General features: G+C 35.4%; 6 protein-coding genes across 11 annotated transcripts; 3 read left to right on the plus strand and 3 right to left on the minus strand.

Moving 5' to 3' along the window:
- The first annotated feature begins 2827 nt into the window (after positions 1–2827).
- Positions 2828–9155, plus strand: LOC124645878 (transmembrane protein 268). 3 transcript variants are annotated; one of them, XR_006986281.1, is made up of 5 exons: positions 2828–3557; positions 3636–3751; positions 3832–4344; positions 7401–7719; positions 7752–9155. XR_006986281.1 is itself a non-coding variant. In XM_047185851.1 (5 exons), the coding sequence occupies exons 1-4, from the start codon at positions 3260–3262 to the stop codon at positions 7294–7296; spliced, it is 1167 nt and encodes a 388-aa protein (XP_047041807.1). In that variant the 5' UTR covers positions 2838–3259; the 3' UTR covers positions 7297–7315; positions 7401–9155. The 3 variants fall into 3 exon arrangements, 2 of the variants coding, with proteins under 2 accessions (XP_047041808.1, XP_047041807.1); XM_047185851.1 differs by adding an exon at positions 7057–7315 and having other exon boundaries at positions 2838–3557; positions 7401–9155; XM_047185852.1 differs by having other exon boundaries at positions 7401–9155.
- Positions 9156–9469: 314 nt separating this feature from the next.
- LOC124645855 (glycerophosphocholine phosphodiesterase GPCPD1) lies at positions 9470–18826 on the minus strand. 3 transcript variants are annotated; one of them, XM_047185797.1, is made up of 8 exons: positions 18679–18826; positions 17486–18527; positions 17019–17244; positions 15871–16080; positions 15221–15343; positions 15003–15137; positions 13878–14024; positions 11599–13126 (listed from the first exon to the last, which is right to left on the minus strand). In XM_047185797.1, exons 2-8 carry the CDS (start codon positions 18487–18489, stop codon positions 12773–12775), a joined length of 2199 nt encoding a protein of 732 aa, XP_047041753.1. In that variant the 5' UTR covers positions 18490–18527; positions 18679–18826; the 3' UTR covers positions 11599–12772. The 3 variants fall into 3 exon arrangements, with proteins under 3 accessions (XP_047041754.1, XP_047041753.1, XP_047041752.1); XM_047185798.1 differs by lacking the exons at positions 11599–13126; positions 18679–18826 and adding an exon at positions 9470–9747 and having other exon boundaries at positions 17486–18640; XM_047185796.1 differs by lacking the exon at positions 18679–18826 and having other exon boundaries at positions 17486–18641.
- A 4848-nt stretch (positions 18827–23674) lies between these two features.
- On the minus strand, positions 23675–36280 carry LOC124645629 (serine/threonine-protein phosphatase 1 regulatory subunit 10-like). Its single transcript, XM_047185442.1, has 5 exons — positions 35806–36280; positions 33698–33795; positions 33150–33424; positions 31713–32843; positions 23675–25404 (listed from the first exon to the last, which is right to left on the minus strand). The coding sequence occupies exons 1-5, from the start codon at positions 35806–35808 to the stop codon at positions 23945–23947; spliced, it is 2967 nt and encodes a 988-aa protein (XP_047041398.1). The 5' UTR covers positions 35809–36280; the 3' UTR covers positions 23675–23944.
- A 1367-nt stretch (positions 36281–37647) lies between these two features.
- Positions 37648–39346, plus strand: LOC124645797 (calcium load-activated calcium channel). The gene is made up of 5 exons (XM_047185696.1): positions 37648–37884; positions 37998–38075; positions 38345–38519; positions 38690–38830; positions 39180–39346. Exons 1-5 carry the CDS (start codon positions 37824–37826, stop codon positions 39274–39276), a joined length of 552 nt encoding a protein of 183 aa, XP_047041652.1. The 5' UTR covers positions 37648–37823; the 3' UTR covers positions 39277–39346.
- A 174-nt stretch (positions 39347–39520) lies between these two features.
- On the minus strand, positions 39521–42227 carry LOC124645796 (FAD-dependent oxidoreductase domain-containing protein 1). The gene is made up of 6 exons (XM_047185695.1): positions 41777–42227; positions 41377–41680; positions 40808–41144; positions 40500–40734; positions 39863–39977; positions 39521–39710 (listed from the first exon to the last, which is right to left on the minus strand). Exons 1-6 carry the CDS (start codon positions 42050–42052, stop codon positions 39571–39573), a joined length of 1407 nt encoding a protein of 468 aa, XP_047041651.1. The 5' UTR covers positions 42053–42227; the 3' UTR covers positions 39521–39570.
- A 1196-nt stretch (positions 42228–43423) lies between these two features.
- LOC124645795 (ATP-dependent RNA helicase DHX33) lies at positions 43424–49456 on the plus strand. 2 transcript variants are annotated; one of them, XM_047185694.1, is made up of 13 exons: positions 43424–43708; positions 44002–44263; positions 44407–44616; positions 44698–44920; positions 45145–45329; positions 45414–45489; positions 45622–45809; positions 46378–46551; positions 46948–47072; positions 47185–47309; positions 47628–47792; positions 47871–47999; positions 48309–49456. In XM_047185694.1, exons 2-13 carry the CDS (start codon positions 44016–44018, stop codon positions 48594–48596), a joined length of 2136 nt encoding a protein of 711 aa, XP_047041650.1. In that variant the 5' UTR covers positions 43424–43708; positions 44002–44015; the 3' UTR covers positions 48597–49456. The 2 variants fall into 2 exon arrangements, with proteins under 2 accessions (XP_047041650.1, XP_047041649.1); XM_047185693.1 differs by having other exon boundaries at positions 43425–43713.
- The last annotated feature ends 21982 nt before the right edge of the window (positions 49457–71438 follow it).

Below are 71438 nucleotides of genomic sequence, written 5' to 3' on the forward strand. Positions count from 1 at the left end.
GTTCAATCGCGACGTGTCAGGAACGCATTCTCTGAATGGCCGAACTATAATGGTCGTATTTCCACAGTCTCGCACAACACAAACCTTGTAGACATTCATTTAATTTAAGTTTTTTGAAAAAGCATCAAATCTTTTCGAACGCGGACACAAACATAACCTCAATATAAATAAACACAAACTTTACGTTTCTTTGCACCATTTCATTTTTCCGCGTACACAACTCAAAACATTTGAGGTATTTTATTTTTGTGCAAATGTATAAGAATAATCTATATGTATAAAATATTATAGTTTTTGTAGCTATTTTATGAAAATACATTATTAAAATTAAGAAATCCATTAGTTGGTATGTTAGTTTTTTCTCGTTAGATGTGCTTTAAAATGTAAAGGAATGAACAGAGAACGTTGACGTCACAGTCACGTGATCTAGCGTTTTCTGAGCAATATTTTAAGACAAATAGAAAAACATGTGATACATAAAAAATAAAAAGATTTGAGACGAAAAATGAAAGAGAGGGTGATCTTAAAATTATTTAGAAGCTATCTAAATAGATTTCCGAAAATTGGAAACAACCCTATTCTCGAACAAACACTACTTTTATGTCCCAAAACTCAAAAATTTTCGCGCTCGCTTCGCTCGCGGCTTCTTCACTTCACGGTTGCTTTTTATTATATAAGTTTAGGACTTTATAGTCTGTTTTTTAATCTCGTAGACTAAATTGACACTTGCAAAATGTCAAACTTCCAAATAATTTTGCTAGCTCTGTGGTGCAGTGTTGTACTTACGATACCGGTACGTTGAATCGTAACTTTTTACAATAAGTCATCCTGAAATAATGGGCTTATCCTTGATGATTACGCATGGCTTTGCGTGGTCAGATATCCCTGGCAGTTTGTAGCACGTCGTACAGCCATGTGTACGTACGTGAATTTTAAATATAAAACTTTGAATGAATATTAAATTCGTCTATTATAGATAAAAAGTTACGATTCAACGAACCGGTATCGTAAGTACAACACTGTACCACAGAGCTAGCAAAATTATTAGAAAGTTTGACATTTTGCAAGTGTCAATTTAGTCTACGAGATTAAAAAACAGACTAGTGATCCAAAACTCTAAAATTTTCGGGCTTGCTTCACTTTACAGTTGTTTTTATTTTTCATTTTTTTTTAATCTTCCCTAGCAAAAAGGTAGCGTCGTTTTTAAGTCCTTTTATTAATAATAAAAGTAACTTCTAGTTTCCATATCCACTCTAACGTCCGGGCCGCGCGACCGTTTCTCTCTCTAACGTCCAGCCGCGCGCGGCACCCGAACCACGCGCGACTCGCAACTTCGTCGTAACAAAAAACCTATACAGCTACTGAACCGTAATGGCTAAAATAAAGAAAAAAATACGAAAAAAATGGTTAAAGAATACAGATCAAAGTTAATGATATTTTAAAATCGTTAGTTATAATCTTTGATACTAAAATCCGGGTTAAACATGATTTTAAGGAGAAAAAAACACATTTATTTCTACCATTTTAAAATATAAGGGACAACTGTTGCATATTTTATCAATAAAATATTTTCAGAACAAACTAGGCTTATTACCCTTTCTTCTGATGTATATTTGATTATATTCGGTTAACTCTAAGTATTTTAATTAAATCGAAACAAAACACTACTCTTCGTAATTTTACCGCGATGTCTCCCGCGCTCGAGAAGGCTATTACGAAATTTTCAATGAATTTAGTATATTTCTGTTTGAAAAATGTATTATTTTGCTTATTACGATATTAAATATAATATTTTAATGAAAAGTTTGTAAAATATGTATAAACAAAACTAAGATTGGCCTATGACCTTGACCGGACTTTTTTCGAAATAACAATCGTTTGAAGTTAAAATTAGACTAGACTTATCAGCTAAAACTGTGATATTTAAACATCATCGTAAAGCCCAAATCTTCTAGTTTATTTTGATGTATAACACTTGTAAAATAAATAAAACAAAACGACATAATAGTTGACACTTATAAAAACACTTAACGAAACGAAAGTCAAACGCGTCAACTGAATTTAAAATATTTTTTTTTTGTCAAAAGCTTGTTACACTACCATCTCTTATTTTTTCGTCGAACTATTTCATCAGCTATATAGATAATCTGTCAAAACTCAACAAATAATACCGTATTTTAAAATAGATGGAGTTAAACACAACTCGTCGCTTTGGATACTATAGTATCCATGGGCGTATGACGCTACTTTTTTCTTGGATACTGTACTATCCACGGACGTTAGAGTGGATATGAACTTTCTTATTTACGGTACTACTTTAAGTCCCAAAATTTTAATACACCAACAAAGAGTTATGTACGTTTGGGCTACTATTTAGGTAATTTTTGTTTTGAGTTCTAAAATATAACACAAAATTTCGCGCTCGCTTCGCTCGCGCAATCAGGAGCTACGTTCCCGTGTTTTTGTATTCACCTACCAACAATAACTTATGTATGATTGGGCTATATTTTACGTAATTTTTGCTTTGATTTGTTAACTGTAAAAAAAAATCGCGCTCCCTTCGCTCGCGCAATCGGTAACTACATAATGTCACTGTTTTTCGTATGAGTTTGAATTACAGTTGCAGGCCCCGTAGAAATCTCGCCCAGGACGCTGGTAGAGTTAAAACCGACACTGGAGGAGGTCATACCTATTGAGTTGATGCATGTAAAACACGTAAAACAATGGTATTCACATGAATCATGCAAGCACCCAGTTAGATTGGAAGCCGCCCCCAGTATAGTTGCATGTTAAGCAGACTATGATGAACGTTTTATTGCAAAATACGTTTAATTGATCATCTAGGTGTCTGCTAATTGCTCATATTTATTTTTCTGTGAGAACTACTCAAGAATTTATCTAATTCTTTCATAGATAATATTTTACAAAACAAATGAATGTGACACAAGATCAAGACAGGCCACAATGCATTGACATGACAACTCATGACAATCTGACATCGACAAGGCATGACATATGAGATTTAGTCTGAAAAATATCTCTTTGCCCTGCCTTACTTATCTAAATTATCCGATTTCTTTTAGATTTAAGAATTTTAAATTCAAATCCAATAAGTAATTGGAAATAAAGTATATCCAATTTAGTACAAAACCACTGCAGCCAGAGTTTATTTACTCAAAGTGATATTACAAATTGGAAAGATTAAAGATCGTTCTATATAAACTAATAATCAATCGAAATAAATATATATAATTGCAATATGAGTAATGTTGAAATTACTGAAGTAAATGAACTAAATGGCAATGTAAATCAAGATAAAGTGCGAAAAGGATGGGTTAAATTCGACGATGAATCTCCAAAGTCCGCAGAAAACGATGTGCCACCAAGTGTTTCCTCCCCCGAAGGAGCGAGTACTTCTGCAACAGCTCAGTCTGCTGCAGTACTGAAAACGGAAACCGTACATATAAACTTGGAAAGAGGAGATAAAAACATTGAGCCCATATCATTAGTTACATTATCCAAAAATGTCGAGTTTGTTAATGTTCGTCAAGGATTCTGTAAGTACCTTAGTACACAGCTATAATGTCATGATTTCCTATGAGAATGTGGCATTGATGTGATGTTAACATTTCCAGCTAATGGTGATATAATTGTGACTCTGCTGCCTGTGAACACTAAATGGCCCTGGGTGACAGCAGCACACTTCCGGCCAGAACTAGTGCCAGAGGAGCTCATGGCACAGGGACTAACTGTAAGTTTGCTCCTTGCTATGTTCATTTAGCTAAGATTTGTTTTGTTTTGGCATGTTTAATGTGTTTTGTTAAATTTCAGCTGACAGTGGAGGAATATGTTCATGCAATGGAACTGCTTATTAACGATGCTCGTTTTACATTGTATAACATATGCTACAAGCGTGTGCTTGTTTGTTGGATAACGCTTGCATTTCTTGTGCTGCTAGCACTGTTGTTTTCTGGCCTGACTGGACTGATATTGTTTTCATTGGGTGTGTTATGGCTGATTCTCAACGCAGCTGCAATTTTCCTGTGCATGTGGATAAAGTTGAGATTATCAAAAGGATTGGAACAATGTTTAGCAAGAGTTAACAAACTGCTAAGTAAACATAAATTGATCCTAGCACTTGATGATAGAGGAAAGATTTCATGTCATAAAGTAAATCTATGCTTTATTTACTTTGATTCTGGACCATGTATTGCACACATACAACAGTTCATTGAAAGTGAAGAAGGTAAAACAATAATGCAGGGCTGGGAACAGAGACTGGATGTGCCAACTAATGATATTGTAATCCAAGGAACACAGTCAACCAGGTTGTCCAGAAAACAGGTATGTATATTTAAATAGTTCAGAATATTCATTTTCCATTAAAAGTTACAGCTACAAAAGTCATCTATGGCTTTCCAGAGACTAGTTCAAAACTAATTATAGTCATAAGAAAATGTCAGATTAATGAATATTGGTGGTACACAAATAGTTAACTTGAACTGCGTTTGAGCTAGTACTATTTGCATTTAGTTGAAAGTTTATTTGTATGCCATACCTTAGCATTCTAATGCTATGAATTAATGTCCATTATTTAAATTACTAACAGCACCTCTCTATCTATGAGTTTACTAGGAAATGATAGTGCATGAATAAGTATGAGGAACATTTATTTTTACCATGTTTCTGGAACATTGATATTTTGCTTTCTAATAAGGTTTTGCATAAACAAAAAAATAGTGTAAAACAAATGGTGTTGGTACTTGGCTATAGAGATTTTTAAATACAAGTTGCTACAAAAATACCCAAAAAAATATTTTAAAGTATTTTCAAGGCCAAAAATATTTTTATTCCTGTTTTTATGGAACAGGCAGGTTTATAGAATTATTCTTTGCAACATATTATAGATTTTTACTCATCTATTTTCTTGAAAATTAAATCTTTTGATTGAAATATACTTTTAACACTGTAATTGAAGAGAAAAATAAAGATTTTTTATTATCATTTATTATATTATACTTCACATGTTACACCTGCATTCCAAAAGAAACTTTAATGCTGGGAAAATATATAGCTTATGCTCTTATTGGATAATGTAGCATTCTAGTAATTCTTCGGTGATAATTATTGATTTATTCCTTTAACATTTCTCAACGCAGCCACCTTTCCGCTTTAAGGGTCTTTTGGTAACAGCTTAAACAAACCCTATATAATATTATGCAATCAAAATAACTTGATTTCTGTTGTCAAAATTGTTGATACTATAAATAATGAGATCTTTGTCCAACTCAAGTTTTGTTTTTATTTTGATTGAATAATAAAAGCAACAGCTTTCTTTCCCTTGCTTCATTTTTTGCATGAGATAGGGAGATTTTTACTTTTATTTAACTGTGTTAAGTTTATAAAGAGACATATATTATTACAAAACAGTTTAATTTTTTGAGAATTCCATTTACATGGACAAAAGTAGTTGCATATTAAAGGATATTGTGTGCATAGTTTTTATTGATAAAATGGATTTCATACATACTGACAATATTAATTTTATCATGGAAAGGTATGCACAATGCACATAATATCGTTTAATATTCAAAACTTTAGTTCATGTGAATTCTCACAAAAATGTTGACATGATTTAGGCCACTGGTAATCTTGGTTTAACCTTGCTCGTTGTCTCGCCTTGTAATGTTATCTATTAACTTTTACTTAAAAATGAATTTCTAGATGAGGGTGCTCACAAACCAGCATTTAGGTTGTTATTTTAGTCTATTCTCACATGCTATCAAAATAGCACATAAATACCTAATGGTTTTGTCTAATTTACTTTATTTTATTCACTCGTATTTTGCATATCTGTGGCTTATATTAAAAATACGAATAATGTTGTACAAAAAACTTAAGCAGACGTTAGTTAGTCACGTGTTTAAGAATATTTTGTAATGGAATTGAGACATGTTTCAGACATCTGTTTAACTTTTTTGTAGTAACACTACAACTTCTCTATATCAGCCGTCTATTTGGATTGGTTTATATTCTGCAAGGTAAAGGGCGCTAATATTTTCTTAATTATATTATAGTATTGTAGCTATACATTATGTGTGTGTAGTCTGTGGTAATTGACACTGGTTTTCTATTAGTAAACATCTGTATACATAATGAATGCATTCTGAAAGTCAGCTATACCCAAACGCACGCATGACTACGAGACCAATTTAAATAATGCATCCGATTGCGATTGCCCATTATAAATGCTTGAATACACGTAAACAGCAATTTGGATTATTTAGAAAATAGCATTATCGGTAACTTCATTCACAGGCACAATTAACCGCCCACATAGTTTTTCTTTATTTAACTATGAGCCGGTTTCACACGGTTTTACCCGCGTTCCGTAGAAACTACTGTCTGAACCGGAATAAAATGTTGCCTATGTTACTCGGGAAGTGTGTAGCTTTCAGTAAAAGATTTTATCAAATCTTCAGTAGTTTCGGAGCCTTTAGGGTACAAAAACAAAAAAAAATGTTTCCTCTCTATGTATTAGTGCAGATATTAGGCACAGCTGGAACAGTTATAGAATATACCTATTTATTTGGAAATACTCTTGTAGCTGTATCCATATAAATGTGCTCATGCAGAAAAATATAAGTCTTGACCTCGCATTTCTTTACAACAATGGTCGATACTAACAAATACTTCGAAATGGGCCTTGATTTTGTACTTACGTTTAATGCTGCACCAAAGCCTTATCAATACGTTCCCGTTTTTCCTTTCGGTACGTAATCCTTAACAGCTAAAATGTCATTATGTTAATTTACGACTGGATCACGGTCAAGTGCTCATAAAATTGCTTATAAATATACCTACAAATGAAGGCTTTCAATATTTATGAGTAAAGCATCGCAAATCCAACCATCTGGGAACCAATAATTGGGCAGTTAATTGTGCTGGTTAGCGTATTTAGACACCTCTTTAACGCTTTAGTTTTATTTAACACAACTAGTTTGGTAGTCACATAATGTAGTTTTTGGTGGGTAAGCAAGGCATACGAATGTGCAGGGTATGGCAGAGCAAGTGTACCTCCGGTACCTGCAGCGCTGGGGGAAAGACTTCCTGCGCCGCCGGCTCGACTGGACTCTTGACGAGGAAGGCGGCAACCCCGCCGCCCCGCGTCATTTAACACAGGCGCTCTGCCCTTGTCAATATGTTGAGGAAGTATTGCGGAACAAAGAGCCCAGAGATACACGCGCTTGTTGCCCGCTCTGCAATGATTGGCTCAGGCGTCGCGGTCTTGATTGACCAAGTATCAACATTTTTGGCAAGTCCTCAGATTTGTTATTGTATCAAAACCAACTTAACGTTTTACCTTAAGATTTTTAGAATTAAAATTTGTTCTTCCTCAGGAAAGGGGGTGTCTTCTATATCTGCGGTATGCTGGACGCTGGGGGTCACAGGCTGTTAAAAATAGACTTAACCTCAGCAGCCTGGTGCCTGGTCGCCACGGCGAGAAATATGTATGTCCTTGTCAGTTTATAGAAGAACACCTTAAGGTCAAACCTCCTGCGGGTATTGCAAAATATTTTACTCTTCCTAACCAAAATGTTCAAGTTTATTAACTAACTTCAAACTTAAATAAACTCATATGTTCATGCATTCGCTCATATCAAAGTACCTATGTGTATCTGTCCGTCCATTTAGTATTAATAACATATCATTATAATTATAAAAAAAAAAAAAAATTATATATATTTTATAGAAATAATGAAAAACGTACTTAAATACCTATATGTTTACATATTATATGTTATTGTAGTTTAATATTATTAAGGTACACTTAACTAACTAATATTGCATACTGCAATGGTTAAAGAATAGCGCTCTCATCGCTCTGGGGTGCCTCATGTCTCGTTACCCGCACGAATATTTATGAATGTGGCTAGACTAAATTTTTTTAACATAGAATTTCATGTGGTCTATATGTACCACCATATAATATACATTAGTGATGAGAGCTGTTCTTAAAAATCATAAGAGTTGCCATAAGTCTACTTACGAATTCGGCCAAAGTTTGGGTAAACAAAGATGTTTATTTTTTATTATCATCTCACGAAATGCTCAATTTCTATCAATTTACTTAACAGCACTATCATTTTTAAGATGAGATGCAATATTATATAAAGCTTAATCTCAAATTAAATCTCAGCTTATTTTATTCAAATTGTGTTTTAAAGTTTATATAATTAGGTTGTTTTATCAAGTATTTGTTTCTAGTGGCCATACATTTAAGTTTTTACTGTTGTACAGAAATAAGTAATTTTATTGGAATATAATTTAGTTTTGGAAAAAATCTGCTTTGTCGTAGTCTTTACAAGTTTAGAAATTAAGCATATTTATTAAAGTACCTACTTATTTACCCTATGGCATATAATATCGATTACCTTTATGAAATCAAGAATAAAAACTTTATTATTGTGGTAATTGCCAAAATTACCAGTAAGTATTGTAAAAATATATGAGTCTCAAAATGTATAAACAATGTATAATGCTAATACCTAGACACAGATATGGAAACAATGAAATCACAGTTGCACAGCCTAGTCATCAACTTCTCAATGAACTAATTTATACACATCATCAGTGTGCTGAACTCTATTTAAAACCAAAGCTCAAAGTGTGAAATTGTTTCAGAGCTAATTATTTTCGAATGGTTATTTTTTTAGATCCTGTTAGTAATCATTAAGGGTAAAGAGTATAATTTTACGATCGTAGAGGTATATAGTGGAAGCACTACACTTACCAGTTTAAAAACTGTATAAGTAAAATACATTAATTACATTCCGTTTTTTTTAAAATATTGTAAATAATGCTCGCGTGATTTTGAGGGATGTATATTTCATTAAAGATGAGACAGTGTATTATATATTTGCTATTACAATAGGAACGCGGCAATAGTATACTATATAAACATGATTAAGTACTAAAATATATGTAAGTGAACAGGTATTCGTAATGTTGTGATTAATGGAAACTTATTCCGTCCTAAATATGAGAAGTAATAGGAACTAAAATATATTAATTAGTATACCTTTACTTACCTACATATTATTATTTTTATGTAATTACATTATGTTGAATAATATATACATATTTTTAATGTTTTTTGTTTATTATTTTTTAACTCCCAATGCGAAAAGAGGGGCTCTGTGTATTGTCAAAAAAGAGATTGTTTAAATCCCGGTATCTACTCAAGAGCATCCTCCGGATTGAAAGCTAACCCTATTTACCCAACTAGGAACGAGCTGATAAACCTAGCTTGGTATGAATAGATACATAATTTATTATATTTCACACATAGGATCTTTTTCTATTTTTCTAGAATAGTTCCATGTGGATGAGGTTATACGCCCTGCCTTATTCGCTCCGTTTTGTCGAAATTTATTTAGACTTGCAGATAATAAAATAAAATTCAGTCTAGAATAAAACGATTTATTGGACAGATAAATAAAAACAAGAAAGCTATAGGTAAATACTGACTTACGTCGTAATTCAGAAGCTCTTCACTAACGGTACAGCAATTATTTAAATACTTTGCTTCGATAAACATCACAAATTTATAAATTATATTAAAGATTGGCTCTTAAACATAGGATATGCAAAAACATTATTACATTATACAAATATTTATACTTGTAATTGGTAGGCGTACCGGAGAGGCATGCGTAGCGGTGAAACTCCCGGCGATTTTCATTTCTGTTATTTGTATAAGTATATTATTAAGGGTAATTAATCAACTCGGGATAATAAGACTTATTCTAGTGCATATGAAGCTATACATTTCCATAGTGTAGGTAGTTTCTTAGATCTAATCTGTTGGGAATAACATCCTTTAACTTGGATCTGACAAATATGCTTTAGCATACATACAGAGATTTCCAGTTTCCTCCTATAACAATTCACCTGGATTCGTTAGGTACTTTCGTACTCACATAAATTATTTAATGTAGGTTTATCTAATAATATTATATACCTAAACGCTGAAGAGTTTGTTTGCGCGAGCGCAATAATCTCACACACCATCGGGAAGATTTGAAAAATATTTCAATGTTAGATGGCCCATTTATCGAGGAAGGCTATAGGCTACTTTTTTTCGGGTGCGCGATGTACTTAGCTGCCATTAGGCGCGAGTGTATCCGCTGGCGGAAGCCAGTCATATACTATGCATGCAACTAGCCTTATATTTACAACGTTTTAAAGTTATTGTCTTAAACCTCAATATAATAAAAACGAGAAACTAGCAACTACCTATTAGATAATAAAAAGTAATTACAAAGTCAAGGTATTGAAATTCTAAAAGCCATGCTTATATTGATTGAATATTTGATTTGAAGTGAAGGAAATGAGAAATGCGGTTTAGGTATAAGTATTAGAAAGTGCAAATCCCTGACTACGGATAAACTAAGCTTCCTGACTTTTGTTACATTTTCATGTAACCGAGTTAGGCAGAGTGGGCTAGTTCTCCATCACCTATCGGCGATATATTACAACGCAGACGCATTTGAGCTGGTAAGTCGAAAGACAATCATCAGAATAGATAGTTGGTACTCGCAACAACTTGAAACTTATAAAATGTTTAGGTTTTGTTTTTCCTTTCTGTGATTAATTGTTGGATGGCACAAGTCAGCACAATATTCTTAGCTAGTAACATGGCAAATGATTTTTTTATTGTTTTTTTTCTTACTCCTATGTTTAATGCATGCCGTGGCAGCCTTTAATTAAGGCTACACTACAAAATGTAATTATTATGTAAGTGCTATAACATGTTCTTTTCTGGTGTATGCTTTGTTGGTTGTCCTTAAATAAATAAAGTAAATAAATAAACAAGAGAAGCAGTTTATCAGCAAAAGTACAATTTTAAAGGCTTTTCTATAGAAGCAATTTTTTACTGAATTTGGGAAAACTTGATGGTATCATATTAAGTTCTGACATATTGCTTGACCTTAGCACCAACTGTTTAACCAACTTAATTATACTTATATTTGTATTACAATTCACAAAATCTTAAGGTTGATAAACTTAGAAGCAGTACCTTTATGATGATTCTGCGCAATCCTTCGCACAGACATGTCACAAAACGAATAAAGAATAAGGGCCACGTCTTAAAATATAATAATCCAATTACCTACTTATTAATATAATAACAAATCATCATCGTGACAGACAACTGCCGTCCACTGCTGAACGTAGGTCTCCACTGGTCTCCACCAACGAACGCCAGTCATCCCGGCGTTGTCTTTCAAAAAGTCAGTCCACACATAAATAAGTGTATTTAATTTTAATTAAAATGATAAAGAAAATGAAACTCGGTCACGGATATTTCATAGCCCACACCTATTTATCATACACTTACCTATAAGAATTGTCAATTTGTACTACCTACTTGGTCTACAAGTTGGTCAATCAGTTTTAGTATTACAACTATGTCCAGCGGTTTATTTATTCAAATAACATTATCGAACTATTCATTTCTTCAGTCAGTCGTGAGAAAACGAGTAGGTAAGGTATTTCGGGTATAAGGGTATTTCATAAATTGATAAAAACAAATTGAATCACAGATACAATTTATTTCAAAATAATAATTATAAAAATACAAGGTAAAATACTTAAATAAAATATAAGGCTTTGGTACCTATTTAATAAAAGTTCAAGTAAATATCTAAACATGGTTAACATTCATTTTTTCACTTGACTTGGGCCTGGCGCCCATTGACGGCATGATACGTACGGCATTGGTATTTTAAGCGAGAGCAGTTTTATAGTAGGTATAGCTTAATATGTAAAAATTTGTTGTACTAGTGACTAGTACTAGTTAACTTTGTAATTTTATCGTAAATTTTCATTTTGTAACAGGTATCGTGCCGTCACTTGGCGCTAGGACTGATTGATTTAATAAATATGTAAATAAATATCACAGAAATTATTTACTCACAATTTCTAGAATTGCTTTCAATGGAACCTGTATATTTTTTTAAATCCCTGAAATAAAACAAGAGATTGTGAAATTGGCTAACTGTTCACTTCATCCATCCGTTGTTATGAGATTAGAGAATTAATTTTTACATAAGGCTTCATATTTATTATGTGAAATTTCAAACCCTAAACAAAAACACGGATGTATTGACTGAAATCCGCAGTTAAAGGTTATTAAAAGATACAGTTATATTTTAGATAATACAAAACTTCTAAGGGTCACCGATACATTGAATTACTTAATTGTGGTACGTATTGGTAGTTGTGACATTTTGAACAAGAGGTCAATCCTACATTTTGCATTCAATACATAATCACAAGGCTTTTTTCATAGTGCAAAAATATTTTGATAAGTATATACTCCAAAAATATGTGTATAGTGATGATGATGCAAATCAACAGCTTGTATAAAAGATAAATTTGCCGAAGAATTTTCGCACCCTATAGCTAATCCGCACTTGTTTTTTTATCCAATGTCAATATGAAGATTTATTTTTAAAGGATTAAAATCTATAAAAATGAAGAAACCCCTATGAAAACAGTACCTAAATCTAGTGTAAAATAATTAAATTCGTAGGTACTGAGTTAACACAACATCTATACTGACTGATAATTGTTCAAGACTTATACTATTATAGGTATTATTTAATCACATAATAATTTGAATACAAAAATAGCATGATGAGTGTGTTAAACAGCAAAATACAGTTGAGCAAATATATCTTGAAAAGAGACTTCAAGAAAACGTTTAGTGTCTGCGCTTTTTCTTGGGCATCAGCTTCGACAAGTCGCTGCATGGGTATGGATAAACTGCTTTGAAGTTGTTTTGTTGTTCCTTCACTTGTGACTCTTTATCGATTGGGGAGATGACGTCCCCATCTTCCCTTAGATCCCCGGGGCACACGACTGATTCCAGCGAGGTAACAGTGGATGCGTTAGCTATTGCCTCGCGGACGGATACATCAAAGACTGGTTGATTTTCTACTTCCATGCCAGTGTGCGAAGAAGAAGAAGGCTTGGAAAGGTTGAGGAGATCGTCGAGAACTGCCTGCTCCATGAGGTCACGCTGCGACTCACGCGCCTCCATCAGGAATATGCTCTCCTGTTTATTGCCACAACACAATTAAATATAACCAACCACATAAACATAGCTCCCCCATTGTAATCGCTGACTGTAGGCACTAAAATTAGTATCAGCAGATTATTTTAGGTGCTTGGAGAGACGGGACTGACAGGGTCGGCTCAATGTGTGAGCAGTAGAAACATATAATCTGCTAGTTATTTTTGAACAAATGGCTTGTTTAGAAAACTATGAAGTTAGTTAAAGCATTTCATAAAAAAAAAGTATATTGAACTCATCTAAAGAACCCGGAATTCATACGTAGGTAGGTTTTATGGAAACCGATCGTGAAAATTACGAAATAAACGTAAATAATTAACTTCCTATTCATATTAAATATTTTATCTATGTTTATTCCAGACTGTAAAAAATATAAGTAAAATATGTTTTTATTCCTGAATAAAATTGACCACACCTGCCTATAAGAATTAAACATATATTCAGAGCCTATTTCCAACATTTCCAACATAACAACATTTCCAAAATAAAAAATAATTTTTATTTTACACAATAACTCGCCCTCGATTTTATCCTCAAACTACTACTACCTACGCAAGAACACATACATAATGCAAGAATCTACTGTCTACGTGAATATCAAAGCAACTATGTAACAAGATGCAGTTACAACCACTATTGAAAGACTACATTATCTACTCAAATAATGTAATACTACACATTGTAGAAACGAATGCTTCTAGTTTTAAAAAGTGTAAATAAAAAAAATAATTACCTTGACTTCTTTAGTCGTGTATTGGTCCAGTTTGTCATAAATGACTGCATGCAGACCCATATCTTTCAGCTTCTTTACGACACTTTTATTGTCGATGTCGTCTCCCCAACAGAATATTATCAAACCAGCGTCTGTGGCTAATTTCACCTGATAAAAAGTTTTAGATTACGTATAAGTGTGTATTAACTTTGATTGTCAATATTTTAACCATTTGAAAATATTACACTTCCTTAAGCCCATTTACACCGTCAACATAAACGTCTGTTATCTTTAAAAATACTGTTTTGCTATGAAAATTGAACATCAAAATTTAAAGTAAGTAGGTAATTGTTTTAAGAAAACAGACGTTTGTCGATGTTGTCGGTGAACTTGGGCCTTGATAGTACAGTTGCTCAAGATTTCATCATCAGACTCTTTTATCGTCTCACTGCTGGGCCCAGGCCGCCTCTCCAACAGAAAAGATTGAGCGTTAATCACCACGCTTGTTCACAGTGGGTTGGTGATTTCAGACTTCATAGTCCGGGTATAACAAAATTTATTATGATAAATTTTGTGTATCTGACTATGATCAAAACATGTGACATAATTGTAGATCATAAAAGCTCGTTCGTGCTATTAGCCCTCTATCATCAAAAATAAGCTACAAAAGAAGGTACTTCATATTTTCCGATATAAGGGAATCATATTTTCATTCATATTTTCCGATATAAGGGGAGAAGTACAAAGCTCCTGGATTGTCGTATCATATGAAAACAGAGCTATTGTGACGCGGACATACGTCACATACGTAAGTATAGTCCCGCGGACATTAGCCGACATTGTGACTCGTCACGTGCAACCGTCGTTTTATAAACAGATCTACAGATCGAGGTCACAGCTGTATTGTGCACGCGATGCTTTTTTTCATATTTTTCATAATAATCTCACACGTACTATCTCATCTTATCTATATTTCAAATAATAATATATTACTTCGATAAAACATGATATTGAAATATTAGAATCTATCGTGAGACTTGGCCCACTTGGAAACAAATGTATCGAAGTTGATTAATATTCTGACAATGCTTGATAAAATATAATTAACTAGTTCATTGTATATTTGTTTATTAAGTGTATATTTACCTGGGAAGGGTCTCTGAGCAAATCTTCAGTGTGTACAACAATCCCCAATATTTCTGTACTAACTGCGCTTTGTACGGCCAGTGGTATGCTGGAGCATCTAGGATCACGATATGGTTCATATCGTTTTGTAATACCCTGAAAATATACAGAAATGTACAATTTGTATCTCTGAACAAATAACTGCTACCAAAGTTACCTTGAATTGAATGAATACTTACAATAGTCAAAAACATGACGGGATATTTATTCTGCTTATATCTGACCATCGTGCAAATATCAGGATTGAAACAGGAAAATACAATGCGACGATCTCCGGCATGCTTTAGAATTACTTCTAAGACCTGAAAATATCAGTTTTTTCCTAATCGATTAGCCAGCTAGATTTTGTTCACTTATTTTTAATGCCATGGGAAAATGACCCGGAGAAAATGAATCGTAAGTTATTCTTAACAGCCCTTAATTTTAGACATGAGAGTGATCCACTTTTTAAACTTCCAGTCAGAAATCAAAGCTGCGAATCGAACGCAAACTTTGGCACTGTTTTCAGCTGCTTTGCGTTTTTACTTTAGTATAGAAAGAATCAGCTACAAACTCACTGGAGGCCTACGAGCCGTTAATAAAAAGTCCCCTTCCCCCTAATTACCTACAACATAGTTTTATAGTGGGGACACACACAGGACACATCAGTTGTCCTTATTATCGCGGGACCCTCGGATTTAAAGAGCCCAAAGGGCCCTATAATCATTGGTATAGTTTGTTTTCCGTCCGATTGTGACAGTAGATGAAATAAAAATGAATAAGAAATGGAATGAACATAACATAATATTAAATATTAATAGGTGGTAATAAATGATTTTATGCGTTTTACCTTATCCACGTAAGTGTTCATATCGAACGGGTTGTTCAATTCGAAGGTTCCATCTTTTAGCTCCATAGTCCATTTCAACTCAACATTAAAACCGACATGTGGATCAATTTTTTTCAATGTTTCCTCTAAAGTAGGAAATGGTTGATGTTCTTCTAACTCATCATCGAAAAATAATGTTTCTTGATTTCGGCCCTCAACTAAGTGGTATACCTATAAATAACATTAGGAATATATCGAAATTATTGCTAGACATATTTTTTTATGTACCTACACTTATAGCTACCACGAACATTTATTAGAGAAGAAATTTTATATATTCAAGAACTGACTTTTTCAAAAGGGACACATCAGCGGTCCGCCTGGTGTGTCCCATAACGTAGCTTCTCGTAATCTAGGACTTGGATGTCTGCAGATAAGGTATTGCAATACCACAAATAATACGTTGAATAAACTCAGCTAATTAAACAGCAATTTAAATGTGTCTTTTTACAAAACTCAAGATAAGAGAAAGCCAGCCTATAACTTTACATAATTTGAAACTGACACTCCTATTGAAATATTTTTTTACGATTGTAATTTTAATTATTGTTTCTGCAATATCAGTGATTACGCAAGCTCTTACCGCTTAGGTAACCGAATCTTGTGAACTAATCATAGGTATCCATTTCAATAGGTATCTAACTAAACACATAGGAAATGGTGAAGGGCGGGCGTATTGGGGGCTGTCTTTTGTTTTTGACGTTCGAAAAGTGTTGATTTATCAACCTAATTTGAATACAAGTTTTTGAGTTTGACTACAGTAAAAAAAAATGTAGCAAGGACTTTTGATTCCATGAAGGTACAAAAAGAAAGAGGTGTTCTATCTGCTTTATACAGTATCGCCATTCTAGCCAAAGTGGGTACAGAAAACTTAGGTTAGCAAAGGTTTAAATACATAGGTGATAGGTCTCTAATTAGAACTTTTAACATAAACTGTACTTCTCTCCCATACTGTAAACTTTTCTGATCAATTTTAGTCTTATTTTTACAAATTTAAAAACAGATAAGAAATTATCAAAATTTAAGATAGATTTTTCACCTTTATCACCTAGCTAACATTACAAGGGTATAGCAAGCACTCTGTAGCTAAATTAAAAACAAAAGCATACCTTCAGTTTTTGTAAATGTTCCAAAGTCAAATCCTTGACAGGAACCTCTAACATTTCTGTATGCTCCACTTCTCTCTTCCGCTTCATAGATATGCAAACATAAAAGTCATGATAAATGACTGGCACCATGTCTTTACTCAACTGCACATCAAATTCTAGCAAATCTGCACCACTAGCAGCTGCTTTTTTAAGTGACGCAATGGTATTTTCACGAATTGCATCTCCACTGAAAATAATAGTTTGTATTATGACTTAAAAAACTAACTAAAAGAGGTGGCAGGACAACCTAGAATTTTATACAAATAACCCTGTTCTCTGGATTGAGCCATGGTTTGAATTGTATGATAGAAGGGAAATGTAACGCGAAATCCAGATCATATCAAGATATAAACAGAGTAAGGAGCTCAAGGAGCTGTTTTCCTAAAATATTTTAAGAATATAAAAGATATAATATTCAAATTACTCACTCTTTGGTTTTAAAACTGGCACCCAATCCTCTATGTCCAACCTCCAAGCCAGTCCAGGATGGATCCCAAAATTTAGCTAATGAAAACTTCAGGTCGCAAAGCTGCTTAGGCATAGGATTAACAATTAAGTAACCAATATTCATTGTTCCTAAGGGGCGATGTTTCACATTACAAGTCACAGGCAGATCCAACGATCCTTCAGATGACTTAAACATATTTGGCAGCACATACGCATAGCCTACATGGCATGGGGGATCTTCTGGTCCAGCTCGACTGCTGTATGAATATAAATCAACTAGGTACGCTAGAGCTTTAATATCAGGAGCAGTCACATTGATCAATAATACATCATCTGGATTGTAATCTCTTCCAAACTGTTCCTGTGGCTTCATGGTACAAAGAGCTGGGTCATTGTGAAGTGTAGACACATCAACAAGCACTCCTGATGCCACACTTCCCATGTCCATACTAAGGGATGACTCATCTGTCTGCCCTTCTGTCCCAAAAGACAATTTCACTGGAGTTATTTTTATTCTCATAATTCTTTTCGAGAGGCAGCTGTGCAGTTTTAGGGGATTGTTCACAAATTTAAACTGCAATAATGTTGACACAGTCAGCCAACCAGAAGAAACAGTCTTTTTACCATGATGGTCACCATAAGTATCAGTATAAGGATGAAGAACTGATTCTTTTAGAATTCGTGGCAGCTGATGCGTTTCCCATTGGCGAATAATAATATCATCAGGATTTTCTTCATTTACAATACATTTACCATAGCGGTAGAGTATATCACAGGTGTTTGGAATTATTATGGATGTACACCACAAATCCGTACTTTCTTCCTGGTCGAGCACAACTATTTTGTTATTGTCCCACTCACCAAGTTCTGGAATACTGCCTGTTATGAACATTTTCTCTTTGGGTCCAACATCTGGTGCAGACACCGTGAAGGTCCATCTCTGCCGTTTCACTTCGCCTACGGATTCAGGTGGTTTAACAGCCATTTGTTTTGGTCGCTTGTATTTGGGTTTTTTCGGGTCGTCTAAAAAAAACCAGCGTTGCATCTTGTTAACTTTGATATTTTTTTGTTTTAGCACATTGTAAATTATTGATTTAAACATATGAAAAATATACACTGGAAAATTAAAACATTAAAATAAACATTGTTTTCTAATCTATTTGGCTGTCCTTACTCTCTTCGAAGCTGCGACCCAGCTACTCCAGCCAGCCAGCTTCTCTACGACGACTCTACGACAAGCTCCGATTGCGTCCGAAACAATAAATACATACAAAGTATGACAATTGACACCTGACAAAGTCAAGCTTGAAGTGTCCGTCTGTCAAGTGTCAATCAGCCTCACGAATCTAATGGAACTACCATAACTATGAAAAACATGTGAATATCAGCGCAGCTAGCTCAAGTTCAGCTAAACATGGCGCATTAGTATTCTATTCTATCACATCCATAGACATAATATTAGTAAACAGGACTGCGCATATAAACCCAAAAAACGAGCCGAGTGAAACAGTTAGTACGGAGGCTGTCTGTCCCTTTCTAATAGGGTGACTATGAGATTAAGCTATGTGAGACAAATCCGAATTTGCTAAGATTATTAAACGCAGATTGGTATTGAAGTTTTAACTTACGCAGTTTGTGACCTTAAGATACTTATAAAGGCTTTTAATAATTAGCAGGAATTAGCAGTATAAAAGCAGGAAGATTCGAAGTGAAGACTGTTTTTTTTGTATTTCTACTTCATATATAGACTGCTGAGCCATTTACGTCGCCTTTCTTCATTTTTTGGGAAGCTATAACAATAGTACAACAGTTTTAAAATCCATCACCCATATTTTCACTCATTTCAAGAATTCATGGGCACCCTAGTTGTTTGGTTTACGAAAATGTTATTATTAGCTAACCTGTGGAACGATATATTGCAACCACCATAGGATTCACTTTTACAAGTATAAACACAACACTTTTTCACCATTTAAATAGTTTAAATTGATTTAATACAAAAAATATAAACAAAATTTTAAATGCTGATTACGCGCCAAGAATGTTCAGGGTTACCGCTAGAAAAAAAAAAAAAAAACAAAATAAAAATTTATGTTGTTTATGTTTTAAGAATAATAATTTATATAAATAATTTATGCGTATAATAAATTAATGCGATTTTTATTAATTTGTTGACTTACAATTGTTAAAATAAGATAAAAATATATGTGATTCAATTGTTTTTTTGGGAAGACAAAACTGTTGATCACAACATTTTTTTTATGCTGGCAAGGTGTTAGAAAGAGACAAACAGCCTCCGTTCTAACTATCCCTCTCGGCTCGGATTTGCCTCTGTGTATTATGCAACAAATTTAGTACCTTATTGCGTTGGAATAGAGTTCATTTTCGTAAATATGTATTTTGAGCGTGCGCAATCTTGTTTATTATATTACATCTATGATCACATCTTAGTAGTCTTTGTGTTGGTTGTATCTGTCGGCGCTCATAGTAGCGTATGTCGCACCGGTACTGTGACGACCATACGACATTTAAACGATTTACAAGGACATTATGTAGATCATTAACATAGAAAAACGTTAGTTTCTCGTTCAACGATGATTTATAATTTTAGTCTTCTTAAAATCGATAACAATGGTTAAGTATGGTAGTTAAAATGGTAATTACGTTCTGATTGATATAAATAAAGAAAAACTTCCGTTTGATTCTGTATTTATTTATTGACATCAGTTTTATACATTATTCATGCATCGTATACTGTAGATCTAACACAGACCTTAACGTCATAAAACTTAAAATTAATTTGAAAGAAAATGTAATTTAGTCTTAAATAACACAAATAGGCTTGTTACCATGTACATACAACTTCTACTACTTAAATCTGAGTAAGTGAATGCAAATTTTAATAAGTATTATATTATGTAGTTACTTCTGCTACTAGGTACTGCAAAATATACCAACATAAATATAGGTATATTAAATTAAATAAGCATCCATACCGTTAAGATGTACATTTTATCAATTAAAACATACATGCGTACATTAGAACGAGAAGTATTTCTGATTTCATCTTACACTATATATATAAATGTGGATGACATTCTAGCAGCTCCATTCATTTCCTTAGTCAGAGAAATCAGCTGATTGTGTTGTCATTAAAGCTGGGCCCAGACCTACCGTTTCTATGCTGTTTTACTAGAACAGAATATAAATAAAATTGCGCAATACGAAATATCAAGAATTGTAAAAAAATACCGGTCTAGTTGGCGCCTAAAAAAGGGTCAAAGAAACCCGGTATCTTCTTTAACTTTTTTGTCTTCTTGAAAATTCGTCGTCGTGGTTCATTGTACGGCTGCCATTTGAACACAGCATTTGAACATCGTTGCCAGTCGTCACAGTCGCAGTCGTCAGAATCCAGAAAGCCTGACAACTAGTCTTGCCACGGGGTTGCCTGCTTACTGGGTTATGGAGGTCGATTGTTCGAAAGAGTTACCGCGGCCCTGGTACATAATAGGCCTACGACGGAACACGACGGTTTTTTAGTCAGCAGGCCTGACACTCTCTCACCGCTGCTAACCCACAGCGGGAGGGATGATTTTTGGCGTCGTTAAAAAAAAGATGCCCAGGTACGGAACCCTACACTGAGGCAAGGCACGCTTTTGGCCATATTTGCTCGAACAGGATGACAGAAGGAACAGCCAGCATAGATGCGATAGGTCTGGGCCAAGCCCTATACTATACCTTGACAGATTCAAAGTTTATAGCTCTCTGGTTACCATAGAGAAGTGTTGTTAGGGTTCCGTACCCAAAGGGTAAAACGGGACCCTATTGTTTTCGCTCCTCTGTCCGTCCGTCTGTCACCAGTCTGTATCTCATTAACCGTGATAGTTAGAGAGTTGAAATTTTCACAGATGATGTATTTCTGTTGCCGCTATAACTACAAATACTGAAAAATATAATAAAATAAATATTTCGGGGGGCTGTCATACAACAAACGTGACTTTATTGCTCGATATCCATAAATATATATAGAATACTAGCTTTTGCCCGCGGCTTCGCTCCCGTCAACTGACTTCTCTACTTTAGGGTAGGGTGGTAGCCATTGAACCACCAAAAGTTTGGAGATCTCTAGCACGCTCGTTTTTACAGTCTAAGAAAATATTTTTGTCTCAAATGATAGGTTATTTAATAAGCTGCCAAATTGTGTTGAAATAAGTGGAAAACATTTGCTGTTGCTTGATTTATACATGTTTTTTTAAAACATGAGAAATGGTTCATAGCGTACTCCTAGGGGTACACAAAGAACCGGGGGGGGGGGGGGGTATTAAATGAACCATGTGGTACACAATGAATCACGGTAATATAAAAAAAAAACATTATTATTTGTTTTAAAGAAAAATAAATACACTATTTATAACTTTTTATAATTATTAAGTTTCGGGTTATACATACATATAAGTACCAACAAATCAGCCTTAAAACTTAATTTTTAACAATAATTATGAACATCTTATAAGTTACGCACAAACTCTTTCCGGGAAAAAAAGAAAAAACATTTTGTACTTGTATATTTATATGAATTAAAATGCTCTTAGCATTATAAAGTCGACGTGTTTTTATAACATTCAGACTTATGTATTTTTATTGTCCAAATAACAAATTGTAACAATCAACATTTCTTTATGCTGTCTTCATGTTGGGCAGTAAAAAAATTACTTGCATCATAATGGGGCTCTAGTCTACAAGACGGATTGTTCCTGTACTTTGTTTGTGACATATCTTCGCACATATCTACATTACACATACAATTCACACATAGTTAAGTAAGAGTTAGATTATTAAAGTAACAACAAAAAGAAACTCACCTTTTTTTGTCGTTTTTGCTTGAGTAGAAGACTAAGACGCGGCTCACGGGTGAGTATATCGCGACAGACCCACGGCGAATAGACCAAACTTCATGACGTGGCAAGGCAGTCTCGACATAATTTTTGCGCGAGCTATTATAGCAACGTTAGGTATGGCCGGTAGGTACTATGGTTCATACTGTACACGCGGTTCATTGGCTACCAGCCTACCCTACCCTATTTTTTTTTCATAAGAACCTCCTGACAATAACAAACACAACAAAAAAAGAATTAGCCAAATTGGTCCAGGCGTTGTTGAGTTATGCGCTTACCAACACATTTTGCGATTCATTTTTATATTATAGATTAGTTTGGATGGTACGGAACCCGAGTCCGACTCGCACTTGGCCGGTTTGTTTAGGACTTCGTAGCTTCGCTTCGTAGTAGGTAGGTACCCAAAGGGTAGAACAGGAGATCTTGTTACTAAGACTTCGCTGTCTGTCCGTCTGTCACCAGACTGAATCTCGTGAACCATGATAGTCAGACAGTAAAAAATTTCAGAGATGTATTTCTGTCACCGTTACACGAATACTAGAATAAAATAATATTTTAGAAAGTTCCCATACAATAAACCTGACTTTTTATAGTAATGGTACTGAATGTTTTATTAATATAATAAAAAAAAACAGACGAGTTGATTCTATTACTGGGGCCCGATTCTCCTAAGTTAATAATGTCAAAATCGAATCGCAATATGATCGCAATAGCAGTTTTAACTATATCAAGCATTCTGCTACTAATAAAAGACCAATCGTATTCGATTGACATTTGATTGGTGTGCGATTGGTCTGCTATTTTGGTCTATACGGTAGTTTGCTGTATAATCATTTTGCAATCGTAAATCATTTGCAGACAAAATGATTCATTATTGAATGACAGAAAAGGATAAAAACGTTTATCTCAAAGAAAAAATAGCGGAATGCCACATACGCTTCAATCGTAATCGAGTCGGGATTGGATCTCAGTCGAATCGAGTCGAACGTGAATCGAATGGCGCTTAAGTAAAATTAGGAGAATGGGGCCCCTGATCATCAGTGCCTATAATCGGTTCATCCATTCGCAGATAGATATATCTGCCACACACAACTTATAAATAATCCGTTTTAGTCGAGAGATGGTATTTCTCTAAACACAATCAATCAATGTAAGTAAATACGATAACAGTTTAGAGAGTTATGCATTTAAGACAAAAACCTTTAGTTAAGTGCCTACCAAAATGTAATACAGGTAGGTAATATGTATTGAAGGGATAAAGTGAAAGTAAATGAATATACTCAAATTATTTAACTTTGTATTTCGTATAAACACTTATGAATATCTTTACATTATGTACATATTTTAACTATTACTTAGATAACTATTTACATTAAGCAGTCTTTTTGGGTGTTTATTCTAAACTGTAGGGAATATCTACGGCACGGCAGCAGGATTGTATAAATGCTGATCCAGTCGTAAACGCTTAAAACTGGAACTATCTTAATGACTTTTTTTATTTACAAAATTTCTTCAAACCTAATGTAGGTACACCTAACCTAATCCTTAAAATGGACAATTTACACCTGGATGCAAAAATGTACAATTGTCACCTTGTCGACAAGATCCTTTTCGTTGGAAATAAATGCAAACCGCTTTGCGGCCACCACGAGCACCTCCTCTTCCGCGCTGAGGGCCATCCCAGCTTCCAGCGTTTTTACCTCGCCAGTGTCCGCCATTGCCACGGCCCCGCATGGCTCCACGGAAATTTCCCATACCAGGAAAACCATCAGGGCCTGAAGGTGGAGGCCCTTGTGGTCCAGACATATTGAAATCCATTGGAAACATATTTTGTTGCATATTAAATCCTTCTGGTGGTACAGGAAACATAGGATTCGGTCCTCCAAACATTTCTGGTGACATCATCATATTTTCTGGAGGCATCATCATTCCCGGCGGTAGGTTACCGGGCGGAATACCTCCAGGCGCCATGGGCCCTGGCATGCCATTAGCCATCATATGCGGTGGTACTCCACTTGGCCAGTCAGCAGGAACCATGTTACCCTGAAACCCTGGCACACCAGGAAATTGTGGGTTTGGAAAAGAATTAGGGAATTGGTTCATGTTTGGTGGGAACATATTGGGAACATTCATGTTCGCCGACGACGGTGGTGCGTTACCCTTAGGTTCAGGCCAAGGCATATTTCTAAAATCACTTATATTATCTTGGTTACCGGTGACGTCATCAAGAGGTATAATCGTTGGTTCCGTATAAGGATGCGTTTCTGGATCAGGCTCAAATGCAGAGTCGGGGATCATAGATTTGGAGAAATAAAGAGGCTGTAATGTTCCTTTTTGTCGTATTGCTTGAATATCTTTTTCTTTACTATTTTTACCATGCTCTACCTGTACTTGACCATCGGCGTCAACAGGTATTAGCGGCCTCCAATTAGTCTTTTCCTCCATGACGTCATCATTACTGAGATTTCTTCCTTTTTGGAATGCATCTCTTTCGTGTATCCTTTCTAAGTATTTCATATCTGTAAAAGTTTTCGTTACATTTACTCTCTCCGTTTCATCAAGTTCAAAGTATTGGATTTCCTCCAATTCAGTATCTGGTTTCCACTTAATACTTTTTTTCGGACCCTTTCTTTTGTGGTAGCACAATACTCCTTTAAGTCCATTAATGGTTAAAGTGTGAGGTTCCGATGTATCCATTTTATCTTCATTATCTTCCTTAGTAACGTTTTCTTCCGTGTTTTCAGTTGCATCCGCATTTTTCTCTGAAACCTTTTCTTTATTATCTTCTGTTTCGAGCGTGTCTTGGTAAAATCGTGGTGGTACCGACTTGCTTTCACTACTTGGACTACTCATATTCGTGGGAGTGTGTGGTGGTGATCCGTCATTCCCTGGATTTCCATCCTTAGATCCACTTGTACGTCGTTTTCTTTTCTTTGGATCTCTTTTGTTCGTCGCTGAAGCATTTAGCGCATCCATGAACATGTCACTTTCTAACAACATTATTGCTGAAACAAAACAAAACATACTGTAAGATAAATATAATTCAAAAAGCATTTTGCACCTGTAGAAACATCGAAATACAATAAAATTAATAAGATAGCTAAGTCTAAAATAAACCTTAACGGGTTCAATTGTAATATCAGTCTTTCGTTTTAGCAATTAACACCTATGTAAAGAAGTATATATACATTATCTACTTATTACCAAACTACTAACGAAACAAAAGTATAAAATATGTATATTCTATTTTTCCTGTTGACTTTCTAATCAGTACCTTAACATTTTCGCAGACTGAAATGTATACGTCGTAGACAACCCTATCCTAATATAAAGGCCAGGAAGACTCAAGGACGTGGTTCCTACTGCTTATGGATTTTAAGACAGACACGTTTGTAAGGTCATATCATTACGCTTATAGCCATTTTGTACGAGGCGTTACCTCTGTTTGGCTTCATAGATACATGTTAAGCCAGTCGTCCACCATAATCTAAACTTCCATGATTTAGTGCCTAGCTCGCTTAGTCGTGCCATTTCATTTGTATAGATTAATCCAGCGCAAGATAAGCTGGCTATAACAGACAGATTAACAGCTAGTTACGGGGCAAAATCGGGTTGAAATGCCTTTGAGGCACGTAGGTATAACATACATATAAGGTACAACAATGAAAATAAATAAGCAAATCGGGTTGGTACCCTTTGTCGTGAGGTATCTTTCAATCGTAAGATGCTGCGCCTAGAGACGTGACGAATCTACCTACACACGACCCTGTCTGACGAAGCAGACTTGTCAAAAACAAACAAACATTGCATGCAACGGAATAGTCATCAAATAAAGCCTAATTATCTACAAAAGTTATTGCTAGATTTAGCAATAAAATACCGCAGTCAGGAAAAAAACTACAATTCATTCAGACTACCCCTTTAGTTAGTCATTAATTCTTGAGTTCAACAACCAAACAGATAGTGAAAGTCATTTCGCGTGGCGTAATCGAGAATAGCAGCTACTAAGAGTACATAGGCAATCGAAAACACTTTTAGACACTATTTCTTCATTTAGTTACGAGCCTGTAGATAGCTAATAATAATTGACATATGAACTACATGTACAATATGGGATAAATAAAAATAAGACTCTTGGAGTACCTATAGACGTAACAGTCATTGCTGAGCTTTATATCATGTTCTTGTTTTATGATGCCTGAGGAACTACTGAAAAAAAAAACCGATGCGAACTCACCTTGTGGCATCTATAAGTTAGTTTTATCTACTATATAACTATTATATTATATGTTTTTAAAAGTGTAGGTGAACTGAGAAACGATGTATTTTAATTTAAAAAATACTTATAACTAATCTCTCCGTTTTATTGTAACAGTTCATAAATCTATTCGATGTATTTTTAAGATCTATCTCAGCTTTAGCTGTTAGTTGGTTTACAACTGTTGTAAACCATCTAACAGTGGCCACTTTTGTGCGAGGAAAACACACATTCATCGTCACACAGAGACAACATCCGCAGCGCTCGGAACCTTGACCTTTTATTTGATAATCCTGTCCCACTGTCCCAGTTAATTGTATGCAAGATTTTTGGCTAATTTATTATAATTAAATAAATAAAGAATTAAGCAATTATGTAAGGATATGAACAATTCAAATGTTTAAATGGATTTACCGAATTACGATTTTCGCGGTAGGCGGCAATTTATCGTTTTGAAATTTTTGCTTTGTCGGAACAATTAGGTATTCTACTGTAACTACTACTAATAAACCTAATACTATATTACGTTTGTTTGTCCGGCTCCGAAACAACTGAAACGATATTCTTTCACTGTTGAAAAGCAACACTTTTCCTGATTAAAATGGGCTATATTTTATCGGGGCACGGGCAGCAGTTCCCCCGGCAAGCGGATGAAACCGCGAGAAAACAGCTAGGGTTAAGGTGCTCGGGTTTTTAGGGTGTGCGTCATCCAGTACCGATCGATCGCGGTTCCAATTTTTGTTTTTACCTAGGCACGTTAATTTCATAAAACATTATGAAAATGATTAAGTGATGATCAGCCTGCCACCAATTATCCAATTTTTAATAACGTTCGTAAAATTTAGTAAGTACTTAGATACATTAGAATAATTCACTTAAGACCATCGTATATACACATACATAGATGCTACCGGGACGGCATGGCAGAAGATTTTCCATGGGTCAGTGCAGACTAGCAGCTAAAATATTGAAGCATTATAGCTGCCTGCCGACTGAATCTATGTGCACCATTTTATATTCGTACAGTGCTAACCTAAAACAACACACTGTTTTATAGGCGATTTATTAGCTTTTATGACACTATGAAATCTCTTTAATTTTTTTTAGGTATGTTACGATTTTAGTTAAGACTGAGCACCGAAATTAAAGGGATGATTACACTGGCGTTGAATGGTCATAAACATTCCTAATAACCGCGAAACGACACACAGTCATAATAAAATCTACCTACAGTCGGCAGAATAAGGTGATTACTCAAATATGTACTTGTATTTAAGATCTTGACATGACTTTAAAACAAAATGCTGCTGATAACAATGTAAATACAATAATAACAATTCGCTAGGTAGTCGATGAAATCATTATTTAAGAAGATAGTTTATTTAATTTAGTAGTTAGTTAATTTAATCGATTTGTGTAAAAAGATTATTTCGGTATCGGCCTTTAGTTACGCCTACTCATTTTTTTTTATAGTTTAAAGCAATATTTTGTAAATTATGTTACTGATCTGAAGTAGTAAGTAGAGAAGGATAAACAAAAAATTGTTGAAACATGAATAGGCACGCATTAATATGACGTATCTACTACCTACGTATACTTATTCGAATAAATTATGTTTGCGAAAAATCAGGGTCAGGGCCATGAGCAAATGGCCGTATCTTTATTTCTAATTAAATGTATAGATAAGTAGGTAACCTATAAATCGCAGTCGCAAAGCTCGGGTTTTAAAAAATGTAAAACAATAGCGCAATGTTAAGTTATATAAGGGATTTGTCTGTATGGTTCGTATTCTTGAGTAACGTAGGTATAGGAAATTAACTTTCAAATAAATACCTATGCGGATTTGGAAACTAACTCGTTAATCATAATTTACTCGAAGTACCTATATACACATCGCGTGTTTATTAACAATAAATAATAATCATGCGCTAGATATTTCGATAATAGCTAGGTAGGTACAACTCCACTCACTACGAGATAGCATGAGATTTCAGAATCAAAGTGACTCATCAGTTATTATCAAATAAAAATCTATAACTAGGAAAAAATGCAACTTCATACAACAAACAGTTGTTGTTTGAAATCGAAATGAGTGCAGTTATACACAGATAAAAGTTTAAGCACAATCTGTCCATAAAACAGTTATTTTTATTTAGCGTAAATAGCTGCTAAATAATAGACTTACTTTGTGTGAATAGACTTATACAACTGGACTTTTCGCCTTATTAAGATGTTAACATATTAACTCTGCATTAAAAATTGCCATCATGTCTACTCACCACTGAGGGTGTGTATTATGGTGAAATTCCATCGGAGTGTGCCACTGTGGCACACAGTACAAATGTTTCTTCTGGTCGACTCATCTAAGCAAATATAAACAATATTGTGCGTAACACCCCTTTAGTGCACGCACAATGTTAGTCAACAAACGAGTGCGAAACATTTTGATGGAATGTCACCCTTAGGCAAACAGTTCAGAGTTAGTTAACTATTAAACATTATAATTTTAATTCAAAAACTAAGATTTAGTTAATCAGACCAGATTTGATGTTTTCAAACACTGTTGTGATAAACTACTGTCGTCCTAAACTTTATGTACGTACCGTTCTAAATGCGGTAGGTACCTAACTATACCATAAGCACGTGGAAAAAACTTGCATTCTACTAACACACTGTCCTTTTAAAACCTTTACTTGGACACAGGCCTCTTGCCTAATATTACAGTTAATTATCTTGGATACTAGAACTTACGTTATTTATATGTTAGGATAATTATTTTAGTAGTTCACCAGCTTATCTTTAATATGCCTTATTTACCGAATGGCGGTATCTATACAATAGAATATAGAATAGTAATCTGCTTAGATAGCTTGCCTATTTACGTAATTAGGTTACTACCGTGGAATAAGGGTTTCTTTACGTAGGTAGCTGGAAGTGACGAACGCCACGGGTTACATTAGGGCTACTTTCTACGAAAATAAAATTCTGTGCAATAAGTACTACTTTTTCGGGACGCGATTTTTTTCTTATCTGCTATCAATTTAAATAGGTTAGGTAGGTACTGTGTAAATAGAGCCTATCAAAATATCTATGTTCTGCATAGCAAGTGAAGGTTAATGTTCTGTGATTAATTTCATTTAGCCAGCTACATCTAAGGCACATGCCTTGCCTATCCCCATTTGAAGAATGTATAGCCTGACGGTCATTTCTTAATCGGACTTGGTTCTGCTAAGCATTTTGCGAATATCTCCATCAGTTCACACGATCATTTGTTGACATTCACGTAGGTATATCAGTATTGCCTTTGGTTAGTTTGTACCTTGATACGCAGATATATACCTAAGTTAATCTACATTGGTAAACTTATTCATCACTTAGGAACTGAGTATATCTTCGTAGCGAGGTAGGAACCTACCGAACCATTTCAGTAATAAAAGGTTATCAACTTTTGTAAAACCAAACCTTTTACTGTGATTTAACTGATTCGGAAAAAACCATTACCTACTAAACTTTATAATTCAGGGTTACATTATAAGTCCTTTTGTAAAGCTACATTGTACTTTAGCACAGCAGTCAGTACTTTGTTATGTAGCATATTTTTTTCTTTTCTAGATATTATTAGCAGGTAAGTAATCTTATGGTTCTTCCGGAAAGTAATTGGAAACTTGGGAATGTATTTGTAGAGGTTTATTTTTCCTTGTGTAGCAAGCAAGTCGATAGGCCATCTACGTACTGAGGCCAAAAATATATAGGTACGGTGTCGTAGACGGCGGTTTCTTTTCAGGTTTACTAGATGTGGTATTAACTTCCTTTGCGTGTATTGGCCTGATATCAAATATTTTGCAATCGGCGATAACGATATGTGGTGATTGCGTTAAGTACCTATGTAGCTACATAAGCATATTTTACCGAAATCTTTCTAGGGCACTTAGGTATTTTTGTAAAATTAAATTTACACTTGTGATTCTACGAAAAATACCTAACTACATAGATATTCTAAATAATCAAATTGTTAATCTAGAATTTGCAAATAAATAAAAATAAACTTTTTGAATGACGTTGTTGACTGGCTGAATTATTGATCAGGACCGGTATAACGAAATCAACAGCAAGACAGCCATGTTGATTGTATAGTAACTATAACATCAATCAACGATTCTTTAGAACCACCGACCATATAATGAATCGGGCTTGTAGATTCATTAAACTAGACTCCTTTCAACTATTCGAAAGTGATTGGGTGTCTGCTGTTGTTTATATCTGGCTTTGATTGAAAACGCAAGCAGTATATTGAATTTTGATAATATTATTGCTTTAGAAATATATGTCAGGTCTAACTCGGGTATTCAGTCACACAATAGAACTAGTCGAATTTTGGTTCTTCTGATTAATAGACTAAGGGAAGCGTACTTCATCATAGTAAGCGGGTGTTTTGCTTATTTTACTGTTCTAGACATAAGTTTCGACAGGGCATAAATCTCGGGAAACATTAGTTCTGAACTGGTCTGTTTAACTAACGCTAAATTGTAGGCCTAATTATGGAATCTTGTGCATCTAAATTTCTTTTTTTTATATAAAAAAAGATATGGTATGAAGCGTAAATCTCCTAAAATCATGTCGTAGTCGTCTACTGTTATAGTTATTCTGTTCTGTTTCTGATTACATGGATTGCTGAAGAACCACTCCTGGAGCGACGTTCTCATCAGCGCTGCGGCGAGGCCCCCGGTCGGATCCAGTGTAGGTGCGCTGGTATTTTCACATCACGACTAAGTCTTTAACAAATTTAGGATATTAAACTTGAACTAAGCATAAAACGGAAAAAGTCATAGATATTGATTTCAATATTTATTTGAAAAAAATACTTTACAAGTATTAAAAACACTTTTGAACCCGTTAAGTTATACATTTTAGACTTACCACTGACGTTAATGCAACCTAAACAATTGAAAACACTTGGTGACATTAATGGAACACCTTGCCACCACCACTGTAAATCTGGAAAAAAAGAAAAGATTAGAAATATATCAAATATGAAAGATATAGAAAAATACTTACGTTTTGGTTTAGGAGGAATTAATTTGATTGCACCGGGTTTTTCAACGGGTTCTACCGTTTTTGGCTTTTTTTCTGGAGGAGGATCATTATGGACTGGAGATGGTCGTTTTGGTATTGATACTGTTGGCGGCAATACAGGTGTCGATTTTTTTGTTAAGACTGCTGCACGCGACGGTGGTGGCTTAACTTCTTCTTCAAGTCCATGTTTCCTAAATTTAGAATTGAATGTTTTAACCGTTTTTGGCTTAGGTTCGTCTGGTTTTCTGACTTCTATAGATATCGAGGGTTTTTCTTTTTTAGCGTCACTCAGTTTCGGTATTTTGCCAAGTTTATGAACTGATGGAGTTTTATCATCTGACTTCTCACTTGATTTGTTAAGTGAGTTTTCTTTACTCTTTTCGCCTTTTTCTTCTTTTCCTTTGTTTCTATCTTTGTCGGAAGATGTCCGAGAACTTCGATCTTCTTTTGATTTGCTACTGGAAGACGATGATTTATCGCTAGATTTTCTACTGCTACTTTCAGTCCTCGATTTAGAGCTATGGGAAGAATTCCTGTCTTTATCTTTCGGCCTATCTTTACTACTGTTATGACGGCTAGAACTGCTTTTGTGACTTTTATGTTTATCACTTGAATGAGACCTACTTGAATGTTTTGAAGAACTGGTAGACTTAGAACTACTACTACTACTACGTCTGTCGTCTGATTTATCTTTACTACTACTTTTTGATTTAGACTTTTCAGAATCAGATAGAATTTCAGTTTTACTTTCACTATCATCATCTACTTGCGATATGACTTGTTTTCCATCCTTTAAACTAATCTTCAGAACTGGCAATGTTTCAGGTTCGTTATCTAATTCTTCTTTTATTTGTATATCAGTCAAGATTTTATCATTGTCGACATTATTAGAAATGTTTTTCTCTAATTTCACCCTTTCTTCACTTTTTATTTCAATGTTACTGATATTATTTTCATGATCTACATTGGACTCAGATTTTATCAGGGCCTCGGCGTCAGATTGCGCCTCTGTTATTATTTGAGGTATATCAGAAAGCTGGACCGGAACAACTTGCTCGCCCTTGACAGTTTTTAACCACTGTTCAACCAACTTTGATGCTAGGGCTCTTATAGCTGTAAAAAAAGAATTATTAAAGGTAATAAGAATATTTTTATAATTCATAAGAGAAAAGAAATAAAATGTAAGTCATTTCGACTATATTATATATAATTATAGTATAATGTATATTCAGTCATTAGAGGCGTGTTTCTTATATAAATATTTTTAAACATATGTTTGTGAAAAACTCGAAAACAGCTGAACCGATTTTCATGATTTTCGATGATTTCAATTTCACTCCTTCTCGGAACAAGGGAACGCGAACGGTTAATATTCTAAATACACGCGTTCGTGGGCAAAAGTATTATGAATGTTCTTACCGAAGTGGTTGTCGTCCTTTGATAATTCCTTAACTAACTTAGGGCAGTTGTTAGTTTTCAAGCGATCTATGTCAACAGGGCATAGTAAAAGCAGTTCCAATAACTCCTTTACCAGCGGCCAGTTTTTTGTGACTATACTTTCAGTCAACCACATGTGTACTAAAACCCAGCCACCAGAACCCATAAATAAACCAAGTAACTCAGTTTCAGTACATTTTAGTATTTGTATGTAAATACATTTGGATACCAATTTCTTCGAAAACTTAGTCATAAGGCTGGAAGGGAAAAAATATACATTTAATCAAATTGACAATTTAGGTAACAAAGGGTCATTATATTATTCATTAGCGTACTAATCATTCGCATCACAATCATTTTTTTAAACATATTTTCGCAATATAGTTTCGCGACAAACGTAGATTTTCTTATAAATATAGCACTAAGGAAAAAAAAAGTAATTTCTCAACTGATGTATTTGCTTACATCTTCAGTATGGTGGTTCAGTATGGTATTTGCTCGAATTGTAATAGAAAAGAAGAAAGACTTACCTAGCCAGCCTCTGGACTTCGTCTCTGCTTTTGATGCCACCATTAGGTGATAATAGCACACTCAGGCAGTTCAGCAATTGAATTGGATCAATACGCGGCTGGAACAAAAAACAGTACATTATTGCAACTGAGCTGAAAGAAAACGTCCGTGTATGGTATTGCGGTAAAAAAAAACAGCTGAACTATTTACTTGGAAAATAACGTTAATTATGCAGAGGGTGAAACCGCATTCATGAGTTCATAATCCTAATCAGTTTTATAAAAAAAAAAAAAAAAAAAATATGGCGTATGGCTCGCTAAAAAGTAGCCTTAAGATTATATTGTAAGGCTACTTTCATAAAACGTCAGTATTAGGTGGGGATATAAGAAAGTGAAAGCGAGTTTGCACTGCTTTCGCGTCAAAATGTTTATGATTTAAGGAATTGTTATGGAATGTTAAGTTAATCATCGCTACTCGCTTCGTACATGTCGGTTACCTACGGCATTACTGAGAAGCAAGTGGCCCGTAATATATTACGAATAAAAATCTATCGTAGAAAAAAAGTTGCAATACTGTTAGTAACCACTTTTTTTGCTATTATTATTTGAAACCCTAGCGAAGATCAACTGCATTAATTGTGTAAAGCCCGGTTCTTACAAAAATAACCGATATGTTTTTCTTAAGAACAATCGGATCGTTTATTGTTTATTGGAACCGAGCATAACATACTTATTTAGTTTGCAATAGAAATAACACGACCGTCCGAGTTATTTCTTTGTTCACCGCTAAGGCGTCATAGATAGAAGTGAGATAGAGCGATCACTTGTAAAAAAAAGCTAGCAATACATAACAAGTACGTATAATGTGTAAGTAGGTGTTGAATTTAAATAGTTGAAAAACTCGATCACACCCGTGGTTTCGGCAGCGTTCCGGCGTATGCAGATTACGTAATAAACTATCCAGATTTACTTCAACTAATATCCACGTTAAAAACAATTCGTCTTGTCTCACTTATATGCATTTCAACTGTTTGAAATTCGTATTAGGAATACATCGAAGTCAACCAGTATGACGAGATTGTAATAAAAAAAAAAACAAAATGGCTACGTGCGAGCCGGACTCGCGCAAGGGTTCCGTAATACAATTACATTTTCTGCACAGGTGTTACCTAAAATATTTATTTTACTTGCTAGTTTTTTGTTTTTATATATTAATTTATGTTGGTCAGCAAAATACGAATCTATCAGTGAAATTTCCAATTTGTCTAGCTATCACGTTTCATGGGATACAGTCTGGTGACAGTCGGACGGACATTGAGGTTTTATTAACAGGGTGGTCCCCGTTTTACCGTTTGAGTACGGAACCCTAATAAAGGACACCTGGAACCTTGGACTAACAAGGTTCAAAGTCCGATTCAGACTACAGTAAATAAGCTATAGTTCGGCCATTCAGAGAATGCGTTCCTGACACGTCGCGATTGAACTGACGACGTAATAACATTCATTGATTATTGATATAATAATGTTGTTTTAATGCTCCTCAATTGTTAAAACGGTAAACAACCAGCAAAAATATTTTTATCGTAACTGCAACGCCATTGCAAAGTTACGTCGTCAGTTCAATCGCGACGTGTCAGGAACGCATTCTCTGAATGGCCGAACTATAATTATAGGGGAATACAATTAGAAAGGGAAAAACGGAGATTTGATTGATTATTTTGTCAGATTTTTATTTGGCGCAGCTGGTAGTGTGCGATAAATGTGATTCAAGGTACGCGTTCAAAGTTCAATGCAATGCAAACCACGGAGTGCCTGTTTCATTTTCAACAAAGGAATCAAAATGGTGGACGATTACAAGGCCGACTTGTCTTACGTCACGTGTAAAAATACCACACATCACGTGATATTGTTCTAGAAGGTTCGTTGGTAGGTAATCCGGTAACTGTATACCTACACATTTGCGTACGCAGAATAAGTACCTATCATCGATGATGATGATGATAATAAGATAGCATGGTATATTCTTGGTCTACATATTATGTCTACAAATATATTGCGTGGATGTATTTCATTCTCTGAAGTAAGGTAAATCTATAGTAGATAGGTAATAGGTACATTATTTAACTTACCATTATTTTAATTCTATAGTACTTCAAAAAATAACACGACACCCGATTGCACAATGGTTGAAATGCCACGCCTTGTGCTCCAGAAACAACATGGCGTCATATCATTGTAGCAATCTAATAGTCTTGCACGAAGAAACACTTATTTTCTAGGTTTTAAGTTCATCAACATGTAATTACACTATTTTAAAACGTATTTATACGATTGTCTGTATTCACAGCAGAGACAAATATATATAGATTTGGTAATTGTGCAACTAATATGCTACGTAGTTCATTTTAATATTCCTACATTTAATATTCTGTTCCATTTAAAGCCTTACAGAAAGGAGTTTAATTAAATTAAAGGAATACACTTTCTAAAATTCTGTGAGTTGGCAGATTTCCAAGCTAAGGCCAGCTATATAATACGTTCGATCCGAGTAAACGGCTGGCAAGCGGGGAGATTGCTTGAAGAATGAAATTGAACAAAATTGTTTAAAGATGAATGAACTACAGTATGAGCGGGGAGAACGGAAAAGGAAGTAAGACTGAACTATGGGTTGAATTAGAGTTGCCACGTAAAACACTGATGTAGTAAAATACTGATGTAGTAAAAAACACCCGTCAGAGCCAACTGGCTGACGTAAGTTTACGTGGTTTTCTGTAAGTAAAATAATTCCATTTAAAGTAGTTTGACCTACACTGAGTAAAATAAAATGAAATCAATTATTATCAACAAAGTGGTCCATTTTAAATAAACTTTAAAGTTTGTAAGCCGGCTGTTATTTTTGCATTTTTGTTCCCTGACAACCAATCATACCAAGTACCAAGACATACTTATAGTGCTGCCTGGACTGGCTTGTTTAAGTTGAGGAGGTCAATAGGCACTTGTAAAACACTGGTCTTCAACTGCATCAGCCCAAATGGATTATAAGTGCTTTACAGAGTCATCATCATCTCTTACAGAGTCATCATGTTGAGGGCGGCGTCCAGTCTGACCGGATGCCGCTGAGTACCAGTGTTTTACAAGGAGTGACAGCATATCTGACTTCCTCAACCCTGGGCAATCCAATACCCTTTGGTTAGACTGGTGTCAGACTTACTGGCTTCTGACTACCCGTAACGACTGCCAAGGATGTTCAATGACAGCCAGACCCTACAGTTAAACGTTCCCTCCAAAATACAGTAATTGTCCAAGATATACTTAGAAAGTACATACAGACTTAGAAAAGTTGCATTGGTACTTGCCTGACCTGGAATCGAACCCACGCACTCAAACTTGAGAGATTGGTTCTTTACCCACCAGACCACCACGACTATTTTTATATATCCTTCATAACCGTAATGGCTCTCATACCATAACCCAATATCGTAATATTGTGCAATTTAATTGTTCGCATGGAATAAGGAAAGATACATAAGTGGAGATGCCATAAGCAAGGTAAGTCAGACGCCTTCTACTAGCCCAAAAAAATCAGTTACAAGTGTACTAGGAAGTAGGAAGGTATACCCGTGCGCCGCCCGTGTATATGGGCGGAAACAGTAACGTTCCTCGAGATTTTCTATTATGACCTCTTCACTCGTCATTTTGGTCTCCGTGATATTGTTAGTCTAGGTAGCGCTTAATATATTTTAATAGGCAACATCTTGCATGCTTTGACGATAGGCAGGATTATACCTGATTAGTTGCGACTGTATTTTGTCGTAGATAATTTATTTGACCAAAAATATAAATCATTAGGGACATTAGCAAAACGGCAAATAAAGAATTTTATTATATGAATTGGCAGCACTGGAGTCCAATTGACCGAATAATTGTTTAAATTGTTTTGGTATGAGGAGCATTGAATGGAAGTATGACATAAAAGAAGTGACGTTTCGTTTCTTCATGGCTTCTGTCAGTTTCAGGGTTTGGGTTTGGCAGATTACGACAAAGTTGGTGGTTTTTGTGTGTAATATAAAATAAATGAATTAAATCAGTTGGAGAAGCCTACTGTATCGTTTTTTCATAAAGACTTGTCTATTCAAGCGGCATTACCATGTGGAGTGACTCTTTGCTCATTGTATTTATTTCAATTTGTACGGCTTTTTTAGGAGAAGGTTTGTCTTGTTTCACAGACATCAGTAAAATAGGGCTTTATCGTTAATAAGCTTATGTTCAGTCATGGTTAATCGTAGCTGTGACCCCTAACATTGTATTCACACTGTTTCAGGGCTCACATGGATACTGGTATACAGAACAGAAAAGTATCAAAAACTTAAAGTAGAAGTGGAGCGTCAAAGCAAAAAGCGTAAGTTGACGGTTGTAATTAAAATGCTACTCCTACATAATCTTGTAGTTGGGTATGTAGGTAACTCCATCTGAGTACAGTGATGGCCTCTACTGCCACAAGTCAGAGGCTTCCTTTTCCCGATCCCAAATTTGCAATTATAATCAGAGTGTAGCTGAAGCTATGCAGATGAAACATTTTTCATTTGCTTTGTTTTTGTAAAACTTTTTTGTTGCTTGTAGTCTACAGAAATGATTTCTCATGTTAATACCATTGTTTATTTTTTGCAGTCGAAAAGAGAAAGGAAGCTCATGGAGACTCATTGGACAAACAACACAAAAAGAAAATTGAAAGGGAGGAGGAAAGACTTAAAAACAACAACAGAGACCTTTCTTTGGTTAAGATGAAGTCAATGTTTGCCATAGGTTTCGCATTTACTGCTCTACTGAGCATGTTTAACAGCATGTAAGATAATATATTTATCATAACTTAATTCAAAAGTATTTAGTATCATGTAGAATTTGTAAAGCCTGCTAAGACCATCTTTGGGCTATTTGCCTTCCATGTTAGTAGTAATACAACTTGTGAAAAAGTTAAATATCTTTTCTACTTATTTTATAAATGTTGCTTTACAGATTTGATGGAAGGGTTGTGGCTAAACTTCCGTTCTACCCAATATCATGGATACAAGGCCTTAGTCACAGGAACCTGCCTGGTGATGATTATTCAGACTGCTCATTTATATTTTTGTACATATTGTGCACAATGAGCATAAGGTAATTTTGTAGGTAACATGTACTAAGTTAACAGTTAGTTGCACCATTTAACAATAATGATAACTATTTTCAGTTGCCAAATCGCTGATTTGACTAATGGACAGCAATTTCACACTTGGTTGTAGTTATTGTTATAGTTAAATGGTTTAACTCACTCAATATGCTTGATCTTTCCCAATTTTTTGTCAGTTTAACATGATGACTGTTTAATATGAACTAGTGAGGAATAAAGCTAACTTTTTATGAACTTTAGAACCTGTGTTTGGTTACTAAACCATTCGTGTAACGTGCAATATTTTTATTGCTTTGTCTGTTTCATTATTTAATGTGCACTTTTCTTATTTTCCAGACAAAACATACAGAAGCTATTAGGATTTGCCCCATCCCGTGCTGCATCGAAACAAGGTGGTGCATTATTCGCAGCTCCACCAGCTCAATTCAAATAATTTTTTGAATCTATTTCAAATAATGTAGAAACTTAAGTGTGAACAATAAATGTTTATTAATTTATTCAAATAATGTCTTCTTAATATTCTTACCTTATAAAAACTGTTTGTTACCTTCACACTGATATGGAGACCAAGAGTGATCTAGGTAGATGGCTATTTTTATCTCAGTATAGGCAATAGTTTTCTTAGGACATGGGTGATACAGCATCTAGCCCAAGTCCATAAATTAATGAAACAAGGAAACTTTCAATAATCTATTATAGTTAAAGTCAATCTTAAGATAACAGGATCTCAATAGACATTAAATTCAACAATTCTCTCATTAAGTAAGTATCTATCAAAGCTAAATCTAGTTAAATCAACAGTTGTGAATTGACTGTCAATGATTAGCTCAGTGATTGCCCTTCCAATGCCAGGTGCATGTTGACAACCTGAAAATTAACATATATACTGGTCAATTAAATAAACACTTAAAACCTGCTGACAACAAGTTTCTTTCTCATTTGAACGATAGAATTGATTTTATTTTTCATACAAGGTTAATTTGCTGTTTTAATTATTAAAATATAATTTATTTACACACCTAATTTTCCAAATCCAGCTGCAATAAATAAGTTATTGTGGTAAGCATGTGGTCCCACTACGCCATTATTGTCGAAAGTATTGCAGTCGTAAATTTCAGTGTTGAACTTCTCTATCTGAAAATTAATAGACATATGTTAGTGATACTGACCCCTTTTATGAACAATCTTGTACACTAAATACATAACAAATAAACTACTAATAATTTATTTATTTATAGGATTTCCAACAGAAGATACACAGATCACATATATTAAACACAAATACATAGGAACTGATTACTGTGTTCCCCCAATTACAGGAAACCACAGCATTTACTAATGATAACTAGATGCAACAAAAAAGTTTGACATTCATATACTTAGTACTTAATTTGTAAATTATAAAAACAAAAAAAACATATAACAAAAACACATAAAACAAAACAAATAGTAGGAAAAGTATAAAAGACGAACGAACATAATTTAGGTACATATAGAGAAATTAATATTAATAATGAATCAATTGACTAACTGTCAATTTTGTATTTCAATGAAGTTGTAGTGCTTCTTATGATATTTAAAATAAGTACATAACAGTACACTATGAAAATCAGATCAACATAATTAGAATATTCTTAATATACATTATCTACTTACTTTAGTTTTGTCACAACTTGGAACACGGTTTAGTAATGACGGCTCAATAATTGATTTGAAGTAATCATTTTGAGATACACTTTTTGTCTCATCTTTAATAAGTGGTAAATTTCCAAACAATAGATTACTTTCTAAGCCATTTCTCATTAACCACAGTCCTGTAGTATCCGTAACCAGAGGAATGTTCAGGCCTATTTCTGATGCCTTGTCTGGAACTGAATATATATCACATTCCCTGCAAGAATTATAACGAATTACAATATGTACTTATCAATTACATGTCTTAATTAAAATGAAACTTATCTCACCTCCGTTCGATTGTCAGAGGCATACTTAAAATTCCATCTCCAGTCCCCACTTTTGCCAATTTTGATAATTCTCCAGAATTGTGACCAGCAGCTAAGACGCAAATAGCAAATTTGATAGCATACTCTTCTCCATCTTCTGTTTTGTATATAACTTTGTTTATTCTCTCATATCCTCCAGGACTCACACCTTCCATGAGCACATCTTTTTGTTTTTCTAACTCAAAGCCTATTACTTCTCCGTTTACATAAGTGGCTCCAAGATCTCTTGATTTACGTAATGTTGCCATCAATAAGGCCCATGGATTAAAGGTTCCTTCTGCTTCTAGTGCCATACATCCTGAAAATATATAAGTTGATATTATTTTATCAATGTATGAGCAATGGGGACTGTGGGGAGATATTTGAGATTACTTAGAAGCCACTAGTAGACTATGCTGCAGTACAACAACAGTTAATATGAAATAATCTTTAGTAAAGATTTACTTTGACATTGAATTAATATTTATTTATGTAACAAAATTATTCTGAAATAAAAAAATTATGAAGATTTTTAATGAAGTTAATATTACCTAATTTAACATCCTCTGTATTGATCCATGGAAACTGGCTTTTTATTTCTGCTGCTGTTAATAAATTATTTCTAATACCAAGTTCATTCAGCTGACTAACATTTTCTTCCAGTTTATGAGCATACTCCTCACTTGCTAAAGTTATTGATCCTGTGGGCATGTATTGAATGTCAACATCCATACCCAAGTGCTCTTTTATGTTTCTCAAAAACTCAGCACTGTATTTGGCCAGATTAATATTTTCAGGCAGGGAAAAGTGCTGGGTCAGAGTCCCTAAGGACACATTATTTTGAGACGATTTATACTGAAATCAATGAAAATATTACTGTAGAGAATTAAAACAAACAATAGTAATTAGTCTTCCGTTCTAAAGCCATTTTAGGACCACAATAATACTTACAGAAAAATCTTTTTCTATAACTACAACTGATAAACCTTCACCGGTCCTCTTTTTCAACCAATAGGCTACTGATGACCCTATGAAGCCTCCTCCAATTATAACTATATCTGCATGCTCAGGATAAAAGTATGGCTTATCTTTGAAACCCATTATTTTAGGCATATCATTTGCTAAAACGTTTAACGTCTTTTTTACAGGGTTATAGGATTTGGAATACTGGCGAACGCCGAATATTTTTTGGTTACGGAACACCCCGAGTATTTTTTTGAAAGTCATCTTGTTTCTTTACTTATAAGATCGATATGATGAAAAGCTCATAAACATATTCACGCTGTTGGCGATTATTACTGTCCACTATTATTCAGCTAGAACAGAAGAAGCAGATTTATAAATTCGCTCAATTTCTCTCTATGATGACATTATCCCCATTATCCACAGCTGATCATCTGACATTCATGCAATGCATGCATTCAGTGTTGCCAGATGATGATTTAGCATTCTCCCCAAATCTCACCCAAAATCCCCCCAAAATGTTAGTGTTTTGAGAAAAAACCCCCAGTAATTAGAAAAACATTTAATTGAAAAGTTTTGGGAAGTTTATTGTAAAAGCGTATATGTTGACCCATGAACGAGTTGCTTACTCTGTGGAGGCGAGTAGCATGTACATCAAGATTATGTTTACTCCTAATAATTTTATGCTATGAACATCAGACATTTGAACAAAGTTAGAAATGTTTTTACGAACGTACATTAAATTTTCAAAAATGTGTTGAGAGGCAACAGTCAGAATATTTATTTCTTTGAATTTCTCTCTAAGAGAAACTTTTGGACCCAGATTATAAATGGGTCGAACAGCTCTTTTCTGTAAAATAAATATAGTATCATCGTTCATCGTTGTTCTCCGCACGCAGCATTATTGTGGTAGTGTGTGTATGTTAAATGTATGTAGTACACTTGGAGAGAGGCCTATGTCCAGCAGTGGACTGCGATAGGCTGATGATGATGATGATGTGTGTATGTTTTTGTGTGTGGTTCTATGGTGCGTTCAAATTAAGTAGTGAGTAATTTGGTCACGTTCAGTCATAAAACTTTTTCGAAAAATCCTCCAACTCCCTCCAAGCCAATTTCAAATCCCCCCGCTGATCCCCCCAAAGGATTCTTCCCCCCAAAAAAACCCCCGTGGGCAGAAAATACCCCCAAATTTGGGGGGAATCCCCCCCATCTGGCATCACTGCATGCATTGACATTTTCAATTTTTTTTCAACGCGGGGAACAAAACGAATACAGTGAGAAGGAACTAAAGGTGATATCAGACACATACATTTTTGTTCATTTACGCCTTTCATCCGTTACTTTTTTCTCGAAATAAAATGTTTGGATATAAAATGAAACACGAATGCCGAATGATGAATTCATTACTGAACCGATCCACCAATGTTGGATATTAGCAGTATTCGCCATCTTTTATTCAGATACGAGGAAAACCCGAGTGAAAGAAGAAATAACTGAATACGAAAGTTGTGTCTACTCGGATTCAGCACAGCAATTTGATAAATAAACACATTTGCAAAGAAACGAGCTCCTGTGAGAATCTAAGAACTCTATATACGTTTTAAAAAGTTTTAATTACTGGAATATGTTAATGCGGGTGTTTTCACATCTGTATTCCTGTAATGTATGACTGTGGTCTGTGGTCTCATGTGTTTGTGTCACTGTCACTGTTGAAAAACAAAAAGAAAGATGAAATGTATGGTATGGTTTCTGCACGTGTTCTCCCCCTTGCCTTGGTGTTATAATTTGTGTTAATTATTGTTTTTGAAGGTGCAATATACAGAACTATGAAAAGAACTTGTGGAATGGTGTTCCTTTCTATCATTGGTCTTTAATATAACGTATTTTGAAAATATGTAAAATGCGACATTATTTTCCCAAGTAAGGTAATATTCATCAATTCAATCAGTAATTTAAGTTTTATAACATTAATTATCTAGTAAAGAAAGACACTTGTTTTTGTTAAGTCTAGTACAGCGATCGACAACTGTTTACAATTTAATTTTTTCTATGTTCAAATGTTCTTGTTCTGTTTACATATAGTAAGAAGGTAATAGGTCTGATCTGTCAAGTCACACTACAAGAGATTACTGCGAGTGGCAGCATGACATATTAAATGGCACTATATAACAGAATGTAGTTTATGTATTTTGTAATTAACCCTTTCTTTCCAGACATACTCGTGAAAATGGACTCCAAATATGCTTCTGTTGGCATGGGAAATAGTGTGAAATCCAATGGCTTAAAAAGAAAGCGTGCTGTTGAAAATATAAAAGTGAAGAAGGTTAAGTTGTCTAACAATGTCAGCACAACAAACAATATAAAAGTTGAAACAAATGGCCGTAACAACGTTCGAGAAGATAAGGTTGTCAATGAACCTGCACAGGATTTACAAGAGGCGAGGCGGCAATTGCCTGTGTACATGGTTCGGAACAGGTATTTGCTATTTCAATTTACTTATTTAATCTCAGCTGTATTATTTACATATTATACATAATGAATTTTGGTGTTAAAACAAGCACTGTATTATGATAGTGCTCTTTGTGATATCTCTAATGTCAATGAACAATTGTTTTTAGACTTCTTGAAGAGATAAAGAAAAATGACACAATGATTTTAATTGGTGAGACTGGTAGTGGTAAAACCACACAGATCCCTCAGCTAATTCATGAACAACGTCTAGAAGGCCATGGTGCTATAGCAGTGACCCAGCCTCGCAGAGTGGCTGCTATCACAATAGCACTTAGAGTTGCCGCTGAAATGAACACTGAGATTGGATCCATTGTTGGGTAAAGAATCTTATTCTGACTTTTAGATAATTAATTCAGTACATAATGATTGTTTACCCATTTTTACTTTGACTCTTACAGGTATTCAGTGAGGTTTGAAGATGTAACAAGTCCAAGAACCAAAGTAAAGTACTTAACAGATGGTATGTTGCTCAGAGAGGCCATATTAGATCCCTTGCTCAAGAAATACTCTGTGGTAGTGTTGGATGAGGCACATGAGCGTACTGTGAGCACAGATGTACTGTTTGGCATTGTCAAACTAGCACAGAGAGATAGAAATGAACAGAAGCTAAATCCCTTAAAGGTAATTTTTCCCTTATTAGTATAGTAATAAATGTTGCATGCTCCCTGAAATTTCACTTGTATCCCAAAGATACTACTTCATACAAATTTTATTTAAATTGTTTCAGTAGTGTTGGCATGAAATCATGACACACAGTTACTTTTGTATTTACAATATTACGTTTAGCAAGTATTATTCTACTTGTATCACAGTCATCCACTATATTTTTCCTTTTCTTCTTTCAGGTAATTATAATGTCTGCCACAATGGATGTTGACTCCTTTAGAAAATATTTCCAAAATTGCCCAGTGATATATTTGGAAGGCAGAACATTTCCAGTTACCATTTATCATTCAAAGAAGAAACAAGAGGATTATCAGTATGCTGCAGTGTGTACGATATTCCAACTTCATGCTACTACTCCTGCTAAGTAAGAGAGAAACATTCCTTTTATACTGTAGTTACTACACCCATTACAAGAGTTTTCCTAAACGTTATTTGTAATACCTTCCAGCCACGATTTTCTCGTATTTCTAACGGGACAAGAAGAAATTGAAACGGTCATGTACAATATCAAACAGATAGCAAAGGTAATAATATATTTATAAATTATATATGTTAATTTAAAAAAAAATCTGTAGCGTAGAAGTGAAAATCATTTATGAACAATTTACAGTATAATTACCATTGTATTCGCTTTTATGCTAGATCGAACATTCCAGGAAGCTACAGGTCCCCCTATTAGGGTATGTCCCCTGTACGCAGGGCTCCCGCCCGCCAAGCAGCTGCAGGTGTGGCGGGAAGCGCCGCCCGGCACTCGCAAGATCATACTGGCCACTAACATAGCCGAGGCTTCCGTTACTATCCCTCGCATCAAGTGCGTCATCGACACGGGCGTTGTGAAAGAAAGGTACGCTTGGTAACGACTGGTTTGTAAAAAATCATGAGTACTTTAATATGATCCAGTCAGTCCATGATTTTGAATTTAGTATAGAGCATGCCTTATTTAGTTTACTGTAACAAAAAACTGTTACATGTTGAAAGTTCCAACTGTGAGTCATAAAATTATTGATAATCATCAAAATTCCATATTCTTATAGTGAAAATTCAGTGATTAAAGTTTAATAGTAAATCATCACGATCCTGCTCCCCATTTGGCAATTTAATTTAGACTAGCTCAGCATGTTTTCTCCATCCATACTCTTCTATCTTCCGTCATCTCACAAGTAACATCCTTTATTTTTATTTTATTTTATTTATTTGGGCTCACCAACAATTGTTTACACGATACAAATATTAAATACAATCATCATAATATAATACTTGTGTAACAATCTCTTAAAGGTAAGCACAGCATGCATCATACTACTAAGTTAAAGTTCATACTAAGTTAAACCATATCAATCATAATATGTTTTTTATTTTTCTTTCGCGTTGGTCTCGAGTTCATTGACTCATGTTACTTGTTCACATGTGAGGTCGTGGTCGGGCGGCACGGGCGCGGAGCGGCTGCGCGTGCGCGCGGCGTCGCAGGCGGCGGGCTGGCAGCGCGCCGGCCGCGCGGGCCGCACGCAGCCCGGCGCCGCGTACCGGCTCTACACCGCCGACGACTTCCGCGCTCGCCCCCACCATCACACGCCGGAGATACTCAGGTAACTATCTTATTAGACAAGTATTTTTACTTTTATTTATTGTCCCTATTTTTTAAAAGCACTTAAGTATCTTTTCTTTTTTTATTAGTCACGATATAAGCTATAAAAACTCATGTTCGTGAGTGACTCACGATTAGAATTACTTACTGGTGCGAAGTAGTGATAACAATAATTTAATAAGTCTTATGGGTTGCCCAGGTGGGTTAAGGTCTGATCGGTCCATCTTAAACACTGAAACTCAGCTGTGTTTGATGAGACTTTAAGCCAACTCCAGCATATTTGATAAAAGGTTAGCCTCATGATGATGATTTAACTTATCTAACTCCACCACCTACTATTCTTCTCCCTACAAACTATTTATTAAATCGTTTATCTTAACATCGCCTTCCATTCCAGGTGTCCGTTATCATCGACCCTGTTGCTGCTGATAGCGGCGGGCGCCGAGCCCAGCACCTTCCCACTGATTGACACGCCGCCACCTGAGTCTGTTAAAGCGTCGCTCTCCATACTCAAGGAATTAGGTAGTAATAAGTATAGCCATGGAAAGTCTTGCCATTAAAATTAATGTTTTGCTCAAATATCACAAATCAATATGTATTACAGTTTTTTTTAAATATTCTACGTTCATTTCAGGTGCTATTGACAACGAGAACAACCCTAAACTGACTGTTATTGGGAAGAAGATGTCAACATTTCCAATAGAGCCTAAATATTCAAAGGTTCTGTTGAGTGCGCCGGAATATAATTGTTTGGATGAGGTATGTAGCCCAGAAAATGTATGAAGTACTCGTGTATAGTTACAGGGGTGGATCTACCGTAGTAGGCACAGTGGACTTGCCCACAACCCTAATTTACTTGTGATATCACACTTCCCGGTCTATGACAATTTGAGATCGAAAGGTTAATGATCCGCCTCTTCTTTAAAGACTACTAAATGGAAAGGTGAATGTCAAAACAATGTTGAAGAACGCAAACCTTATCTACTCTCCTACATAATTCTGTATGTTCAGCCACATCCATCGGATTGACAAATAAAGATACATATCTCTACATTTAATATTTACATTCCATTCCAGGCTCTAAGTTTAATATCGGTGTTATCCAGTGAAAACGTGTTCCACACCCCAATGCACAAACGGGAAGAAGCTTTCAAAGTGAAACAGAAGTTCCTGTCGCCTTTAGGAGATCACATCACTCTACTCAATGTGTTCAAAGCTTTTTGTAAAGCACCTTTGAAAAAGGTAAAAAACTTATAGCCAAATCAAATTCTTCTGATTTTGGCCTTTCGAACATTATTTAAGAGGTGTGTATTTTTCCAGCAATGGTGTAAAGAAAATTATTTGAATCACAAGAACTTGACGTACGCGTGCGAGGTGCGTCAACAGCTGCTTGCGATTTGTCAGAAACTTAACATGGCCGTGTCTAGTTGTGGTCAGGCTTACGATCAGGTAATTAGTGTTTTATATTTATACTAGCGACCCGCTCGGGCTTCGTTCGGGATAACAGTATTTCCCCACTATTTAATGTATGTTATTATACGTATGAACCTTCCTCTTTAATCACTCGTATCTATTTAAAAAAAACCGCACGAAAATCGGTTGCGAAATTTAGAAGACTTAAGCGTACAACGGGAAAAAGGGACAGAAAAAGCGACTTTATTTTATACTATGTAGTGATATATCACAGTAAATAGTTAAAATATTATGATTAAAATTAGATTAAATTCAGAAATTTTAAAATTCCTATTCCAATTTCAGCTGCTGAAATGTCTACTATGCGGTCTATTCACGAACTGCGCATGGCAGCGCGGCGTGGGTGGGGCGGGCGGGGCGGGGCCGGGGCGGTACGTGACGGCGGCGGGGGCGGCGGCGGCACTGCACCCCGCCAGCGCGCTGCACGCGGTACGACCGGCACCCCCCGCGCTGCTGTACACCGAGCTGTTGAGCACCAGCCGCACCTACATGCTCACGGTCTCCGCCATACAGCCGCAGTGGCTGCACCAGGTCGCCCCAGAGTACGCGCGCCGATGCCGCGCTAGTCGGTGACGACGATACAATATGTTCTTAACACGCACCTCTCGGTGACGACGATTCAATACATTCTTTACAGTTTCCGTGAAAACACTTTCTGCGTCGTCGGCCATTTGAAGACTCGCGCATGTGATGTTGTGTTTTGTTTACATTCTGACCATCGTGGAGTCGCTAATAGCCAACTTCGGACAAGCACACTACGCGACCAGAACTATGTACATTTCTATAGAACACTCATAAAAGCAATTCACCAGTAATATTTACTGTACTTTACTATATCTACACATATTGTGAGAATCGTTCTGTTAGTGATCGCACTCGCGTTTCTTTGTGTTATTTAAATTCTTCTCGCGAAGATTATGCCGCTATAGTACATAACCAGCTCATTTTGAGTTATGATGCATTTTTTTTTTATTTGTGAACTACTTATAATTGTCTTAGAATATTCGTTTAATGTTGTGCAAGTAAATGATATAAAGTAAGCTTTGTTATATTTAGCAATATTGTGTGATATAAGAATAATTTAGTTTTAGGATCTATTGTTTTATTGTAAGAAGCATGGGTAGGTAAATACATAAATCCACCGTTTAACAGCATTTTATCGATGACAGTCGATAATTTTATTAGCACAGGTTACCGTAATACATTTTGAATAATCTTTACTGATTTTATTGAATTAAAATTACATTATGTTAGTATTTAAAAAAAGCGTTTATAAAGTTACGTTGAATAATGTGTAGCTAGATGTCTTACATCAGCCATTATTCTATTGAATTGTTGTTAGATAATTACCTGGTGCTAAATACGAGGTTTAGAATGATGTTAAAACATGAAATGTAAATAGGTGTAACATATTAAATAAACTTTTACCAAAACTAACGTATTTCATTTATGGGTAAGGTTATATAAATATTTATCCCTACTATAATATTATAAATGCGAACTAACTCTGTCTGTCTGTCTGTTGCGCTTTCACGTCTAAACTACTGAACTGATTTTAATAAAATTTGGTACAGAGAACCTTGAGATAGAACATAGGATAGTTTTTATCTTGGAAACGCGATATAATCGAACTAGCCGCGGACGAAACCGAGGGTGGAAATAGTCTCTTCAGTACCAATTTGGTATCCAACTAAACATCGTTGTTCACTGTATTTAATTAATGTGATTTGATTACTTAGCACCATAAAAAGGTTCTTTATGTTAGAAGCATTTATTGTTCCAATCGCATCCTGACTCCTGCAAACATTGTACCTAACTACTGCGCAGATTGCGTTCAACTTCGTGCCTCCATTTTGCAGATCTGATTTACATACTAACAGATCAGAATGTTGCAGTCAGATTGAAATGAGATCGTAAAGGAGATTACTTTTATGGTTCCCGTTCCATATTCTCGAATGCTGTGTAAAAAGTTTCCATTTCAGCTTCTAATTAAAATAGCTCGCTGCCAAATTTAATTTCCTTGGGCACTTCTTTAAAATTTATTCTGTAATAAGCAGCATTGGAAGTCGTAAAAAAAGGATCCAAGAGAGAACTGAGGACATTCCCCTCATTAAAATGATTACAGCTGGAAGCGGAACAATGTTAATTCGATAATTATGCAAATTTCAGAAATAATTCATTATGACGTACAGTAGGTGCGTACTTAATGGAGTCGGCTGTTCCTCGGGAAGGAGGTAAGGTAGGTAGATAGTTACCTAGGTACCTATTGAAATTTAGAAATAAGCATTATGTAAACGTAATATCGACACAGTATCATCGTTCGTGCAGTGCGTACAGGGGCTGATCCAGCCTTAAAAAAAGATTTTCTTCCAAAATGGTTGGAAAACATACGCAGTATATAGGGAGAGTATCGCTTCATTTCACATCCAGAGTGCTTAGTGCGAGTTTTCGTGAATTTTTTTACGGACTCACATGAGAGCGCGTATACTAAGATTTGTATGGAACAAAAACAGCTCCACCTAGTGTCAAAAATTGGAACCTGTTTTTGTTCCATACAAACAGTGTTGCCAACAGTTGTAGAAGCTTACCACCAGAGTCAACTTTTAAAACCACCAGAAAACCACTAACAAAAATTTATCCCACACTTAAAATCACCAAATTCACCACTAAAAAAATATTGTTTATATTTTATTGTAACCTAAAACAATTTAATCATCCAAAGATGTAACTCGGCAACGATAGAAAATTAAAACAGACAAAGCATTACATCTGTTTAGCAATTCATCCGACCCGATCCGAATCCTTCACAAATTATAATCGGCGTAGTAGTTTCACAAATTGTTTAGTTACGCATTTGACCAATGAATGAGTACTTAATATAATTATATAGTAGTCGTTCACCTTTTTGTTTTGTAGATGCTTTTTTGACATTCCGTGAGACTTCAAATCTCCATAGTAACTCCTTAAAGTTGTACCACAAAACTTACATTTCGCTACTTGACCCGCAGTACTTTCAACATTTCGCCACTAAATAGGGGACTTAAACCACCAGTATTAGTGGAAAATCCACTAAGTTGGCAACACTGCATACAAATCTTAGTATACGCGCTCTCATGTGAGTCCGTAAAAAAATTCACGAAAACTCGCACTAAGCACTCAGCTCTCAAAATGTGGTGAATTCCTTCCAAAAAGGTTGAAAGTTTACACAATCACATTTAATAAATTCAGGTTCATGATGGAGTGCATACCCACGCACGTGTATATGGGGAGTATCGCATTATTTCATGTGAAGTGTACCTATCCAATATTCCAACGGTTTCTAAAGGTTCCTTGATATTAAAAACTTACCTAAGTTTTATAACAGTATTTTTTTTTTGGAATGTAAAGGAATGAAGTTCTAATACCTCGTTGCCTCTAGAATTATAAATTAGAACTAAGTATCAGTCAGTACCGTCAACAAAACACTTAAAACAAGCAAGCATCAACTAATTTAAAACTTCTTGTTTTTGCGACTATCCGTCTTGTTGGTTCTTTTGTTCTTGTATGGCGTTTCTAGACGAAAAAGTTTTCCACAAACCCTTCTTAGCGATCCTGATAGGTATCTGGAATAAGCAGGTCGATTCCAGAAGTTGTGGCACCGTGTACAATGTCTAAAGACAGTCTATGATTTATAATAACTGCGTAACACACGCAGTCAAAAGCTGTGGGTATAGATTAAATGTAACTAATTATGTAAGTTTATGTACTTAAGTATAGAAGAGTTTAAATTAGTTCTCCAAAGTGTATTACAATTTGGAACGAAAAGGAACAGTCTATATTTTCTTCACACATAACTCTTTATCGAGAGTCTGTAGTACATACGTACATGTCTAGCGTGTACCATTAGTAGGTGCAAACGCTGCGGTCCCATGCCCGCTGCGGCTAATGGGACTTTGGAATGGATGCCGTCGTCGATAACGTTCTCCCTCGTGTCTGGTTTTTGTGTTTTTAGCGCTAATTGCCTAACTTTCTTATAATAAATTACTTGCTTTTGATAAGTCATCAATTATCACGGGCCTTGTAATGAATCTGGCCTATTTACTAGATTATAATTTATGCTTGTTCGTATGTAGTTTACCAACAATTTTCGTAATTTTCCATTGAATTTTAGTAGGTATACTAGGTATTTGTCAGGTTTTATGATAAAATGAGATGAGCTCATGCCGATGTATGAATAAATAATAAAGTAATCTTTAACATGTTAGCGGCTCGATCGCTGTTTGTTAGTTGAAGATGATAACAGAATATAAGATGAGTAGGTAGGGCCACGTGCTCGTGTCTATATTGGCACTCGTGCGTACTAGTACAAATTGTATAAAAGCTTTGGCGAGCAAATGGAGTAGGCATAGATATTTCCACAACAGTTACCTCGGAAGGGTCCGCTGTCTCTGGGGACGGTGTTTGGACCGAGCTTCTCCACAAGGATCTCGTTACGTGTATCGTTTCAACATACGCATGTCTATATTTCTTACTTTGTTGTGGTTAGTGGGTTATTATCCGAACAGCTTTTGATAAAATCAGAAATAAATACAAGCAATAAAATAAACTGTAAAGGTTTGCAAATAAAAACCATCCTCAGACTACTTGATGTTTATTACTTCTTTTCTATTCTGTAGTTACCTACTTTGTATGAATTTGATGAGAGTAATGAAAAATTAAATTATTAAATAGTTGGAGGTAACGCGCTTCGCTACAGCTAAAACTCGCGGCGAGAGAGTTAAAATTCTTAAACACTCATTCATATTTCACAAAATTAAAAAAATGAGCTTATTTTCATTTCCATGTGTCGAATTATAAATTCAACTGTATCGCACGTTCAAACTTACATTTACCTGTGAAGTATGTGGTACGTAGAGTACCGTGTGTTAATAATGGGGTTTGTTTTTCACTGCGGTTCCGTCGACAGCAGCTTTAATTCGAGTTTAATTAAAATTCGCCCGCTATAAATTACCTTCTTCCGGACAAGTTGCGTTTCACAATACGCGAGCATATCGTCATTTGTTTTGTCAGTGACGTATTTTGTACACCACAATAATGTAAATATAAAAATAGGTGCTGTGTAATACAAGCTACCCATAGTTTCGAACGAATTTGAATATCTTCTATGTATGCGTACAAGTAAGTATTCATATTTATTACGCGAACGTTTATTTAGAATACTATAAAATGTCAGTGTCGCGGAATATCGACATAAACCCAAGGGAAATAACGAAACAGCTTGCAATGGAATTGTAAACGTACGTACATAAGTGCCAACAAAATTTTATCTGAAAGACACTTTTCAAATCTAGTCGTGTGTTGTGCGTCTCCAGTCAGCACGCTCGTTGTGAATACTATAGAAATTCGTTTACAGCTAAAAGCTTTCCATTTGGTGGGTAAAATGCTATAGCTATGACGTTAGGCGTCGTCCTGTTCTGACTACATTTTCCTCACTATTAGTATTTCAAGCTTTTAAGCGTCTATCTATTAATAGGTAGCAGTAGGTATTACCAACGAATATGTGTGACTTTGTTCATTATGTAAGTTTTTTGGTGCTGAGATTTTAAGCACGAAGAGCAAACCAACTAAGAAAAGGAAAACTTTTATAACCGTAACAAATATATTTTCAACGTTCCACTTTATAGAGTTGAGATCAAAAGAATCTGCTGTAGACTGTAGTGGCTCTTTGTGACCACTCTTCGGCCGGATCTCATGCATAGGCCGCGACTTGTAGTTCTTCACACCTCGTAGCTAAAATTATGATTGAGGTAAAATAAAATGAATGTTCCCGAAGAATTAGAACGTAGATTTAATGACCCAATATAATTAGAAAAGCAACAGCTATTTAGTATCAAAGAAATCTTTACAACTTTCTATTTTAATCAATTTTCCTAAATGGTCGTTCATTAAGTTCCACGCTCTTACTGAACATTAATTTCTTTCGTCTCCGAAAACCTATTGTTTCGAAAAATCTCATTACAGTCTCTACTAAAATAGTCCCCACGGGTATGCTACGGCGCAAAGTAATCAAATCGTTAGACATTTATATAGATATTTAAAATATCTTTTAACCAATGACGCGAAAAATGGTGCCGCTATAGATCGCTGTGAAAGTGCTTATTTGCATCCAGATGAGAGAACGAGGAAAAATGAAGTGTTGAAAATGAAGCGACCCAAATTGTTAAGTTAATTGCGAATTCATTATAATGAATAGTACTTAGCATAATTTTTCATAGTGCTAATTCCCTAAAGTATTGATTTACCTTACTGCCACGCCGCCGTAAAATTCAAAGAACATAGTTTGATAGCCGCGGTGCTTCCCATTTGTGCCTATTCATTATATTATGTCACATAAATCATTATGTCATAATGATTTAGAGAAAGGAAAAGTAAGGAATTGTGCGAAAGATCAAATTGTCAGCAAAGGGTTTGAAGTTGAAATATTTACTTAGAATCGTGTTGAAGGTATTTTATACATACAATGTAAGAAGGCAGGTGTACCGTGGCTGGTCATTAGAGCAAGACCTCTATTAAACATAAGTAGAGGTCCTCCATTACCTGATTGGGGCATCCATCTGTACTGGCAGGAAGTCCACCTTTTGCCGAGATGAGTGTCGGCTAGTGGATCTGGCGACTTTTCTCCGAAACGATACTGCAATGGCTCTTTGATTGGACGCTTCCTTCCGAAGACTTCGGACAGCTATAGTACCTGTCCCCTACATAGTATCGCAATACAACTGATAAACTGTTTTGTATTTTGTAACGTACATATATTTTATTGCATCATGTAAACAAATTTTCATATTTTATTTAGGAGATTTACTGTTGCTAGGGCGTTCTATTTCCAGATTCATTTGTTGGTTCTGGATTTTCTGTTCTTAGTTTTTAATAGCAGTAAGTCTTAATTTTCTTATGAATTATTTTTTTAAACTCAATGAATCAAGGTAAAATGATTTATTTTATGGCAAAGCTCTCGGAGAATATCTAAGCACAAGCTGGTATAGTCCGAGATCTTACTGTGGCAACCACAAAGAGGCGTAACCTATCTATCTTTGTAGACAGTGGGTTTATTTCTCTGCCGATCTAGATTTACTATTGAACTGATTGTGTTCCGACGTGGTCAGCTAAGTCCAGCCACTCACTGGGCTCGATGGTTGGATTACATCCCTAACATAAAAAAGTATCTACAATATTGGTATTCGCTGGCTTCCTATGTTGCATTTCAAACTTCATATTGCTTCTTCATATACCTACAGTATTCCTGAACTAAATTGAATTTGGAATTTCAGGAGAATGGTTAACATAGAGGACACACATGTCCTGCAAGTAATCGCCGCAGCAGCAGGACGAACGAATTTGGCAAGGTACCAGATTCGGCTCTACGCGAACCAGCTAGATCAGAAGTCGTTACTATTGAAAATGCACATTTAATCGAGATTGGTTTGAGAAACCCAACTTTTTATTTGCGAAAGTAGACAGTTGCAAATGAAAATTATTTTGCCCTTGTTTTTGTTGCAACTTATAGAAAAAGCATAGGAAGTAGGTAAAGCTATCTCGTGGAGTAAACTAGCGGTGTAATGGGTATCTACTGCAGTTTCTACACGTTTGGTTGAATGGCAAAAAGTTTTCAGCACGTTGTTTTGTGGACTATTTATTATTGTAGGGCACGAGAGTGCAATCCATATATCGTGAGAGTACTGAACATCTACAGAGTGGTCATAAATGGATGCCATTCCTTTAAATTTACATTACAACAGTCCTTTCCTCTGTAATATTTACACTTTAATAAAAATGTCTAAGAATTTTTACTCTCAAATTGCGGTACTTCTATTGAATTATCGCACCCCAAGGAACAAGTAGGTAATTTACGCGTACATTACCGTTATATAATGGCATAAACGGATTTACTCGCAGGTGAAGGCATAAAGGTATTTGTCGCGTCTCTGATGCGGGGCGGCACGGTGCGGAGCGGGGCCGCGCGGTGCGGCGGACGCACGGCGCGGCGCGGGCGAGGAGACAATCTCAGCGATGGCTCATTCACTGCTGCAACGAGCCGAGCACAGAATTGAATTGGAAGCAAATGTACCGTACGGATACTACCGTCGAATATAAACTGAACCACTCCCGAGTAAGCGGCTCTGATCATGAAATAAAGAAAGCCTCAGAAATAAATTTTCTAAATGCCGACCGATTTTAAATTGGCTAATAAATACTGGCAAAGCGCTTGATCATGGCTCAGCTTAATTATCGCACGGAAAAGGAATGAGCATATTATTATTTATGCCATGGCATACGGTTGGAGGAAAGGTATGTAATGAGAGGATGATGACTCAGTTATCTGACATTCCGTCCTGTCAGTCCTCTTCGCAATATGATACCGCTTGTTTACGGCTGCCCGGCCATAAAGCGTGGCATTATAAGTATTGGTGTAAAACGTTATATAGGTACTTTAATAAGATACTCGTAAGGTATTGTATACGTTCTATAGGTATGTAATGTAGGTACTCAATCTTGCTTTTGTCGCTGCAGTACGTTGCCGCGTTGATGTTAAATGTTTTATGTTTTGTTCACTTATTTTAGACATGCAGGAGCACAGAAGCTGTGGTATCTATTCCGGCGAGAGTTAACAAACGGCTGCGTGCAAGCCGAGGAAGCGTCTGTGGGCGGCTTCATTTCCGTGCGTGCGTTCGCGGCTATGGCCCTATTTCCTCCTCGCTGATAGTCCGTTTACGACCACTTCTTCGACTGCTTATGCATTTGTAGGATGGTATATATGCATACCATCTTTGAAAGTAGAATTGTTGACATCGGCAAAATCGGTTCAGTCTAATTTGGTACGCATTGACTTTTCTTTTAAACAAATTCGTAGTGCACGTTCTTTTCTAATCAATTTCATATTTCGTTATTGAAGAAGATTGAAATAAATCTTGAATGACATTACAAGTGTTACGTATCTGTGTGTGCATTGAAAGCCACGTCAAAGAAAGCCATTGAATTCGAATAATACCTATTTCAATATTCGTACGTCTCCGATTCGCTCTATCTCATATAATCCTATGTGAATTCCTATGAACCTCTGATATTTCATGACAAATGAACTCATATTTGGAATAAGTTTCAATAAGAATATTTTCTGTAGATCCCTTGGCAACCCTTGTAGAAATGTAAAGATATATTTTTCATCTGATGAGTTTTGTATTACTATAAACGAAGTTTAGATACATATTTTTGATTGACATGAGTCGCACACACGCACCTACATATAGCTACGTAGTAACTATTTAGTAATTTGTACTAGTCAAAGTCCAAAAGAACACATTTGAGAAAAATTAGTAGGACATTAAGAATACATAGATAAATAAAAGTATCTCATGCATTTCTTCTTGTACTCTGAAACTTTTATTTTTGCGATTATAATAGGGTACATGTCGTCTAAATAACCCATTTCCGATTGAAATAAATAAATAAAAGTATTTAGGGTCAAAGCAAAGAAGCGACTCAACCGAACGTCCAAAAATAGATACGGTCATTTACGACATTAACGATACCCATGGGTCTTGGTCATCGGTCCTTTACCGGAAAACATATATTATTTGGACCCTTGGTTTTATTTCTTATGGAGATTTGTGGATGTATAGTGGCAAAGGTTCTCCTTCTCCTATATCGGAAATATGTTGTTCCCTAAATAAAGATATCAAGTATATGTATTAGCATGATAATAGTAGGATGTTTCAGGCATCATCTAACGGCTTCAAAAAAAGTGTGCAAGTTAAAAACCATTTCATTTACAATATTCACTGGTAGGAACAGACTTTCGAGCAATATCACGTCGTATGTATGTACAGACATCCAAACAATATGACTTGATATGAGAGAAAAGGCGGGCACTACAATTTATTTCAGTGACTTTGCATTTCAAATGGTAGAGGTTATCAAACCTGGCGTGACCCAGAACTACGTGCATTTTGGGGATTCAAGGGGTCTGGTTATGTCTTAGTAAAGAATCAATTCTTACTGAGGTAATTGATAGCCTTTGATTGATCTTCTGATCATAGTGTGTTTATTAATTAAGCTTCTTGTCAAAGGAGTACATCCTCCGACCTGACAGCATAAAACTATAATAACGTCAACCAGAGATGGCATGATGTGCGTTTCTAAAGACAGTAAACAGCACTGTCAATTACCAGACACCACGCACAATGTTGATCTAGTAAACACCGTGTACACTAACAGCCAGTTTCTTCATCAAAAGTTAAAGCCAAAGTAAAAGTCAAAGTAATGTCTAAAGTAAAAGTAACGGTTAAATTCAATTTTTCTATGAATTTTGCTGTCACTTTAGCCTTGAAAAAACGAATTTGACCGTTACTTTAACTTTAGACATTACTTTAACTTTAACTTTTGATGAAGAAACTGGCCGTAAGTCAATTAGACATTAGGACTGCTGATGCTGCAAACTGATAATAATCACATACTGTACACGTAGCACGTACTGTTAACGGCTATCTGTATGATTTACCATGGCTTTATAGTAAGGGAGGCGCTCATTAAAACACGACATCATTACAATTCCCACGGTAGGCGCTTGTCTCAATGACTTGAGCGGAGAGATAACAGCCGCGCCCTCGATACGTGATTTGCAACCCTCCTCGTATGAAACAAACACTTATGTATACATACGTACTCCTACTTAGAAAAACAAGGTCATTTCAATTAGATTTCATAACTGTAACTATTAAGTGCAATCTAGCTATTTTCAGTTTAGATGATGAGTTTAGGTGAATGACCATGACCATTGTGTTTTTAAATACATATTTCACGTTAAATGTTAACCCTCCGTTTTTCAAATCGCTAAATGCATTTTTACTTTTATTAAATAGGAAAATATTTGAAATTAAATTACAGTTGTTATATTTTTAACATTAGGTTGTTTTTCTGCAAAAATATAAAATCGTAGCAAATATTATCGCGAGCTCGATAAGAACGTAACAACAAATTGGTTTGTATTTGGATGGGTGAGCACTCACTGGTTTTGATAAACACTCATTTTTTATTCAGATCGTTAGGCATTTTTCGTACGCAGTTCGTATGTACAGCTCATGTATATGTAATGTTCATGTGTTGTACATATTATGTGTAACTCCTGCGAGAGCGACTAGGGCTATGATTTAAATATAAAGAAAAAATACAGTCTGCAAAAAAATGCTTTAAAACACATTGAAATGAAATGAGAATAAAAGCTTTCACGAAGAACAAAAATACTGCAACGTGGTCAGCAAATATAATATGTATATGAGTTGTTTAACCCCGGTCTGTCTTATCGCTTGGCTGCCGTTTACAAGGACCCTGTATTTTACCCAAGATTTTATTACTTTATTTGCCATATCTTTAAAAGGGATTATAATTTCAAATCGTACATTTATGTCAAAAAAGAGAACATTCGCTTTACCTATGAAATATCGACATGTTGAAGGCAAAGAGGACGTATAACATTTGACAGTTCAGTAATCATGCAGGAATTCTATTCGGTATTCAGACAAAATAAAAGAAATATATCCGCCAAGGACGGACAAAACACGCCCCGCAGCTATATTTTGGGACGAGTAGAGCACTAAGGTTCCGATAGCGCTAGACAAAAGAATACTTACATACAATAAAGAAGTCAATGTAGAGATCTAAAGCGGACAACGGTTTGTTGAAAACCGCCTTTCCTTTGTGAACGGTTCTCTTTTATGCAAGTTACTATACCGCCTTCCGTTTAAGCAATGCCATTACCTCTCGATCGAATGTGAAGTATTCGCTTTAATGAATCCACTCGACTCGAGAAATTCTCCACTTGGTCCCTATTTGCAAGAAAAGAGTGCATTACCATCGTAAGCACAATAATGGTTCGTTAGGTGGCCTACTTTTAGAAGGATCAATAGGCGTGCGTGCGTGTGGCCATTTGTTTGTAAAATCCTGTGGTTTACAATCATATCATCATCCACTCATTAATTAACGTTAAAGACAAGTTGCAAATTGAGAGGTAAGTAAGTTGTTTCTTGAAACTCGTTTAACAGTTCATTTTCTAATACTAGTAGAATGGGATTGGCACGTATGTCAGATTGCGTTTTAATAGCTGAATGGGCGATAGACAGCGTATTTGCATGGCGCAAAAATTAAAGAAACGTTACATCAGCTATTGTAAGCCGCGCTGATCCAGTGAAATATGAAACATGTAGGGGAGCTGGCAGCCAGCCAACTGCTTGCATCACACTATAACAAAGGGTTTCATATCAGGAAATTGTTCCTAGAACAATAGCAGAAAATATAAGCCTGCTTGTATACAAGCTCGAATATCCCCGCACTTGAAAATATTATCGAAGACATCTCCCACTTCGAGTAAATAGCGGATAATTCGAAGGTCCATTGTGTAGTCATGTCATTTTGTAAATAAGCAAAGATTTTTGTTTGTTTTTCGCAACTCGATGAAAATATCTCACAAACGAATACCTGTGCTCGTTGGATTTATTAAAATATACAACACAACAACGCGTATGTGTAGGTGTGTGTACCAGCGCTTATATTTTATGCATTTCATTATGAAGCTTTGATGTTTACTTTAAAACTCAGTGTTACTTCAAGAACAGTTATTAACCGCGTTATGTTTTTATTCTGCATGTACCTACAAGTAATTGGTATTAATATTCCTTTGTGTTTATATTGCTTTGGGTATAAAATAAACAAATGAACTGAAACGTTGGTTTTCCCTCGGGCAAATAGCGTGAAGCAACTGAGGAAAACGGCTTTTATTGGAGCTGGTAGGCGAAGGAATAACAAATAGCCAACACTTGTGCACTATTGCAATCTTTTAGCTCAGTACATATTGCTGTAATAGTTGTAACCGGTGTGAAGGTAATAGACGTCCTGCGCTGACACTGCTTGTGAAAACTGCACCGCTTAAGACCTATTCACAACAGTCGTGTCTGACTAATTACACCAATAGGATTGACGAAAATGATTCATAAAATATAGCTAATTTAAGTTCGTCGATGTTTAATGTGTTAGTAGAATTAGTGTAGGTCATAGCGTCGCTTGAATTGAGTTAAGAGCGTCGCAATCCGACGAAGCCGCCAGTTGGCCGGGGGCCATCCTGCCGACCGGATCTTTTTATTGCTTTTTACAATACAACAACAAAATATCAGTTGAGGTCGTTATGTACTGTGAAATGTTCACTTCGGACACGAATCATTTAATGCACGAGGACATTGTGACATCCATTTGTTCGGATTTGAAAAATATACTTTTATAGTTTGCAGCTTTTAGAAGTTTGTACTGTATAAAATTCGATAAATAGAGTTTATTTCGTTTCCTCACATTGCATCCTTACTTCTTCTTATTAAAGTAATATTTCTGGTTCGGACAGCAAGCTCGTTTGTATGTACCGTGGCATCTTGCGCTTTCTTGCTACGGCGTAGTCAAGTGCACGAGATGCTACGACAGCAGCGTAGCACTCGTAACAGACAACTTGTTTGCACAATTTATTGCTCCCCCAACTGGGATATGTTTGACTGGTTGTTTCTGAGACAGACCGAGTTGACGAGTGCTTTTATTTTACACAGCAAACACGCTTTACGTACTTCATGTACTGATCTTTTATGATTTAGCCGGAGATGATTTATTTTAACGGGTTCTGGGAAATGTTGAGGTTTATCTATGCGAACTTCAGGGAATGAAGTAACTTATTTTATAAGATACATACTTAAATTCATTCATTCTTAGATTAATGCCTTAATAAAAGAAAGCAGTTTGGTATCGCGCTCGTGTTGTGAACGCTCCATAATACACTTTGGCAGGGAGACGAGGCGTGTTCTCGTATAAGCGGTGAACGGTCATGATAGCATATCTGATTGACTTCAACCGAATCTGGCTGCTGCTGCCATAAAATTCAAATGAATATAAATAGTTTAGATCGACTTTTCGGAATAGTGTGGCTACATCAAAATGATATAAATCTAAATATTAGATATCTAATACTGTGTTCCATATGCATCGATTGAGTGATCGCGAATGAATTTTTGATAAGGAATGCTTGCTGCCAACGAAAATAGATGTCAAATATGTGCGAAAGTGAAAAATACAACTTTAACTAACTAGTGAATATAAAATCTTACAGACACTAACTTTCAGAAACTACTTGCAAGTAAACAGTTTATATATCGATTCGTGTCACTTCAATATTTATTCGAGTTTAACAAATATCAACATTAAGAATACAATACAGCGTGAATTCCATAACCATAGCTATTCAACAGCAATTTCAGGGAAAATAGTCCATTTGTCCATTACATATTTACTGGAATGACGAATGAGCAATGGACGTAAACAAATACGCAGAACGCAATATTATAGACGCACCGAACAACTTGTGCAAATCAGTCGCTGTTAGCTTTGATTTGGTATTGCCATTGTATGACATTGGCCAAGAAAAGCGGTAGTTAAAAGTTAGGCACTTCTTTTCAAATTAATTTTCGTAACTCCTCATAATAACCCTTCAGATTTGTTACCTTTGTGTTGAATTACAATATACAAATTTTGGATTACAATAACAGATCCATTTGTTGTTTTCCGATTATCAATTGATATGTGACATTACTTATATGAAGCTTATGTCAATGTCCTCAGTTACTAAATAAAAACACCCTCTTGATTGAATGGGTGTTTGAATTTTCCATATCTAGTGGTATTCACCTAAATAGCTGTCAATCTTAGTTGCTACTTCATCCAACTGCACAGATCGCCCGGTAGGTCTACATAGGAATAAGTTGCCTTATTATTTCCCTTAGGTGCCGTGAAGCGCTCACCTCCGGGACCGCGCTCCGACTACCGTTATTTAAACATTACATTGCGATTAGCAACATATTACAAGTAAGCGAGAGGATTATTATAATCCATCTACATGAATGTTTGTTATTGTTGTAGCTTTAGTTATGTTTCAGAGGAACTGTAGTGAAATGTTCATTATTAGACAGCGTTGTTTTGGCTTCAGTTGGCTTGTAAATTTGTGGTGTGAGGGAATAAATATTACTCAAAGATGCTTACTAAAGTGAGTTGTAGATGGGAGAACATGTTCTAGATTAGTTTTACAGAGAGTCGTGCATATAGAAATTCACAAACGTCTCCGGCATGTGATTGGAAACTTACGAGTTTAGTGTTAAGTCATATGAATAAATCTTTTCTTCAATTCTTCATAAATATTTTATTATTTAGGTACCGATAAATATTGGGGTTTAAGATTATAATTATTTTTAATAACCAAGCTAAACCGCAATTAAAATAATTACAGGTTAGTTTGGTGACCCTATAAATATATAATGGGATACTTGTACGACTTTCACATAACTTAATATCTTATACTTGCTGTTTATAATTAAACAATGAGTCATCAATTGTTCCTTAGTTATTATTGGCGATACTATGGACAGCTCCGACTTTGATTCAAAAATACAATGTGAGGTTCGTTGATTTATAGAACAAAACTATAGTTTATTCGATGAAAGCAGAAAATATAAATAGGAATACAATTGTTTTGTGAACATTGTATTTATAAAATCTATTTCATAAATCTCCGCTGATGGAATGTTTTCAATTTACAGTTTATGATGTTTTTATGACGAACTTTGTGATGATATATAAACTTTTATGATTAATATTTCTAAACAACGCTACATTTTTTTATGTGACGTTAAAAATTAAGGCCATTTGATTGTAATGACATCGTTTTTTATTTTTTCATATTTTAAGTTTAAAACTTATATTTTGTGATTAAAAATTAATCAGAAAAGTGAATTATTTCTTTCGTCTTCTAAGTTGTCTGCATTTTATAGCATAACGTGTATTTATTGTCTTGATTTTGTAAATAAATTATTACACACTTTATGTCTTTACAAGTTTTGAATTCGCACATTTGGAATGCAAATGAGTGGATTTTCAACTCAATGTATAAGTGTGCAGATATATAAAAGTAAACTATAATATTGTATTGACAACGTCTCCCTCCTTTTCAATGAAAACAAACGTGATACCGAACTCTATCAGATAAACGACGTAGACATTTAACTAGAAGCAGTAAAATCGCTACCCAAATAGAATACGTTCAGAAAATCGTTCTAAGACAAATATATAGAACTCATCTGGCGGAATGTGAGCTGAAGGACAAAAGGACTTTGGGCAGTAACACGATCTACTTGTTTGAGATTAAACTAACCCGAAACTAGATGCGCGTTAATGCTTCTAATGTGTATGTGTGAGCATGTGTGTGTGTGGGCCATATAGCTGTGTAGACGGGAAACCGAACTACTGAACCAGTTGTTTATTGAATTGATTCATTTCATTTATCAATTAATTACTTTCGTTTGCTATGAATAAAGCATGAACTTATAAAGATAGAAAATCTTACATTTAAGTAAGTAAAGACCAGATAATAAATACACTTTCAAATTCGGATTTCTCATCCAGAACTAAACGTATTCAAAATCATAGCTTCGGCGGTAATACGGTTTTCCAATAACATTTATACTTGGGTATGTAATAATAAAATGAAATGGAAATCAGTAACATACTGACCTCTTTGAACGGGATTGGAACCAATTTTCCTGGGAGAAGGATCGGGGAAGGTCACGAGTCGATTATATTATTGTCATACCAATGCTGAACGAAGTATGCAATACTAAATAGGTACCCAGAAAAATGTCCTTTAGCCAAGAGCCTTTGTAATTAGGTCATGTCAAGGATGGCTTTTGTATTGTATTCTGTCAGTTGTCTGTGCCGTTCATGTTACGCCCAGTGAGTCAGAAAAGTTGTCACGAAATCAGAAGGCAAGTGGGTTCATATTTTACAAGATGAAAGGAGTCGTGCTTGTAGTGTCGTGTGCATGAATAAAGGCCGAGAGGGGCTAGGCAGAGCCTTCCAGTTTATTCCTGTCCGCATAGATATATAAGGGCGTTAGTCGTAATAAATGGTGACGTAAAGATTTAGCACGCGCGCCATACTCGCTCATGCTGCGGAAAGATACAGGAACTAATGGTATTTAAAGATACCATTGTGTGAACGTTTCTATGATTTACAATTGCAGTTTTTAATCTATTACTTTATATTTTCTTTCTTTCTTGTATTTTAAGTATCTTCAAATATCAAACATAAATGTTGTCAGTATTTGTCTCAAACAAAAAGGGTCTTTCATCAAAATCAATAAAAGTTTTGTCTATATCGAACAGAAAATACTTTGAACACATCGTAACGTGTAAACCATAAACATAACAATTATACTTTATTTTTCGGTAATACCAAGGTGATTGTTAATATTAGTAAAAGTAATTTAGTAGGCTATTAGCCGCTCAGCACAATGTCATCTAAAGCTGACCTCTCTACCAGCGTGCCTACTTTTACGGTTCACATAAAACTTTATAGGTTCTTACACCCACTTTATTATGTGTTAAATATATACACACTCAATTCTACTATGAGATCTTATCCATTTATTTAATAAATCGACTTGAGCAAATGGCCATCTCGATGCTTAATTATCTGGACATTAAATTGTGAGTTCAAGTAAAAATATAGTAATTGCACCCTAGTTTGATCGGCTGTTTTCTGGGTCAAATTATTCTGGCATTTTTAAAGTTTCTGAGATCGTAGCTGGCCTTATGTAATTAAACGAGTTAACATAAATCTGAGGAAACGAGCCGCGCGGAGTCCCCGGCCAGCCATAACTTAGTTAGTGAAGCACACGGCGATGCGGCCGCCGCCATCATCGCCTTCATCCCTCCACGCAACCAAATAATTCTCAATAAAATCTTTCTACTTCGACGTTATATTTCTCTCGGATCCTCCCTTAAAAGGAAAGTAAGATGAGGGATTTTATTCAAGTTCTTTCTTTTTTATGCAGTTACGGCGTAATGGAAATGTAGAAAGTACATAGTTTAGCACTGAAGGGTTGGTTGTAAAGATAGAATTTATGTTTGCATTTCTATTTAAATAGACCAATGAGTTTAATAAAGAAGTCAGGTGATACAATCATGACTGTGTTACTCGTGCAGGTTGTGCTAAGATTTAGAATCCTTGTTGCAGACAAGCAGGTGCTAAGGTGACTCGTGGGGCCGCGAGTGTTGCCACTCTGCTTCGAGATTACCCTGGGGGACGGTTACCAGAGACAGTTTATCTGCTAAAACCTTTGCGCTGTGATATCTCCTCGCTTAATGCACATTGCATGCAACTCGCCAGATTTGACTCAACCAAAAGCGACAATACATTTTAAAAGATGGAACTTTTTAATTTATCCGCTCTTCTTAGATATTTGCTATTTTATTTTTGTATCTGTGCGACAAATTAATAAAGAAAAATAATGTGAAAGCAAAGAACAAAATTGGTGTAAAGCGTCATACCTTCTTATTGAAATGAAAATAAGACATGAAAACGTGCCGAAAGCTCCTTTGAGTTATTTTATTTTATGCCACCCATTTCCGATTACGATTATACGGTGAAATGCACACAGAAACATTCGAATTAAAAATCTTTCTTTTTGAAGTCAGTAAATAGGTATTATCATCGTCTTGCTAATATCTTTTTGTTTATGAAAAGTATTCCTATTGATGTTTTCGATTCAGGGAAACAGGATTTGACTGAATTAATTTACGAAAATAAACTTGAAATGTAATGGCCGTTCACTCTCACTCCAATGATTTGTTAGAAGTCAATACAAATGAAATGTCATGAATAACGATTGAAATGATCAAAAGTAAAAGGCAAAGTGTAAACATTAATAAAAGACAAGATCGTAATATGTAGGTATGTACAACTGTACTGTACTCAAGTTTAGACAATGCCATATCTGGGGATATTTTTATTCCCAATTGCAGTATGAACATAGAGAAGATGTGGTATATTTTGATGCAAGATATTCTTACTTATACATTAATTACTCCGATACACCGCCCCGCACATTAGCAGCAGTGATATTGCTATACTTATCTTACTGACCGCATGTAGCTTCTCTATTCGTCTTCACAGATCATCGCACGCTTTATTACAACGGAGGGAGCATATTCCTAATATTTATTTTTTTATTTATTTGTTCCTTTATTTCAGGCAACTAAGGCCCATAGAAAATACAATACATAAATAAATGACATTACAAAACTTATAAACTAATACATACAATAATAAAATAGTTAAAACCTACGTGTTTACAAGAATAGGCGGTGTCATATTGCACGAATATGCAGTAAAGCAAAATATAAATCAATGATTGTTGAAAAAATTGAATAAAATTTTTCTCTCTCAATATTAAAGAAACAGAAATACTTATTTTTCCAATTCAAAGCAGACTGAAAGCTACTCTAAAAGTGCATATTTAATACATGCGCAAAATAAAATGCAAAAGAGGCATAAACAAAAGCTAATAATAATTTTCGTTTCTAACGTTGGCAAACCGTTGGTCGCTGAACCAGCGCAGATTACTGGGACTTATATTTACGATAAGCTAACTTGGATGTTAGAATTATGCCATAATGTTTATTTAGGTCGTATTGTTACCTATTTACAAATTCCCATTGAACCCTTCCCAAATGTTCGAGATGTTCAAATTGTTCGAATAGGTCCTAAATAGGGGAACGTAATGAAATTTTCCTAAAATAATTTGAGGTTTATACAAATAAACAATTAGGATAAAATATCCGGGTAATTGTTGGATACGTGTGATGTGCAAATCGGATAAACAATAACAGATGAGCTCCTAGATCAGTAACAGCCGCACATGTGCAATCTATCTGGGCAATGCTGCAAATATTGGTAGTAAGTAGAAATGGATCACCAAGGGATATTTTGTTGCACGGGTTACTGTTTTGAGGAGGTTAGAAACACTGGTATTCAGTTGCATCCTGTAAGACTAGAAGGCGACTACACCATAGTTCATAGTTAGGAAATTATGACTTCACAATATTTATGTTGAGTGAATCAATTTATTCTATACATAATCCTCTACAAACTAGGGGATCCGCCCTTAGAATACCTTCTTGCGGTCCCATTCGGCAGTGTCGCATGTTGTAGTATTTTCTTTGAATGACCATTGACATGGCTCTGGCAGAAGGACTAATGCAAAGGCGCAGAATGACAAAAATGTATCCCCGCTGTCGGACCTGCGTCACTCAAGATTTTCCCTTAGACCCTTTATTCAGGACGAACTTACAGAAAACACGCAAATCATCTCGGGGCACGTAGTGTGTAATATATTGCTGAGATTGCGTAAATATTCCCCCATCATTAAAACGTTTTACTAAACATGGCAGTTTGTCTTGTGACTGCTATGGCTTTTGTAACTTGTGAGCCAAATACAATCATTTAATTAATGCTAATGACGCTAATGTTTATACTGTACGTAATGCACATGCATTATCATAAATCGTTTTCAGGTAAAAGAACACTATATTCCTACAAATAATTCAGCAGTAATGAAATAAATCAGTACAATCGGCCAATCTGTTTCAGTTAGTTTCCAATGTGCTGCATTGGCCGCTAGTGAGGCTAAGTTCAATAATTGTCAGTAGCCGACAATGATATAAAGTCGGTTCGGGTTATTCCCATCACGTAGAGATTATATGAGACATCGCCAGTTCAACCGCAAATGAAGAACTTGGTCCGCACGTCGATGGAACATGGCTGTTTCTATTTCTGGAAATTTATCCAATCAAGACGGAGTTGGTCATTAGTTTAGTTTCGGTCTGACAGCAGACGCGTTTATTACCGCCCTACATAGCAACCCAAACGATAGGATACCTCGCCTATACAAGTTATTGCACGCTATTACTGGACATACTAGGACTACAGTTTAGAAGTGTTTTACATTTCACGCTGACATAATTGTGTTTGTTTAAAAAATATGTATGAGCATAATTATATTCCTACCTAAAAACTAATATTTATGTAACATAAAAACCTTTTAACTCCTTAACATGAAATGCAAAATAGTAATGGTGGCTCGCGAGGAGCTCTCGCAGCAGATTTATAAAAGCGAGTGATTTGTGGAGCTATTGTTGGACCTGTGTTCGCCAGTGAACTGCAAACGGCAAGCGAATGCAGATGGAACATATTTATCAAGTGCACCTCTGTCTGCATTTCATAAAGCGGCCGCTATTGGGAAATGGATTTCTGTCACAGACATCTTCGACTAGTTTTCATTATGTAACTGAATAAATATTACCTTAGCGAAGGAGACAGTTTTATGACACTATAAAATCAAAGGCAGTTATTTGCTATGTAAATAAATATAACGTTTAGATTGAAATAAGAATACAATTATTCGAGACGTGTGGCCATATGCGGCTATTACGGACTCAAACAATATGTCCACACTCCTCAAAGTTTGAGAATAGGCGCCCTTTTTTATCTAAGTATTTCTACTGAAATATAAATAGGTGTACTACTACTGCTAAGATGTTATGAAACATGATTCGAAGTGTTTACAAGACTTTCAAGAGGAAAATTTTACTGAAGATCTTATTTAAAAGAACTCCTGTGAAATACTGGGGAGCTAGTTACAAACTTTACTTTCTCTGCGTAATAGGTGCGTGCGTGTCATTTTGAGCAAGCCCACTAGTGCGACAGTTTCGTATCGACAAGATATCGAGAGCGCCCGAGGCGTTGTGGAGTGCAAAGCGGAAAAGGATATGATGTATCTACATGCTAATCTCTACGCTATACTTTCCTCTTTGGTGTGTGAAAATGTATTTGATGTTATCTTAAAAATCAAATCATTGTGAAAGGCCCCTTATCTTATATGTTCAGGGTATTTGCGTGTAGTATTATTGGGTTAGCCGTATTGTCTTAATGTATCGGGTAGACAGTACACTTATGAGAGTTGGTTCTGTTATAATATAAGCCTGTCTGTGTTTATTAAATGGCTTACGTTTACAATATATGTTCATGCTATTAGTACTCTAAATCACTAAGAACTATTCAAGAAATCAGGTGTGGGGAAAAGCAATCGAATTTTGAAAACTGAGAGCTATTTATAAAAAATATACGTGATATTATTTTACTATGACAAACATTTCATCACTCAAGGCGCAACAAGTAAATCATCAGTATATATAGGCTTTAATTAAAGCATTATGCGCAGAGCATCGTGTGTTTGCACCTGAACGTACGCTCATAACTGCGCGGGATGTAGGGCGCGCGTCAAGCATAGCCTCCCCGGCATAATCAGGCGGCCATCGAATCATTTGCGCGCACTCACTTCATTTGCCAGTAATGACCCAAACATTTCCAATCAAGCTGGTATATTTGCTAACCATCGAAAATAACTCAACCTTCCTATTTCAAGATAGATTTAATTTTTGTACACAGGAAAACAATCCATTTCTATTTATATATCTAATGAACAAAGTATCGTATCGTATACAAAAATGTTTCCAACATAAATAAAATAATTTTCTCGTATTTCTATCTGTCGGCATCGGACTCGACGACAATAAATGGAAAAAAATCGGGATGGATTGATTCCGGGTTGTGCGCGTTCCGTTTGTCACGCTATTTCATCGCCACAAGGAAGTCCTTGTTCCTGTTTTTTGTTATGTCTCTGTAGATACAGTTTTATTGCTGAATTTATCTGAATTATTATTTGTATTCATTATGTAGGCCATAAATAAAAGTTCTATGCCGAAAATATATCGCAATAAAGAAAGTGCATGCTCGACGGTGCTAATATTAAGTATTTTTATTAATGTTCCATATTTATTTGGGTTAACTTTAATTAAATGAAAATACCAGTTATCTAGTCTTTAATTCGATCAGTAATTAAGATCCCATTTAAGCATTTTATGGTTATTCGAACAATCCACAGGGTTTGAAGGAGGTGACTCCGTAATGAAATTTAATGATCCGGGAAAAGCGAACCTATCTGTGGGATTTTCTCTTTGTTTTGTTATCAAACAATCAATACCAGTCTATTATAAAAATCGATACGATTTAACAGTTGAATGTAGTATTATGAATGATCGGTTCAAGATAGCAAAGAAGTGAAACAAAAGTTCTTATAAAGTATAAACTGCACGTAAGTCTGTACTTACAGTTGTAGTAACTAGTGTTAGTAGAACGTAAACTCCGTATATAAACATACAGGGTGATGCTAAGACCTCCGTCGTACAGTCGGAAGTCAATCTTTCCACTTTAGAGTTAGTTCGGCACTCAAGTTTCAGCAGTTGAGTTTTATGCGTAGATTCGCGCCAAGGATACGCCCGCAGGCGAGGTCCCCGGCCTTGTGAAAAGATCAAGTGGTGTCGTGAGTACGTATATAATTACACAATTACGTGACGTAATAATATACATGTTTACAACAAACGTACCAACATTCGTATCTTTATCAAA

Source organism: Helicoverpa zea, chromosome 3 (assembly GCF_022581195.2).
Source record: "Helicoverpa zea isolate HzStark_Cry1AcR chromosome 3, ilHelZeax1.1, whole genome shotgun sequence".
Classification (NCBI taxonomy): Eukaryota; Metazoa; Arthropoda; class Insecta; order Lepidoptera; family Noctuidae; genus Helicoverpa; species Helicoverpa zea.

Bases quoted from the DNA above. Each gene is read 5' to 3' on its own strand.
- LOC124645878 (XM_047185851.1), top strand. From the start codon at position 3,260: ATGAGTAATGTTGAAATTACTGAAGTAAATGAACTAAATGGCAATGTA. The intron at 3,558-3,635 runs GTAAGTACCTTA...TAACATTTCCAG, and splicing joins TAATGTTCGTCAAGGATTCT to CTAATGGTGATATAATTGTG. The intron at 4,345-7,056 runs GTATGTATATTT...ACGAATGTGCAG, and splicing joins CCAGGTTGTCCAGAAAACAG to GGTATGGCAGAGCAAGTGTA.
- LOC124645796 (XM_047185695.1), bottom strand. From the start codon at position 42,052: ATGACTTTCAAAAAAATACTCGGGGTGTTCCGTAACCAAAAAATATTC. The intron at 39,978-40,499 runs GTAAGTAGATAA...ATTAATTTTCAG, and splicing joins CAAGTTGTGACAAAACTAAA to ATAGAGAAGTTCAACACTGA. The intron at 39,711-39,862 runs GTGTGTAAATAA...GTTAATTTTCAG, and splicing joins AGCTGGATTTGGAAAATTAG to GTTGTCAACATGCACCTGGC.
- LOC124645797 (XM_047185696.1), top strand. From the start codon at position 37,824: ATGTGGAGTGACTCTTTGCTCATTGTATTTATTTCAATTTGTACGGCT. The intron at 38,076-38,344 runs GTAAGTTGACGG...TATTTTTTGCAG, and splicing joins GGAGCGTCAAAGCAAAAAGC to TCGAAAAGAGAAAGGAAGCT. The intron at 38,831-39,179 runs GTAATTTTGTAG...CTTATTTTCCAG, and splicing joins TTGTGCACAATGAGCATAAG to ACAAAACATACAGAAGCTAT.
- LOC124645629 (XM_047185442.1), bottom strand. The intron at 32,844-33,149 runs GTAAGAACATTC...CTTTTTTTACAG, and splicing joins AAAGGACGACAACCACTTCG to CTATAAGAGCCCTAGCATCA. The intron at 25,405-31,712 runs GTAAGTATTTTT...GTTTTGTTTCAG, and splicing joins AATTCCTCCTAAACCAAAAC to CAATAATGTTGTTAGAAAGT.
- LOC124645855 (XM_047185796.1), bottom strand. From the start codon at position 18,606: ATGTTTAAATCAATAATTTACAATGTGCTAAAACAAAAAAATATCAAA. The intron at 16,081-17,018 runs GTATGCTTTTGT...TGTTATTTATAG, and splicing joins AACATTTACAAAAACTGAAG to GTATACCACTTAGTTGAGGG. The intron at 13,127-13,877 runs GTAATTATTTTT...GGCAATAAACAG, and splicing joins ACACGACTAAAGAAGTCAAG to GAGAGCATATTCCTGATGGA.
- LOC124645795 (XM_047185694.1), top strand. From the start codon at position 44,016: ATGGACTCCAAATATGCTTCTGTTGGCATGGGAAATAGTGTGAAATCC. The intron at 44,264-44,406 runs GTATTTGCTATT...AATTGTTTTTAG, and splicing joins GTGTACATGGTTCGGAACAG to ACTTCTTGAAGAGATAAAGA. The intron at 44,617-44,697 runs GTAAAGAATCTT...TGACTCTTACAG, and splicing joins GAGATTGGATCCATTGTTGG to GTATTCAGTGAGGTTTGAAG.